Below are 72,089 nucleotides of genomic sequence, written 5' to 3'. Positions count from 1 at the left end.
TCTGTATAAACATGTGAATATTTACACAGAATCAGTATAAACATGAAAATATTTACACAGAATGTGTATAAACATGCTAATATTTACACAGAATCTTTATAAACATGTAAATATTTACACAGAATCTGTGTAAATATGTAAATATTTACACAGAATCTGTATAAATATGTAAATATTTACACAGAATCTGTATAAACATGTAAATATTCACACAGAATCTGTATAAACATGTAAATATTCACACAGAATCTGTATAAACATGTCAATATTTACACAGAATCTGTATAAACATGTCAATATTGACACAGAATCTGTATAAACATGTAAATGTTTACACAGAATCTGTATAAACATGTCAATATTTACACAGAATCTGTATAAACACGTAAATATTTACACAGAATCTCTATGAACATGTCAATATTTACACAGAATCCGTATAAACATGTAAATATTTAAACAGAATCTGCATAAACATGTAAATATTTACACAGAATCTGTATAAACATGTAAATATTTACACAAAATCTGTAGAAACATGTAAATATTTACACAGAATCTGTATAAACATGTAAGTATTTACACAGAATATGTGTAAACATGTCAATATTTACACAGAATCTGTATAAACATGTAAATATTTACACAAAATCTGTATAAACATCTCAATATTTACACAGAATCTGCATAAACATGAAAATATTTACACAGAATCTGTATAAACATGTAAATATTTACACAGAATCTGTATAAACATGTAAATATTTACACAGAATCTGTATAAACATGTAAATATTTACACAGAATCTGTACAAGCATGTAAATGTTAACACCGAATACTTATAAATATGTAAATATTTACACAGAATCTGTATAAACATGTAAATATTTACACAGAATCTGTATAAACATGTAAATATTTACACAGAATCTGTATAAACATGTAAATATTTACACAGAATCTGTACAAGCATGTAAATGTTAACACCGAATACTTATAAATATGTAAATATTTACACAGAATCTGTATAAACATGTAAATATTTACACAGAATCTGTATAAACATGTAAATATTTACACAGAATCTGTATAAACATGTAAATATTTACGCATAATCTTAACAAACCTGTAAATATTTACACAGAATCTGTATAAACATGTCAACATTTACACAGAATCTGTATAAACATGTGAATATTTACACAGAATCAGTATAAACATGAAAATATTTACACAGAATGTGTATAAACATGCTAATATTTACACAGAATCTTTATAAACATGTAAATATTTACACAGAATCTGTATAAATATGTAAATATTTACACAGAATCTGTATAAACATGTAAATATTCACACAGAATCTGTATAAACATGTCAATATTCACACAGAATCTGTATAAACATGTCAATATTTACACAGAATCTGTATAAACATGTCAATATTGACACAGAATCTGTATAAACATGTAAATGTTTACACAGAATCTGTATAAACATGTCAATATTTACACAGAATCTGTATAAACACGTAAATATTTACACAGAATCTCTATGAACATGTCAATATTTACACAGAATCGGTATAAACATGTAAATATTTAAACAGAATCTGTATAAACATGTAAATATTTACACAGAATCTGTATAAACATGTAAATATTTACACAAAATCTGTAGAAACATGTAAATATTTACACAGAATCTGTATAAACATGTAAGTATTTACACAGAATCTGTGTAAACATGTCAATATTTACACAGAATCTGTATAAACATGTAAATATTTACACAAAATCTGTATAAACATCTCAATATTTACACAGAATCTGCATAAACATGAAAATATTTACACAGAATCTGTATAAACATGTAAATATTTACACAGAATCTGTATAAACATGTAAATATTTACACAGAATCTGTATAAACATGTAAATATTTACACAGAATCTGTACAAGCATGTAAATGTTAACACCGAATACTTATAAATATGTAAATATTTACACAGAATCTGTATAAACATTTAAATATTTACACATAATCTGTATAAACATGAAAATATTTACACAGAATCTGTCTAATCATTTAAATATTTACCAAGAATCTGTATAAACATGTCAATATTTACACAGAATCTGTATAAACATGTAAATAATTACACAGAATACGTATGAACGTGTATATATTTACACAGAATGTGTATGAACATGTAAATATTTACACAGAATCTGTATGGACAGGTACATATTTACACAGAATCTGTATGAACAGGTACATATTTACACAGAATCTGCATCAACATGTAAATATTTACACAGAATCTGTATAAACATGTAAATATTTACACAGAATCTGTATGAACATGTCAATATTTACACAGAATCTGTATAAACATGTAAATATTTACACAGAATCTGTATAAACATGTAAATATTTACACAGAATCTGTATAAACATGTAAATATTTACACAGAATCTCTATAAACATGTAAATATTTACACAGAATCTGTATAAACATGTAAATATTTACAAAGAATCTGTATAAACATGTAAGTATTTACACAGAATCTGTATAAACCTGTAAATATTTACACAGAATCTGTATGAACATGAAAATATTTACACAGAATCTGTATAAACATGAAAATATTTACAGAGAATCTGAATAAACATATAAATATTTACACAGAATATATATGAACATGTAAATATTTACACAGAATGTGTATAAACATGTAAACATTTACACAGAATCTGTAAAAACCAGTAAATAGTTACACAGAATCTGTAAAAACCTGTAAATATTTACAAAGAATGTGTATGAACATGTAAATATTTACACAGAATCTGTAAGAACAGGTACATATTTACACAGAATCTGTATGTACAGGTACATATTTACACAGAATCTGCATCAACATGTAAATATTTACACAGAATCTGTATAAACATGTAAATATTTACACAGAATCTGTATAAACATGTAAATATTTACGCATAATCTTAACAAACCTGTAAATATTTACACAGAATCTGTATAAACATGTCAACATTTACACAGAATCTGTATAAACATGTGAATATTTACACAGAATCAGTATAAACATGAAAATATTTACACAGAATGTGTATAAACATGCTAATATTTACACAGAATCTGTATAAACATGTAAATATTCACACAGAATCTGTATAAACATGTAAATATTCACACAGAATCTGTATAAACATGTCAATATTTACACAGAATCTGTATAAACATGTCAATATTGACACAGAATCTGTATAAACATGTAAATGTTTACACAGAATCTGTATAAACATGTCAATATTTACACAGAATCTGTATAAACACGTAAATATTTACACAGAATCTCTATGAACATGTCAATATTTACACAGAATCCGTATAAACATGTAAATATTTAAACAGAATCTGCATAAACATGTAAATATTTACACAGAATCTGTATAAACATGTAAATATTTACACAAAATCTGTAGAAACATGTAAATATTTACACAGAATCTGTATAAACATGTAAGTATTTACACAGAATCTGTGTAAACATGTCAATATTTACACAGAATCTGTATAAACATGTAAATATTTACACAAAATCTGTATAAACATCTCAATATTTACACAGAATCTGCATAAACATGAAAATATTTACACAGAATCTGTATAAACATGTAAATATTTACACAGAATCTGTATAAACATGTAAATATTTACACAGAATCTGTATAAACATGTAAATATTTACACAGAATCTGTATAAACATGTAAATATTTACACAGAATCTGTACAAGCATGTAAATGTTAACACCGAATACTTATGAATATGTAAATATTTACACAGAATCTGTATAAACATGTAAATATTTACACAGAATCTGTATAAACATGTAAATATTTACACAGAATCTGTATAAACATGTAAATATTCACACAGAATCTGTATAAACATGTAAATATTCACACAGAATCTGTATAAACATGTCAATATTCACACAGAATCTGTATAAACATGTCAATATTGACACAGAATCTGTATAAACATATCAATATTGACACAGAATCTGTATAAACATGTAAATGTTTACACAGAATCTGTATAAACATGTCAATATTTACACAGAATCTGTATAAACACGTAAATATTTACACAGAATCTCTATGAACATGTCAATATTTACACAGAATCCGTATAAACATGTAAATATTTAAACAGAATCTGCATAAACATGTAAATATTTACACAGAATCTGTATAAACATGTAAATATTTACACAAAATCTGTAGAAACATGTAAATATTTACACAGAATCTGTATAAACATGTAAGTATTTACACAGAATCTGTGTAAACATGTCAATATTTACACAGAATCTGTATAAACATGTAAATATTTACACAAAATCTGTATAAACATCTCAATATTTACACAGAATCTGCATAAACATGAAAATATTTACACAGAATCTGTATAAACATGTAAATATTTACACAGAATCAGTATAAACATGAAAATATTTACACAGAATGTGTATAAACATGCTAATATTTACACAGAATCTTTATAAACATGTAAATATTTACACAGAATCTGTATAAATATGTAAATATTTACACAGAATCTGTATAAACATGTAAATATTCACACAGAATCTGTATAAACATGTAAATATTCACACAGAATCTGTATAAACATGTCAATATTTACACAGAATCTGTATAAACATGTCAATATTGACACAGAATCTGTATAAACATGTAAATGTTTACACAGAATCTGTATAAACATGTCAATATTTACACAGAATCTGTATAAACACGTAAATATTTACACAGAATCTCTATGAACATGTCAATATTTACACAGAATCGGTATAAACATGTAAATATGTAAACAGAATCTGCATAAACATGTAAATATTTACACAGAATCTGTATAAACATGTAAATATTTACACAAAATCTGTAGAAACATGTAAATATTTACACAGAATCTGTATAAACATGTAAGTATTTACACAGAATCTGTGTAAACATGTCAATATTTACACAGAATCTGTATAAACATGTAAATATTTACACAAAATCTGTATAAACATCTCAATATTTACACAGAATCTGCATAAACATGAAAATATTTACACAGAATCTGTATAAACATGTAAATATTTACACAGAATCTGTATAAACATGTAAATATTTACACAGAATCTGTATAAACATGTAACTATTTACACAGAATCTGTACAAGCATGTAAATGTTAACACCGAATACTTATAAATATGTAAATATTTACACAGAATCTGTATAAACATTTAAATATTTACACATAATCTGTATAAACATGAAAATATTTACACAGAATCTGTCTAATCATTTAAATATTTACCAAGAATCTGTATAAACATGTCAATATTTACACAGAATCTGTATAAACATGTAAATAATTACACAGAATACGTATGAACGTGTATATATTTACACAGAATGTGTATGAACATGTAAATATTTACACAGAATCTGTATGGACAGGTACATATTTACACAGAATCTGTATGAACAGGTACATATTTACACAGAATCTGCATCAACATGTAAATATTTACACAGAATCTGTATAAACATGTAAATATTTACACAGAATCTGTATGAACATGTCAATATTTACACAGAATCTGTATAAACATGTAAATATTTACACAGAATCTGTATAAACATGTAAATATTTACACAGAATCTGTATAAACATGTATATATTTACACAGAATCTCTATAAACATGTAAATATTTACACAGAATCTGTATAAACATGTAAATATTTACAAAGAATCTGTATAAACATGTAAGTATTTACACAGAATCTGTATAAACCTGTAAATATTTACACAGAATCTGTATGAACATGAAAATATTTACACAGAATCTGTATAAACATGTCAATATTTACACAGAATCTGCATAAACATGAAAACATTTACACAGAATCTGTATAAACATGTCAATATTTACACAGAATCTGTGTAAACATGTAAATATTTACACAGAATCTGTATAAACATGTAAATATTTACACAGAATCTGTAAAAACCAGTAAATATTTACACAGAATCTGTATATACCTGTAAATATTTACACAGAATCTCTATGAACATGTATATATTTACACAGAATCTGTATGAACATGTAAATATTTACAGAGAATCTGTATGAACATGTAAATATTTACACAGAATCTGTATGAACATGTAAATATTTACACAGAATCTGCATATACCTGTACATATTTACACAGAATGTGTATGAACATGTAAATATTTACACTGAATCTGTATAAAATTGTAAATATTTACACAGAATCTTTATAAACATGTAAATATTCACACAGAAACTGTATAAACATGTAAATATTTTCCAGAATGTGTATAAACATGTAAATATTTACACAAAATCTGTATAAACATGAAAATAATTACACAGTATCTGTGTAAACCAGTAAATATTTACACAGAATCTGTATAAACATGTAAATATTTACAAAGAATCTGTGTAAACAGGTAAATATTTCTACAGAATGTGTATGAACATGAAAATATTTACACAGAATGTGTATAAACATGTAAATATTTACACAGGGTCTGTAAAAACCAGTAAATATTTACACAGAATCTTTAAAAACCTGTCAATATTTACACAGTGTCTGTATTAACATGTCAATATTTACACAGAATCTGTATAAACATGTCAATATTTACACAGAATCAGTATACACATGAAAATATTTACACAGAATCTGTACACACATGTAAATATTTACACAGGATCTGTATGAACATGTTAATATTTACACAGAATCTGTATAAACATGAAAATATTTACAGAGAATCTGAATAAACATATAAATATTTACACAGAATATATATGAACATGTAAATATTTACACAGAATGTGTATAAACATGTAAATATTTACACAGAATCTGTAAAAACCAGTAAATAGTTACACAGAATCTGTAAAAACCTGTAAATATTTACAAAGAATGTGTATGAACATGTAAATATTTACACAGAATCTGTAAGAACAGGTACATATTTACACAGAATCTGTATGTACAGGTACATATTTACACAGAATCTGCATCAACATGTAAATATTTACACAGAATCTGTATAAACATGTAAATATTTACACAGAATCTGTATAAACATGTAAATATTTACACAGAATCTGTATAAACATGTAAATATTTACGCATAATCTTAACAAACCTGTAAATATTTACACAGTATCTGTATAAACATGTCAACATTTACACAGAATCTGTATAAACATGTGAATATTTACACAGAATCAGTATAAACATGAAAATATTTACACAGAATGTGTATAAACATGCTAATATTTACACAGAATCTTTATAAACATGTAAATATTTACACAGAATCTGTATAAATATGTAAATATTTACACAGAATCAGTATAAACATGTAAATATTCACACAGAATCTGTATAAACATGTAAATATTCACACAGAATCTGTATAAACATGTCAATATTTACACAGAATCTGTATAAACATGTCAATATTGACACAGAATCTGTATAAACATGTCAATATTGACACAGAATCTGTATAAACATGTAAATGTTTACACAGAATCTGTATAAACATGTCAATATTTACACAGAATCTGTATAAACACGTAAATATTTACACAGAATCTCTATGAACATGTCAATATTTACACAGAATCCGTATAAACATGTAAATATTTAAACAGAATCTGCATAAACATGTAAATATTTACACAGAATCTGTATAAACATGTAAATATTCACACAGAATCTGTATAAACATGTAAATATTCACACAGAATCTGTATAAACATGTCAATATTTACACAGAATCTGTATAAACATGTCAATATTGACACAGAATCTGTACAAACATGTAAATGTTTACACAGAATCTGTATAAACATGTCAATATTTACACAGAATCTGTATAAACACGTAAATATTTACACAGAATCTCTATGAACATGTCAATATTTACACAGAATCCGTATAAACATGTAAATATTTAAACAGAATCTGCATAAACATGTAAATATTTACACAGAATCTGTATAAACATGTAAATATTTACACAAAATCTGTAGAAACATGTAAATATTTACACAGAATCTGTATAAACATGTAAGTATTTACACAGAATCTGTGTAAACATGTCAATATTTACACAGAATCTGTATAAACATGTAAATATTTACACAAAATCTGTATAAACATCTCAATATTTACACAGAATCTGCATAAACATGAAAATATTTACACAGAATCTGTATAAACATGTAAATATTTACACAGAATCTGTATAAACATGTAAATATTTACACAGAATCTGTATAAACATGTAAATATTTACACAGAATCTGTATAAACATGTAAATATTTACACAGAATCTGTATAAACATGTAAATATTTACACAGAATCTGTATAAACATGTAAATATTTACACAGAATCTGTATAAACATATAAATATTTACAAAGAATCTGTATAAACATGTAAGTATTTACACAGAATCTGTATAAACCTGTAAATATTTACACAGAATCTGTATGAACATGAAAATATTTACACAGAATCTGTATAAACATGTCAATATTTACACAGAATCTGCATAAACATGAAAACATTTACACAGAATCTGTATAAACATGTCAATATTTACACAGAATCTGTATAAACATGTAAATATTTACACAGAATCTGTATAAACATGTAAATATTTACGCAGAATCTGTAAAAACCAGTAAATATTTACACAGAATCTGTATATACCTGTAAATATTTACACAGAATCTGTATGAACATGTATATATTTACACAGAATCTGTATGAACATGTAAATATTTACAGAGAATCTGTATGAACATGTAAATATTTACACAGAATCTGTATGAACATGTAAATATTTACACAGAATCTGCATATACCTGTAAATATTTACACAGAATCTGTATGAACATGTAAATATTTAGACTGAATCTGTATAAAATTGTAAATATTTACACAGAATCTTTATAAACATGTAAATATTCACACAGAAACTGTATAAACATGTAAATATTTTCCAGAATGTGTATAAACATGTAAATATTTACACAAAATCTGTATAAACATGAAAATAATTACACAGAATCTGTGTAAACCAGTAAATATTTACACAGAATCTGTATAAACATGTAAATATTTACAAAGAATCTGTGTAAACATGTAAATATTTCTACAGAATGTGTATGAACATGAAAATATTTACACAGAATGTGTATAAACATGTAAATATTTACACAGGGTCTGTAAAAACCAGTAAATATTTACACAGAATCTTTAAAAACCTGTCAATATTTACACAGTGTCTGTATTAACATGTCAATATTTACACAGTGTCTGTATTAACATGTCAATATTTACACAGAATCTGTATAAACATGTCAATATTTACACAGAATCAGTATACACATGAAAATATTTACACAGAATCTGTACAAACATGTAAATATTTACACAGGATCTGTATGAACATGTTAATATTTACACAGAATCTGTATAAACATGAAAATATTTACAGAGAATCTGAATAAACATATAAATATTTACACAGAATATATATGAACATGTAAATATTTACACAGAATGTGTATAAACATGTAAATATTTACACAGAATCTGTAAAAACCAGTAAATAGTTACACAGAATCTGTAAAAACCTGTAAATATTTACACAGAATGTGTATGAACATGTAAATATTTACACAGAATCTGTAAGAACAGGTACATATTTACACAGAATCTGTATGTACAGGTACATATTTACACAGAATCTGCATCAACATGTAAATATTTACACAGAATCTGTATAAACATGTAAATATTTACACAGAATCTGTATAAACATGTAAATATTTACACAGAATCTGTATAAACATGTAAATATTTACGCATAATCTTAACAAACCTGTAAATATTTACACAGAATCTGTATAAACATGTCAACATTTACACAGAATCTGTATAAACATGTGAATATTTACACAGAATCAGTATAAACATGAAAATATTTACACAGAATGTGTATAAACATGCTAATATTTACACAGAATCTTTATAAACATGTAAATATTTACACAGAATCTGTATAAATATGTAAATATTTACACAGAATCTGTATAAATATGTAAATATTTACACAGAATCTGTATAAACATGTAAATATTCACACAGAATCTGTATAAACATGTAAATATTCACACAGAATCTGTATAAACATGTCAATATTGACACAGAATCTGTATAAACATGTCAATATTGACACAGAATCTGTATAAACATGTAAATGTTTACACAGAATCTGTATAAACATGTCAATATTTACACAGAATCTGTATAAACACGTAAATATTTACACAGAATCTCTATGAACATGTCAATATTTACACAGAATCCGTATAAACATGTAAATATTTAAACAGAATCTGCATAAACATGTAAATATTTACACAGAATCTGTATAAACATGTAAATATTTACACAAAATCTGTAGAAACATGTAAATATTTACACAGAATCTGTATAAACATGTAAGTATTTACACAGAATCTGTGTAAACATGTCAATATTTACACAGAATCTGTATAAACATGTAAATATTTACACAAAATCTGTATAAACATCTCATTATTTACACAGAATCTGCATAAACATGAAAATATTTACACAGAATCTGTATAAACATGTAAATATTTACACAGAATCTGTATAAACATGTAAATATTTACACAGAATCTGTATAAACATGTAAATATTTACACAGAATCTGTACAAGCATGTAAATGTTAACACCGAATACTTATAAATATGTAAATATTTACACAGAATCTGTATAAACATGTAAATATTTACACGGAATCTGTATAAACATGTAAATATTTACACAGAATCTGTATAAACATGTAAATATTTACACAGAATCTGTACAAGCATGTAAATGTTAACACCGAATACTTATAAATATGTAAATATTTACACAGAATCTGTATAAACATGTAAATATTTACACAGAATCTGTATAAACATGTAAATATTTACACAGAATCTGTATAAACATGTAAATATTTACGCATAATCTTAACAAACCTGTAAATATTTACACAGAATCTGTATAAACATGTCAACATTTACACAGAATCTGTATAAACATGTGAATATTTACACAGAATCAGTATAAACATGAAAATATTTACACAGAATGTGTATAAACATGCTAATATTTACACAGAATCTTTATAAACATGTAAATATTTACACAGAATCTGTATAAACATGTAAATATTCACACAGAATCTGTATAAACATGTAAATATTCACACAGAATCTGTATAAACATGTAAATATTCACACAGAATCTGTATAAACATGTCAATATTTACACAGAATCTGTATAAACATGTCAATATTGACACAGAATCTGTATAAACATGTAAATGTTTACACAGAATCTGTATAAACATGTCAATATTTACACAGAATCTGTATAAACACGTAAATATTTACACAGAATCTCTATGAACATGTCAATATTTACACAGAATCCGTATAAACATGTAAATATTTAAACAGAATCTGCATAAACATGTAAATATTTACACAGAATCTGTATAAACATGTAAATATTTACACAAAATCTGTAGAAACATGTAAATATTTACACAGAATCTGTATAAACATGTAAGTATTTACACAGAATCTGTGTAAACATGTCAATATTTACACAGAATCTGTATAAACATGTAAATATTTACACAAAATCTGTATAAACATCTCAATATTTACACAGAATCTGCATAAACATGAAAATATTTACACAGAATCTGTATAAACATGTAAATATTTACACAGAATCTGTATAAACAAGTAAATATTTACACAGAATCTGTATAAACATGTAAATATTTACACAGAATCTGTATAAACATGTAAATATTTACACAGAATCTGTATAAACATGTAAATATTTACACAGAATCTGTATAAACATGTAAATATTTACACAGAATCTGTATAAACATATAAATATTTACAAAGAATCTGTATAAACATGTAAGTATTTACACAGAATCTGTATAAACCTGTAAATATTTACACAGAATCTGTATGAACATGAAAATATTTACACAGAATCTGTATAAACATGTCAATATTTACACAGAATCTGCATAAACATGAAAACATTTACACAGAATCTGTATAAACATGTCAATATTTACACAGAATCTGTATAAACATGTAAATATTTACACAGAATCTGTATAAACATGTAAATATTTACGCAGAATCTGTAAAAACCAGTAAATATTTACACAGAATCTGTATATACCTGTAAATATTTACACAGAATCTGTATGAACATGTATATATTTACACAGAATCTGTATGAACATGTAAATATTTACAGAGAATCTGTATGAACATGTAAATATTTACACAGAATCTGTATGAACATGTAAATATTTACACAGAAACTGCATATACCTGTAAATATTTACACAGAATCTGTATGAACATGTAAATATTTAGACTGAATCTGTATAAAATTGTAAATATTTACACAGAATCTTTATAAACATGTAAATATTCACACAGAAACTGTATAAACATGTAAATATTTTCCAGAATGTGTATAAACATGTAAATATTTACACAAAATCTGTATAAACATGAAAATAATTACACAGAATCTGTGTAAACCAGTAAATATTTACACAGAATCTGTATAAACATGTAAATATTTACAAAGAATCTGTGTAAACATGTAAATATTTCTACAGAATGTGTATGAACATGAAAATATTTACACAGAATGTGTATAAACATGTAAATATTTACACAGGGTCTGTAAAAACCAGTAAATATTTACACAGAATCTTTAAAAACCTGTCAATATTTACACAGTGTCTGTATTAACATGTGAATATTTACACAGTGTCTGTATTAACATGTCAATATTTACACAGAATCTGTATAAACATGTCAATATTTACACAGAATCAGTATACAGATGAAAATATTTACACAGAATCTGTACAAACATGTAAATATTTACACAGGATCTGTATGAACATGTTAATATTTACACAGAATCTGTATAAACATGAAAATATTTACAGAGAATCTGAATAAACATATAAATATTTGCACAGAATATATATGAACATGTAAATATTTACACAGAATGTGTATAAACATGTAAATATTTACACAGAATCTGTAAAAACCAGTAAATAGTTACACAGAATCTGTAAAAACCTGTAAATATTTACACAGAATGTGTATGAACATGTAAATATTTACACAGAATCTGTAAGAACAGGTACATATTTACACAGAATCTGTATGTACAGGTACATATTTACACAGAATCTGCATCAACATGTAAATATTTACACAGAATCTGTATAAACATGTAAATATTTACACAGAATCTGTATAAACATGTAAATATTTACACAGAATCTGTATAAACATGTAAATATTTACGCATAATCTTAACAAACCTGTAAATATTTACACAGAATCTGTATAAACATGTCAACATTTACACAGAATCTGTATAAACATGTGAATATTTACACAGAATCAGTATAAACATGAAAATATTTACACAGAATGTGTATAAACATGCTAATATTTACACAGAATCTTTATAAACATGTAAATATTTACACAGAATCTGTATAAATATGTAAATATTTACACAGAATCTGTATAAATATGTAAATATTTACACAGAATCTGTATAAACATGTAAATATTCACACAGAATCTGTATAAACATGTAAATATTCACACAGAATCTGTATAAACATGTCAATATTTACACAGAATCTGTATAAACATGTCAATATTGACACAGAATCTGTATAAACATGTAAATGTTTACACAGAATCTGTATAAACATGTCAATATTTACACAGAATCTGTATAAACACGTAAATATTTACACAGAATCTCTATGAACATGTCAATATTTACACAGAATCCGTATAAACATGTAAATATTTAAACAGAATCTGCATAAACATGTAAATATTTACACAGAATCTGTATAAACATGTAAATATTTACACAAAATCTGTAGAAACATGTAAATATTTACACAGAATCTGTATAAACATGTAAGTATTTACACAGAATCTGTGTAAACATGTCAATATTTACACAGAATCTGTATAAACATGTAAATATTTACACAAAATCTGTATAAACATCTCAATATTTACACAGAATCTGCATAAACATGAAAATATTTACACAGAATCTGTATAAACATGTAAATATTTACACAGAATCTGTATAAACATGTAAATATTTACACAGAATCTGTATAAACATGTAAATATTTACACAGAATCTGTACAAGCATGTAAATGTTAACACCGAATACTTATAAATATGTAAATATTTACACAGAATCTGTATAAACATGTAAATATTTACACGGAATCTGTATAAACATGTAAATATTTACACAGAATCTGTATAAACATGTAAATATTTACACAGAATCTGTACAAGCATGTAAATGTTAACACCGAATACTTATAAATATGTAAATATTTACACAGAATCTGTATAAACATGTAAATATTTACACAGAATCTGTATAAACATGTAAATATTTACACAGAATCTGTATAAACATGTAAATATTTACGCATAATCTTAACAAACCTGTAAATATTTACACAGAATCTGTATAAACATGTCAACATTTACACAGAATCTGTATAAACATGTGAATATTTACACAGAATCAGTATAAACATGAAAATATTTACACAGAATGTGTATAAACATGCTAATATTTACACAGAATCTTTATAAACATGTAAATATTTACACAGAATCTGTATAAATATGTAAATATTTACACAGAATCTGTATAAATATGTAAATATTTACACAGAATCTGTATAAACATGTAAATATTCACACAGAATCTGTATAAACATGTAAATATTCACACAGAATCTGTATAAACATGTCAATATTTACACAGAATCTGTATAAACATGTCAATATTGACACAGAATCTGTATAAACATGTAAATGTTTACACAGAATCTGTATAAACATGTCAATATTTACACAGAATCTGTATAAACACGTAAATATTTACACAGAATCTCTATGAACATGTCAATATTTACACAGAATCCGTATAAACATGTAAATATTTAAACAGAATCTGCATAAACATGTAAATATTTACACAGAATCTGTATAAACATGTAAATATTTACACAAAATCTGTAGAAACATGTAAATATTTACACAGAATCTGTATAAACATGTAAGTATTTACACAGAATCTGTGTAAACATGTCAATATTTACACAGAATCTGTATAAACATGTAAATATTTACACAAAATCTGTATAAACATCTCAATATTTACACAGAATCTGCATAAACATGAAAATATTTACACAGAATCTGTATAAACATGTAAATATTTACACAGAATCTGTATAAACATGTAAATATTTACACAGAATCTGTATAAACATGTAAATATTTACACAGAATCTGTACAAGCATGTAAATGTTAACACCGAATACTTATAAATATGTAAATATTTACACAGAATCTGTATAAACATTTAAATATTTACACATAATCTGTATAAACATGAAAATATTTACACAGAATCTGTCTAATCATTTAAATATTTACCAAGAATCTGTATAAACATGTCAATATTTACACAGAATCTGTATAAACATGTAAATAATTACACAGAATACGTATGAACGTGTATATATTTACACAGAATGTGTATGAACATGTAAATATTTACACAGAATCTGGATGGACAGGTACATATTTACACAGAATCTGTATGAACAGGTACATATTTACACAGAATCTGCATCAACATGTAAATATTTACACAGAATCTGTATAAACATGTAAATATTTACACAGAATCTGTATGAACATGTCAATATTTACACAGAATCTGTATAAACATGTAAATATTTACACAGAATCTGTATAAACATGTAAATATTTACACAGAATCTGTATAAACATGTAAATATTTACACAGAATCTGTATAAACATGTAAATATTTACACAGAATCTGTATAAACATGTAAATATTTACAAAGAATCTGTATAAACATGTAAGTATTTACACAGAATCTGTATAAACCTGTAAATATTTACACAGAATCTGTATGAACATGAAAATATTTACACAGAATCTGTATAAACATGTCAATATTTACACAGAATCTGCATAAACATGAAAACATTTACACAGAATCTGTATAAACCTGTAAATATTTACACAGAATCTGTATGAACATGAAAATATTTACACAGAATCTGTATAAACATGTCAATATTTACACAGAATCTGCATAAACATGAAAACATTTACACAGAATCTGTATATACCTGTAAATATTTACACAGAATCTGTATGAACATGTATATATTTACACAGAATCTGTATGAACATGTAAATATTTACAGAGAATCTGTATGAACATGTAAATATTTACACAGAATCTGTATGAACATGTAAATATTTACACAGAATCTGCATATACCTGTACATATTTACACAGAATGTGTATGAACATGTAAATATTTACACTGAATCTGTATAAAATTGTAAATATTTACACAGAATCTTTATAAACATGTAAATATTCACACAGAAACTGTATAAACATGTAAATATTTTCCAGAATGTGTATAAACATGTAAATATTTACACAAAATCTGTATAAACATGAAAATAATTACACAGTATCTGTGTAAACCAGTAAATATTTACACAGAATCTGTATAAACATGTAAATATTTACAAAGAATCTGTGTAAACATGTAAATATTTCTACAGAATGTGTATGAACATGAAAATATTTACACAGAATGTGTATAAACATGTAAATATTTACACAGGGTCTGTAAAAACCAGTAAATATTTACACAGAATCTTTAAAAACCTGTCAATATTTACACAGTGTCTGTATTAACATGTCAATATTTACACAGAATCTGTATAAACATGTCAATATTTACACAGAATCAGTATACACATGAAAATATTTACACAGAATCTGTACAAACATGTAAATATTTACACAGGATCTGTATGAACATGTTAATATTGACACAGAATCTGTATAAACATGAAAATATTTACAGAGAATCTGAATAAACATATAAATATTTACACAGAATATATATGAACATGTAAATATTTACACAGAATGTGTATAAACATGTAAATATTTACACAGAATCTGTAAAAACCAGTAAATAGTTACACAGAATCTGTAAAAACCTGTAAATATTTACAAAGAATGTGTATGAACATGTAAATATTTACACAGAATCTGTAAGAACAGGTACATATTTACACAGAATCTGTATGTACAAGTACATATTTACACAGAATCTGCATCAACATGTAAATATTTACACAGAATCTGTATAAACATGTAAATATTTACACAGAATCTGTATAAACATGTAAATATTTACACAGAATCTGTATAAACATGTAAATATTTACACAGAATCTGTATAACCATGTAAATATTTACACAGAATCTGTACAAGCATGTAAATGTTAACACCGAATACTTATGAATATGTAAATATTTACACAGAATCTGTATAAACATGTAAATATTTACACAGAATCTGTATAAACATGTAAATATTTACACAGAATCTGTATAAACATGTAAATATTCACACAGAATCTGTATAAACATGTAAATATTCACACAGAATCTGTATAAACATGTCAATATTCACACAGAATCTGTATAAACATGTCAATATTGACACAGAATCTGTATAAACATGTCAATATTGACACAGAATCTGTATAAACATGTAAATGTTTACACAGAATCTGTATAAACATGTCAATATTTACACAGAATCTGTATAAACACGTAAATATTTACACAGAATCTCTATGAACATGTCAATATTTACACAGAATCCGTATAAACATGTAAATATTTAAACAGAATCTGCATAAACATGTAAATATTTACACAGAATCTGTATAAACATGTAAATATTTACACAAAATCTGTAGAAACATGTAAATATTTACACAGAATCTGTATAAACATGTAAGTATTTACACAGAATCTGTGTAAACATGTCAATATTTACACAGAATCTGTATAAACATGTAAATATTTACACAAAATCTGTATAAACATCTCAATATTTACACAGAATCTGCATAAACATGAAAATATTTACACAGAATCTGTATAAACATGTAAATATTTACACAGAATCTGTATAAACATGTAAATATTTACACAGAATCTGTATAAACATGTAAATATTTACACAGAATCTGTATAAACATATAAATATTTACAAAGAATCTGTATAAACATGTAAGTATTTACACAGAATCTGTATAAACCTGTAAATATTTACACAGAATCTGTATGAACATGAAAATATTTACACAGAATCTGTATAAACATGTCAATATTTACACAGAATCTGCATAAACATGAAAACATTTACACAGAATCTGTATAAACATGTCAATATTTACACAGAATCTGTATAAACATGTAAATATTTACACAGAATCTGTATAAACATGTAAATATTTACACAGAATCTGTAAAAACCAGTAAATATTTACACAGAATCTGTATATACCTGTAAATATTTACACAGAATCTGTGTGAACATGTATATATTTACACAGAATCTGTATGAACATGTAAATATTTACAGAGAATCTGTATGAACATGTAAATATTTACACAGAATCTGTATGAACATGTAAATATTTACACAGAATCTGCATATACCTGTAAATATTTACACAGAATCTGTATGAACATGTAAATATTTAGACTGAATCTGTATAAAATTGTAAATATTTACACAGAATCTTTATAAACATGTAAATATTCACACAGAAACTGTATAAACATGTAAATATTTTCCAGAATGTGTATAAACATGTAAATATTTACACAAAATCTGTATAAACATGAAAATAATTACACAGAATCTGTGTAAACCAGTAAATATTTACACAGAATCTGTATAAACATGTAAATATTTACAAAGAATCTGTGTAAACATGTAAATATTTCTACAGAATGTGTATGAACATGAAAATATTTACACAGAATGTGTATAAACATGTAAATATTTACACAGGGTCTGTAAAAACCAGTAAATATTTACACAGAATCTTTAAAAACCTGTCAATATTTACACAGTGTCTGTATTAACATGTCAATATTTACACAGTGTCTGTATTAACATGTCAATATTTACACAGAATCTGTATAAACATGTCAATATTTACACAGAATCAGTATACACATGAAAATATTTACACAGAATCTGTACAAACATGTAAATATTTACACAGGATCTGTATGAACATGTTAATATTTACACAGAATCTGTATAAACATGAAAATATTTACAGAGAATCTGAATAAACATATAAATATTTACACAGAATATATATGAACATGTAAATATTTACACAGAATGTGTATAAACATGTAAATATTTACACAGAATCTGTAAAAACCAGTAAATAGTTACACAGAATCTGTAAAAACCTGTAAATATTTACACAGAATGTGTATGAACATGTAAATATTTACACAGAATCTGTAAGAACAGGTACATATTTACACAGAATCTGTATGTACAGGTACATATTTACACAGAATCTGCATCAACATGTAAATATTTACACAGAATCTGTATAAACATGTAAATATTTACACAGAATCTGTATAAACATGTAAATATTTACACAGAATCTGTATAAACATGTAAATATTTACGCATAATCTTAACAAACCTGTAAATATTTACACAGAATCTGTATAAACATGTCAACATTTACACAGAATCTGTATAAACATGTGAATATTTACACAGAATCAGTATAAACATGAAAATATTTACACAGAATGTGTATAAACATGCTAATATTTACACAGAATCTTTATAAACATGTAAATATTTACACAGAATCTGTATAAATATGTAAATATTTACACAGAATCTGTATAAATATGTGAATATTTACACAGAATCTGTATAAACATGTAAATATTCACACAGAATCTGTATAAACATGTAAATATTCACACAGAATCTGTATAAACATGTCAATATTTACACAGAATCTGTATAAACATGTCAATATTGACACAGAATCTGTATAAACATGTAAATGTTTACACAGAATCTGTATAAACATGTCAATATTTACACAGAATCTGTATAAACACGTAAATATTTACACAGAATCTCTATGAACATGTCAATATTTACACAGAATCCGTATAAACATGTAAATATTTAAACAGAATCTGCATAAACATGTAAATATTTACACAGAATCTGTATAAACATGTAAATATTTACACAAAATCTGTAGAAACATGTAAATATTTACACAGAATCTGTATAAACATGTAAGTATTTACACAGAATATGTGTAAACATGTCAACATTTACACAGAATCTGTATAAACATGTAAATATTTACACAAAATCTGTATAAACATCTCAATATTTACACAGAATCTGCATAAACATGAAAATATTTACACAGAATCTGTATAAACATGTAAATATTTACACAGAATCTGTATAAACATGTAAATATTTACACAGAATCTGTATAAACATGTAAATATTTACACAGAATCTGTACAAGCATGTAAATGTTAACACCGAATACTTATAAATATGTAAATATTTACACAGAATCTGTATAAACATGTAAATATTTACACAGAATCTGTATAAACATGTAAATATTTACACAGAATCTGTATAAACATGTAAATATTTACACAGAATCTGTACAAGCATGTAAATGTTAACACCGAATACTTATAAATATGTAAATATTTACACAGAATCTGTATAAACATGTAAATATTTACACAGAATCTGCATAAACATGTAAATATTTACACAGAATCTGTATAAACACGTAAATATTTACGCATAATCTTAACAAACCTGTAAATATTTACACAGAATCTGTATAAACATGTCAACATTTACACAGAATCTGTATAAACATGTGAATATTTACACAGAATCAGTATAAACATGAAAATATTTACACAGAATGTGTATAAACATGCTAATATTTACACAGAATCTTTATAAACATGTAAATATTTACACAGAATCTGTATAAATATGTAAATATTTACACAGAATCTGTATAAACATGTAAATATTCACACAGAATCTGTATAAACATGTAAATATTCACACAGAATCTGTATAAACATGTCAATATTTACACAGAATCTGTATAAACATGTCAATATTGACACAGAATCTGTATAAACATGTAAATGTTTACACAGAATCTGTATAAACATGTCAATATTTACACAGAATCTGTATAAACACGTAAATATTTACACAGAATCTCTATGAACATGTCAATATTTACACAGAATCGGTATAAACATGTAAATATTTAAACAGAATCTGCATAAACATGTAAATATTTACACAGAATCTGTATAAACATGTAAATATTTACACAAAATCTGTAGAAACATGTAAATATTTACACAGAATCTGTATAAACATGTAAGTATTTACACAGAATCTGTGTAAACATGTCAATATTTACACAGAATCTGTATAAACATGTAAATATTTACACAAAATCTGTATAAACATCTCAATATTTACACAGAATCTGCATAAACATGAAAATATTTACACAGAATCTGTATAAACATGTAAATATTTACACAGAATCTGTATAAACATGTAAATATTTACACAGAATCTGTATAAACATGTAAATATTTACACAGAATCTGTACAAGCATGTAAATGTTAACACCGAATACTTATAAATATGTAAATATTTACACAGAATCTGTATAAACATTTAAATATTTACACATAATCTGTATAAACATGAAAATATTTACACAGAATCTGTCTAATCATTTAAATATTTACCAAGAATCTGTATAAACATGTCAATATTTACACAGAATCTGTATAAACATGTAAATAATTACACAGAATACGTATGAACGTGTATATATTTACGCAGAATGTGTATGAACATGTAAATATTTACACAGAATCTGTATGGACAGGTACATATTTACACAGAGTCTGTATGAACAGGTACATATTTACACAGAATCTGCATCAACATGTAAATATTTACACAGAATCTGTATAAACATGTAAATATTTACACAGAATCTGTATGAACATGTCAATATTTACACAGAATCTGTATAAACATGTAAATATTTACACAGAATCTGTATAAACATGTAAATATTTACACAGAATCTGTATAAACATGTAAATATTTACACAGAATCTCTATAAACATGTAAATATTTACACAGAATCTGTATAAACATGTAAATATTTACAAAGAATCTGTATAAACATGTAAGTATTTACACAGAATCTGTATAAACCTGTAAATATTTACACAGAATCTGTATGAACATGAAAATATTTACACAGAATCTGTATAAACATGTCAATATTTACACAGAATCTGCATAAACATGAAAACATTTACACAGAATCTGTATAAACATGTCAATATTTACACAGAATCTGTGTAAACATGTAAATATTTACACAGAATCTGTATAAACATGTAAATATTTACACAGAATCTGTAAAAACCAGTAAATATTTACACAGAATCTGTATATACCTGTAAATATTTACACAGAATCTGTATGAACATGTATATATTTACACAGAATCTGTATGAACATGTAAATATTTACAGAGAATCTGTATGAACATGTAAATATTTACACAGAATCTGTATGAACATGTAAATATTTACACAGAATCTGCATATACCTGTACATATTTACACAGAATGTGTATGAACATGTAAATATTTACACTGAATCTGTATAAAATTGTAAATATTTACACAGAATCTTTATAAACATGTAAATATTCACGCAGAAACTGTATAAACATGTAAATATTTTCCAGAATGTGTATAAACATGTAAATATTTACACAAAATCTGTATAAACATGAAAATAATTACACAGTATCTGTGTAAACCAGTAAATATTTACACAGAATCTGTATAAACATGTAAATATTTACAAAGAATCTGTGTAAACATGTAAATATTTCTACAGAATGTGTATGAACATGAAAATATTTACACAGAATGTGTATAAACATGTAAATATTTACACAGGGTCTGTAAAAACCAGTAAATATTTACACAGAATCTTTAAAAACCTGTCAATATTTACACAGTGTCTGTATTAACATGTCAATATTTACACAGAATCTGTATAAACATGTCAATATTCACACAGAATCAGTATACACATGAAAATATTTACACAGAATCTGTACAAACATGTAAATATTTACACAGGATCTGTATGAACATGTTAATATTTACACAGAATCTGTATAAACATGAAAATATTTACAGTGAATCTGAATAAACATATAAATATTTACACAGAATATATATGAACATGTACATATTTACACAGAATGTGTATAAACATGTAAATATTTACACAGAATCTGTAAAAACCAGTAAATAGTTACACAGAATCTGTAAAAACCTGTAAATATTTACAAAGAATGTGTATGAACATGTAAATATTTACACAGAATCTGTAAGAACAGGTACATATTTACACAGAATCTGTATGTACAGGTACATATTTACACAGAATCTGCATCAACATGTAAATATTTACACAGAATCTGTATAAACATGTAAATATTTACACAGAATCTGTATAAACATGTAAATATTTACACAGAATCTGTATAAACATGTAAATATTTACGCATAATCTTAACAAACCTGTAAATATTTACACAGAATCTGTATAAACATGTCAACATTTACACAGAATCTGTATAAACATGTGAATATTTACACAGAATCAGTATAAACATGAAAATATTTACACAGAATGTGTATAAACATGCTAATATTTACACAGAATCTGTATAAACATGTAAATATTCACACAGAATCTGTATAAACATGTAAATATTCACACAGAATCTGTATAAACATGTCAATATTTACACAGAATCTGTATAAACATGTCAATATTGACACAGAATCTGTATAAACATGTAAATGTTTACACAGAATCTGTATAAACATGTCAATATTTACACAGAATCTGTATAAACACGTAAATATTTACACAGAATCTCTATGAACATGTCAATATTTACACAGAATCCGTATAAACATGTAAATATTTAAACAGAATCTGCATAAACATGTAAATATTTACACAGAATCTGTATAAACATGTAAATATTTACACAAAATCTGTAGAAACATGTAAATATTTACACAGAATCTGTATAAACATGTAAGTATTTACACAGAATCTGTGTAAACATGTCAATATTTACACAGAATCTGTATAAACATGTAAATATTTACACAAAATCTGTATAAACATCTCAATATTTACACAGAATCTGCATAAACATGAAAATATTTACACAGAATCTGTATAAACATGTAAATATTTACACAGAATCTGTATAAACATGTAAATATTTACACAGAATCTGTATAAACATGTAAATATTTACACAGAATCTGTACAAGCATGTAAATGTTAACACCGAATACTTATGAATATGTAAATATTTACACAGAATCTGTATAAACATGTAAATATTTACACAGAATCTGTATAAACATGTAAATATTTACACAGAATCTGTATAAACATGTAAATATTTACACAGAATCTGTACAAGCATGTAAATGTTAACACCGAATACTTATAAATATGTAAATATTTACACAGAATCTGTATAAACATGTAAATATTTACACAGAATCTGTATAAACATGTAAATATTTACACAGAATCTGTATAAACATGTAAATATTTACGCATAATCTTAACAAACCTGTAAATATTTACACAGAATCTGTATAAACATGTCAACATTTACACAGAATCTTTATAAACATGTGAATATTTACACAGAATCAGTATAAACATGAAAATATTTACACAGAATGTGTATAAACATGCTAATATTTACACAGAATCTTTATAAACATGTAAATATTTACACAGAATCTGTATAAATATGTAAATATTTACACAGAATCTGTATAAACATGTAAATATTCACACAGAATCTGTATAAACATGTAAATATTCACACAGAATCTGTATAAACATGTCAATATTTACACAGAATCTGTATAAACATGTCAATATTGACACAGAATCTGTATAAACATGAAAATGTTTACACAGAATCTGTATAAACATGTCAATATTTACACAGAATCTGTATAAACACGTAAATATTTACACAGAATCTCTATGAACTTGTCAATATTTACACAGAATCCGTATAAACATGTAAATATTTAAACAGAATCTGCATAAACATGTAAATATTTACACAGAATCTGTATAAACATGTAAATATTTACACAAAATCTGTAGAAACATGTAAATATTTACACAGAATCTGTATAAACATGTAAGTATTTACACAGAATCTGTGTAAACATGTCAATATTTACACAGAATCTGTATAAACATGTAAATATTTACACAAAATCTGTATAAACATCTCAATATTTACACAGAATCTGCATAAACATGAAAATATTTACACAGAATCTGTATAAACATGTAAATATTTACACAGAATCTGTATAAACATGTAAATATTTACACAGAATCTGTATAAACATGTAAATATTTACACAGAATCTGTACAAGCATGTAAATGTTAACACCGAATACTTATAAATATGTAAATATTTACACAGAATCTGTATAAACATTTAAATATTTACACATAATCTGTATAAACATGAAAATATTTACACAGAATCTGTCTAATCATTTAAATATTTACCAAGAATCTGTATAAACATGTCAATATTTACACAGAATCTGTATAAACATGTAAATAATTACACAGAATACGTATGAACGTGTATATATTTACACAGAATGTGTATGAACATGTAAATATTTACACAGAATCTGTATGGACAGGTACATATTTACACAGAATCTGTATGAACAGGTACATATTTACACAGAATCTGCATCAACATGTAAATATTTACACAGAATCTGTATAAACATGTAAATATTTACACAGAATCTGTATGAACATGTCAATATTTACACAGAATCTGTATAAACATGTAAATATTTACACAGAATCTGTATAAACATGTAAATATTTACACAGAATCTGTATAAACATGTAAATATTTACACAGAATCTCTATAAACATGTAAATATTTACACAGAATCTGTATAAACATGTAAATATTTACAAAGAATCTGTATAAACATGTAAGTATTTACACAGAATCTGTATAAACCTGTAAATATTTACACAGAATCTGTATGAACATGAAAATATTTACACAGAATCTGTATAAACATGTCAATATTTACACAGAATCTGCATAAACATGAAAACATTTACACAGAATCTGTATAAACATGTCAATATTTACACAGAATCTGTGTAAACATGTAAATATTTACACAGAATCTGTATAAACATGTAAATATTTACACAGAATCTGTAAAAACCAGTAAATATTTACACAGAATCTGTATATACCTGTAAATATTTACACAGAATCTGTATGAACATGTATATATTTACACAGAATCTGTATGAACATGTAAATATTTACAGAGAATCTGTATGAACATGTAAATATTTACACAGAATCTGTATGAACATGTAAATATTTACACAGAATCTGCATATACCTGTACATATTTACACAGAATGTGTATGAACATGTAAATATTTACACTGAATCTGTATAAAATTGTAAATATTTACACAGAATCTTTATAAACATGTAAATATTCACACAGAAACTGTATAAACATGTAAATATTTTCCAGAATGTGTATAAACATGTAAATATTTACACAAAATCTGTATAAACATGAAAATAATTACACAGTATCTGTGTAAACCAGTAAATATTTACACAGAATCTGTATAAACATGTAAATATTTACAAAGAATCTGTGTAAACATGTAAATATTTCTACAGAATGTGTATGAACATGAAAATATTTACACAGAATGTGTATAAACATGTAAATATTTACACAGGGTCTGTAAAAACCAGTAAATATTTACACAGAATCTTTAAAAACCTGTCAATATTTACACAGTGTCTGTATTAACATGTCAATATTTACACAGAATCTGTATAAACATGTCAATATTCACACAGAATCAGTATACACATGAAAATATTTACACAGAATCTGTACAAACATGTAAATATTTACACAGGATCTGTATGAACATGTTAATATTTACACAGAATCTGTATAAACATGAAAATATTTACAGAGAATCTGAATAAACATATAAATATTTACACAGAATATATATGAACATGTAAATATTTACACAGAATGTGTATAAACATGTAAATATTTACACAGAATCTGTAAAAACCAGTAAATAGTTACACAGAATCTGTAAAAACCTGTAAATATTTACAAAGAATGTGTATGAACATGTAAATATTTACACAGAATCTGTAAGAACAGGTACATATTTACACAGAATCTGTATGTACAGGTACATATTTACACAGAATCTGCATCAACATGTAAATATTTACACAGAATCTGTATAAACATGTAAATATTTACACAGAATCTGTATAAACATGTAAATATTTACACAGAATCTGTATAAACATGTAAATATTTACGCATAATCTTAACAAACCTGTAAATATTTACACAGAATCTGTATAAACATGTCAACATTTACACAGAATCTGTATAAACATGTGAATATTTACACAGAATCAGTATAAACATGAAAATATTTACACAGAATGTGTATAAACATGCTAATATTTACACAGAATCTGTATAAACATGTAAATATTCACACAGAATCTGTATAAACATGTAAATATTCACACAGAATCTGTATAAACATGTCAATATTTACACAGAATCTGTATAAACATGTCAATATTGACACAGAATCTGTATAAACATGTAAATGTTTACACAGAATCTGTATAAACATGTCAATATTTACACAGAATCTGTATAAACACGTAAATATTTACACAGAATCTCTATGAACATGTCAATATTTACACAGAATCCGTATAAACATGTAAATATTTAAACAGAATCTGCATAAACATGTAAATATTTACACAGAATCTGTATAAACATGTAAATATTTACACAAAATCTGTAGAAACATGTAAATATTTACACAGAATCTGTATAAACATGTAAGTATTTACACAGAATCTGTGTAAACATGTCAATATTTACACAGAATCTGTATAAACATGTAAATATTTACACAAAATCTGTATAAACATCTCAATATTTACACAGAATCTGCATAAACATGAAAATATTTACACAGAATCTGTATAAACATGTAAATATTTACACAGAATCTGTATAAACATGTAAATATTTACACAGAATCTGTATAAACATGTAAATATTTACACAGAATCTGTACAAGCATGTAAATGTTAACACCGAATACTTATGAATATGTAAATATTTACACAGAATCTGTATAAACATGTAAATATTTACACAGAATCTGTATAAACATGTAAATATTTACACAGAATCTGTATAAACATGTAAATATTTACACAGAATCTGTATAAACATGTAAATATTTACAAAGAATCTGTATAAACATGTAAGTATTTACACAGAATCTGTATAAACCTGTAAATATTTACACAGAATGTGTATGAACATGAAAATATTTACACAGAATCTGTATAAACATGTCAATATTTACACAGAATCTGCATAAACATGAAAACATTTACACAGAATCTGTATAAACATGTCAATATTTACACAGAATCTGTATAAACATGTAAATATTTACACAGAATCTGTATAAACATGTAAATATTTACACAGAATCTGTAAAAACCAGTAAATATTTACACAGAATCTGTATATACCTGTAAATATTTACACAGAATCTGTATGAACATGTATATATTTACACAGAATCTGTATGAACATGTAAATATTTACAGAGAATCTGTATGAACATGTAAATATTTACACAGAATCTGTATGAACATGTAAATATTTACACAGAATCTGCATATACCTGTAAATATTTACACAGAATCTGTATGAACATGTAAATATTTACACTGAATCTGTATAAAATTGTAAATATTTACACAGAATCTTTATAAACATGTAAATATTCACACAGAAACTGTATAAACATGTAAATATTTTCCAGAATGTGTATAAACATGTAAATATTTACACAAAATCTGTATAAACATGAAAATAATTACACAGAATCTGTGTAAACCAGTAAATATTTACACAGAATCTGTATAAACATGTAAATATTTACAAAGAATCTGTGTAAACATGTAAATATTTCTACAGAATGTGTATGAACATGAAAATATTTACACAGAATGTGTATAAACATGTAAATATTTACACAGGGTCTGTAAAAACCAGTAAATATTTACACAGAATCTTTAAAAACCTGTCAATATTTACACAGTGTCTGTATTAACATGTCAATATTTACACAGAATCTGTATAAACATGTCAATATTTACACAGAATCAGTATACACATGAAAATATTTACACAGAATCTGTACAAACATGTAAATATTTACACAGGATCTGTATGAACATGTTAATATTTACACAGAATCTGTATAAACATGAAAATATTTACAGAGAATCTGAATAAACATATAAATATTTACACAGAATATATATGAACATGTACATATTTACACAGAATGTGTATAAACATGTAAATATTTACACAGAATCTGTAAAAACCAGTAAATAGTTACACAGAATCTGTAAAAACCTGTAAATATTTACACAGAATTTGTATAAACATATAAATATTTACACAGAATCTGTATAAACATGTAAATATTTACGCATAATCTTAACAAACCTGTAAATATTTACACAGAATCTGTATAAACATGTCAACATTTACACAGAATCTGTATAAACATGTGAATATTTACACAGAATCAGTATAAACATGAAAATATTTACACAGAATGTGTATAAACATGCTAATATTTACACAGAATCTTTATAAACATGTAAATATTTACACAGAATCTGTATAAACATGTAAATATTCACACAGAATCTGTATAAACATGTAAATATTCACACAGAATCTGTATAAACATGTAAATATTCACACAGAATCTGTATAAACATGTCAATATTTACACAGAATCTGTATAAACATGTCAATATTGACACAGAATCTGTATAAACATGTAAATGTTTACACAGAAACTGTATAAACATGTCAATATTTACACAGAATCTGTATAAACACGTAAATATTTACACAGAATCTCTATGAACATGTCAATATTTACACATAATCCGTATAAACATGTAAATATTTAAACAGAATCTGCATAAACATGTAAATATTTACACAGAATCTGTATAAACATGTAAATATTTACACAAAATCTGTAGAAACATGTAAATATTTACACAGAATCTGTATAAACATGTAAGTATTTACACAGAATCTGTGTAAACATGTCAATATTTACACAGAATCTGTATAAACATGTAAATATTTACACAAAATCTGTATAAACATCTCAATATTTCCACAGAATCTGCATAAACATGAAAATATTTACACAGAATCTGTATAAACATGTAAATATTTACACAGAATCTGTATAAACATGTAAATATTTACACAGAATCTGTATAAACATGTAAATATTTACACAGAATCTGTACAAGCATGTAAATGTTAACACCGAATACTTATAAATATGTAAATATTTACACAGAATCTGTATAAACATTTAAATATTTACACATAATCTGTATAAACATGAAAATATTTACACAGAATCTGTCTAATCATTTAAATATTTACCAAGAATCTGTATAAACATGTCAATATTTACACAGAATCTGTATAAACATGTAAATAATTACACAGAATACGTATGAACGTGTATATATTTACACAGAATGTGTATGAACATGTAAATATTTACACAGAATCTGTGTGAACAGGTACATATTTACACAGAATCTGTATGAACAGGTACATATTTACACAGAATCTGCATCAACATGTAAATATTTACACAGAATCTGTATAAACATGTAAATATTTACACAGAATCTGTATAAACATGTAAATATTTACACAGAATCTGTATAAACATGTAAATATTTACACAGAATCTGTATAAACATGTAAATATTTAAAAAGAATCTGTATAAACATGAAAGTATTTACACAGAATCTGTATAAACCTGTAAATATTTACACAGAATCTGTATGAACATGAAAATATTTACACAGAATCTGTATAAACATGTCAATATTTACACAGAATCTGCATAAACATGAAAACATTTACACAGAATCTGTATAAACATGTCAATATTTACACAGAATCTGTATAAACATGTAAATATTTACACAGAATCTGTATAAACATGTAAATATTTACACAGAATCTGTAAAAACCAGTAAATATTTACACAGAATCTGTATATACCTGTAAATATTTACACAGAATCTGTATGAACATGTATATATTTACACAGAATCTGTATGAACATGTAAATATTTACAGAGAATCTGTATGAACATGTAAATATTTACACAGAATCTGTATGAACATGTAAATATTTACACAGAATCTGCATATACCTGTAAATATTTACACAGAATCTGTATGAACATGTAAATATTTAGACTGAATCTGTATAAAATTGTAAATATTTACACAGAATCTTTATAAACATGTAAATATTCACACAGAAACTGTATAAACATGTAAATATTTTCCAGAATGTGTATAAACATGTAAATATTTACACAAAATCTGTATAAACATGAAAATAATTACACAGAATCTGTGTAAACCAGTAAATATTTACACAGAATCTGTATAAACATGTAAGTATTTACAAAGAATCTGTGTAAATATGTAAATATTTCTACAGAATGTGTATGAACATGAAAATATTTACACAGAATGTGTATAAACATGTAAATATTTACACAGGGTCTGTAAAAACCAGTAAATATTTACACAGAATCTTTAAAAACCTGTCAATATTTACACAGTGTCTGTATTAACATGTCAATATTTACACAGAATCTGTATAAACATGTCAATATTTACACAGAATCAGTATACACATGAAAATATTTACACAGAATCTGTACAAACATGTAAATATTTACACAGGATCTGTATGAACATGTTAATATTTACACAGAATCTGTATAAACATGAAAATATTTACAGAGAATCTGAATAAACATATAAATATTTACACAAAATATATATGAACATGTAAATATTTACACAGAATGTGTATAAACATGTAAATATTTACACAGAATCTGTAAAAACCAGTAAATAGTTACACAGAATCTGTAAAAACCTGTAAAAATTTACACAGAATGTGTATGAACATGTAAATATTTACACAGAATCTGTAAGAACAGGTACATATTTACACAGAATCTGTATGTACAGGTACATATTTACACAGAATCTGCATCAACATGTAAATATTTACACAGAATCTGTATAAACATGTAAATATTTACACAGAATCTGTATAAACATGTAAATATTTACACAGAATCTGTATAAACATGTAAATATTTACACGGAATCTGGATAAACATGTAAATATTTACGCATAATCTTAACAAACCTGTAAATATTTACACAGAATCTGTATAAACATGTCAACATTTACACAGAATCTGTATAAACATGTGAATATTTACACAGAATCAGTATAAACATGAAAATATTTACACAGAATGTTTATAAACATGCTAATATTTACACAGAATCTTTATAAACATGTAAATATTTACACAGAATCTGTATAAATATGTAAATATTTACACAGAATCTGTATAAACATGTAAATATTCACACAGAATCTGTATAAACATGTAAATATTCACACAGAATCTGTATAAACATGTCAATATTTACACAGAATCTGTATAAACATGTCAATATTGACACAGAATCTGTATAAACATGTAAATGTTTACACAGAATCTGTATAAACATGTCAATATTTACACAGAATCTGTATAAACACGTAAATATTTACACAGAATCTCTATGAACATGTCAATATTTACACAGAATCCGTATAAACATGTAAATATTTAAACAGAATCTGCATAAACATGTAAATATTTACACAGAATCTGTATAAACATGTAAATATTTACACAAAATCTGTAGAAACATGTAAATATTTACACAGAATCTGTATAAACATGTAAGTATTTACACAGAATCTGTGTAAACATGTCAATATTTATACAGAATCTGTATAAACATGTAAATATTTACACAAAATCTGTATAAACATCTCAATATTTACACAGAATCTGCATAAACATGAAAATATTTACACAGAATCTGTATAAACATGTAAATATTTACACAGAATCTGTATAAACATGTAAATATTTACACAGAATCTGTATAAACATGTAAATATTTACACAGAATCTGTACAAGCATGTAAATGTTAACACCGAACACTTATAAATATGTAAATATTTACACAGAATCTGTATAAACATGTAAATATTTACAAAGAATCTGTGTAAACATGTAAATATTTCTACAGAATGTGTATGAACATGAAAATATTTACACAGAATGTGTATAAACATGTAAATATTTACACAGGGTCTGTAAAAACCAGTAAATATTTACACAGAATCTTTAAAAACCTGTCAATATTTACACAGTGTCTGTATTAACATGTCAATATTTACACAGAATCTGTATAAACATGTCAATATTTACACAGAATCAGTATACACATGAAAATATTTACAAAGAATCTGTACAAACATGTAAATATTTACACAGGATCTGTATGAACATGTTAATATTTACACAGAATCTGTATCAACATGAAAATATTTACAGAGAATCTGAATAAACATATAAATATTTACACAGAATATATATGAACATGTAAATATTTACACAGAATGTGTATAAACATGTAAATATTTACACAGAATCTGTAAAAACCAGTAAATAGTTACACAGAATCTGTAAAAACCTGTAAATATTTACACAGAATGTGTATGAACATGTAAATATTTACACAGAATCTGTAAGAACAGGTACATATTTACACAGAATCTGTATGTACAGGTACATATTTACACAGAATCTGCATCAACATGTAAATATTTACACAGAATCTGTAAAAACCAGTAAATAGTTACACAGAATCTGTATAAACATGTAAATATTTACACAGAATCTGTATAAACATGTAAATATTTACGCATAATCTTAACAAACCTGTAAATATTTACACAGAATCTGTATAAACATGTCAACATTTACACAGAATCTGTATAAACATGTGAATATTTACACAGAATCAGTATAAACATGAAAATATTTACACAGAATGTGTATAAACATGCTAATATTTACACAGAATCTTTATAAACATGTAAATATTTACACAGAATCTGTATAAACATGTAAATATTCACACAGAATCTGTATAAACATGTAAATATTCACACAGAATCTGTATAAACATGTAAATATTCACACAAAATCTGTATAAACATGTCAATATTTACACAGAATCTGTATGAACATGTCAATATTGACACAGAATCTGTATAAACATGTAAATGTTTACACAGAATCTGTATAAACATGTCAATATTTACACAGAATCTGTATAAACACGTAAATATTTACACAGAATCTCTATGAACATGTCAATATTTACACAGAATCCGTATAAACATGTAAATATTTAAACAGAATCTGCATAAACATGTAAATATTTACACAGAATCTGTATAAACATGTAAATATTTACACAAAATCTGTAGAAACATGTAAATATTTACACAGAATCTGTATAAACATGTAAGTATTTACACAGAATCATTGTAAACATGTCAATATTTACACAGAATCTGTATAAACATGTAAATATTTACACAAAATCTGTATAAACATCTCAATATTTACACAGAATCTGCATAAACATGAAAATATTTACACAGAATCTGTATAAACATGTAAATATTCACACAGAATCTGTATGAACATGTCAATATTTACACAGAATCTGTATAAACATGTAAATATTTACACAGAATCTGTATAAACATGTAAATATTTACACAGAATCTGTATAAACATGTAAATATTTACACAGAATCTGTATAAACATGTAAATATTTACACAGAATCTGTATAAACATATAAATATTTACAAAGAATCTGTATAAACATGTAAGTATTTACACAGAATCTGTATAAACCTGTAAATATTTACACAGAATCTGTATGAACATGAAAATATTTACACAGAATCTGTATAAACATGTCAATATTTACACAGAATCTGCATAAACATGAAAACATTTACACAGAATCTGTATAAACATGTCAATATTTACACAGAATCTGTATAAACATGTAAATATTTACACAGAATCTGTATAAACATGTAAATATTTACACAGAATCTGTAAAAACCAGTAAATATTTACACAGAATCTGTATATACCTGTAAATATTTACACAGAATCTGTATGAACATGTATATATTTACACAGAATCTGTATGAACATGTAAATATTTACAGAGAATCTGTATAAACATGTAAATATTTACACAGAATCTGTATGAACATGTAAATATTTACACAGAATCTGCATATACCTGTAAATATTTACACAGAATCTGTATGAACATGTAAATATTTAGACTGAATCTGTATAAAATTGTAAATATTTACACAGAATCTTTATAAACATGTAAATATTCACACAGAAACTGTATAAACATGTAAATATTTTCCAGAATGTGTATAAACATGTAAATATTTACACAAAATCTGTATAAACATGAAAATAATTACACAGAATCTGTGTAAACCAGTAAATATTTACACAGAATCTGTATAAACATGTAAATATTTACAAAGAATCTGTGTAAACATGTAAATATTTCTACAGAATGTGTATGAACATGAAAATATTTACACAGAATGTGTATAAACATGTAAATATTTACACAGGGTCTGTAAAAACCAGTAAATATTTACACAGAATCTTTAAAAACCTGTCAATATTTACACAGTGTCTGTATTAACATGTCAATATTTACACAGAATCTGTATAAACATGTCAATATTTACACAGAATCAGTATACACATGAAAATATTTACACAGAATCTGTACAAACATGTAAATATTTACACAGGATCTGTATGAACATGTTAATATTTACACAGAATCTGTATAAACATGCAAATATTTACAGAGAATCTGAATAAACATATAAATATTTACACAGAATATATATGAACATGTAAATATTTACACAGAATGTGTATAAACATGTAAATATTTACACAGAATCTGTAAAAACCAGTAAATAGTTACACAGAATCTGTAAAAACCTGTAAATATTTACACAGAATGTGTATGACCATGTAAATATTTACACAGAATCTGTAAGAACAGGTACATATTTACACAGAATCTGTATGTACAGGTACATATTTACACAGAATCTGCATCAACATGTAAATATTTACACAGAATCTGTATAAACATGTAAGTATTTACACAGAATCTGTATAAACATGTAAATATTTACACAGAATCTGTATAAACATGTAAATATTTACACAGAATCTGTACAAGCATGTAAATGTTAACACCGAATACTTATGAATATGTAAATATTTACACAGAATCTGTATGGACAGGTACATATTTACACAGAATCTGTATGAACAGGTACATATTTACACAGAATCTGCATCAACATGTAAATATTTACACAGAATCTGTATAAACATGTAAATATTTACACAGAATCTGTATGAACATGTCAATATTTACACAGAATCTGTATAAACATGTAAATATTTACACAGAATCTGTATAAACATGTAAATATTTACACAGAATCTGTATAAACATGTAAATATTTACACAGAATCTCTATAAACATGTAAATATTTACACAGAATCTGTATAAACATGTAAATATTTACAAAGAATCTGTATAAACATGTAAGTATTTACACAGAATCTGTATAAACCTGTAAATATTTACACAGAATCTGTATGAACATGAAAATATTTACACAGAATCTGTATAAACATGTCAATATTTACACAGAATCTGCATAAACATGAAAACATTTACACAGAATCTGTATAAACATGTCAATATTTACACAGAATCTGTATAAACATGTAAATATTTACACAGAATCTGTATAAACATGTAAATATTTACACAGAATCTGTAAAAACCAGTAAATATTTACACAGAATCTGTATATACCTGTAAATATTTACACAGAATCTGTATGAACATGTATATATTTACACAGAATCTGTATGAACATGTAAATATTTACAGAGAATCTGTATGAACATGTAAATATTTACACAGAATCTGTATGAACATGTAAATATTTACACAGAATCTGCATATACCTGTAAATATTTACACAGAATCTGTATGAACATGTAAATATTTACACTGAATGTGTATAAAATTGTAAATATTTACACAGAATCTTTATAAACATGTAAATATTCACACAGAAACTGTATAAACATGTAAATATTTTCCAGAATGTGTATAAACATGTAAATATTTACACAAAATCTGTATAAACATGAAAATAATTACACAGAATCTGTGTAAACCAGTAAATATTTACACAGAATCTGTATAAACATGTAAATATTTACAAAGAATCTGTGCAAACATGTAAATATTTCTACAGAATGTGTATGAACATGAAAATATTTACACAGAATGTGTATAAACATGTAAATATTTACACAGGGTCTGTAAAAACCAGTAAATATTTACACAGAATCTTTAAAAACCTGTCAATATTTACACAGTGTCTGTATTAACATGTCAATATTTACACAGAATCTGTATAAACATGTCAATATTTACACAGAATCAGTATACACATGAAATTATTTACACAGAATCTGTACAAACATGTAAATATTTACACAGGATCTGTATGAACATGTTAATATTTACACAGAATCTGTATAAACATGAAAATATTTACAGAGAATCTGAATAAACATATAAATATTTACACAGAATATATATGAACATGTAAATATTTACACAGAATGTGTATAAACATGTAAATATTTACACAGAATCTGTAAAAACCAGTAAATAGTTACACAGAATCTGTAAAAACCTGTAAATATTTACACAGAATGTGTATGAACATGTAAATATTTACACAGAATCTGTAAGAACAGGTACATATTTACACAGAATCTCTATGTACAGGTACATATTTACACAGAATCTGCATCAACATGTAAATATTTACACAGAATCTGTATAAACATGTAAATATTTACACAGAATCTGTATAAACATGTAAATATTTACACAGAATCTGTATAAACATGTAAATATTTACGCATAATCTTAACAAACCTGTAAATATTTACACAGAATCTGTATAAACATGTCAACATTTACACAGAATCTGTATAAACATGTGAATATTTACACAGAATCAGTATAAACATGAAAATATTTACACAGAATGTGTATAAACATGCTAATATTTACACAGAATCTTTATAAACATGTAAATATTTACACAGAATCTGTATAAATATGTAAATATTTACACAGAATCTGTATAAATATGTAAATATTTACACAGAATCTGTATAAACATGTAAATATTCACACAGAATCTGTATAAACATGTAAATATTCACACAGAATCTGTATAAACATGTCAATATTTACACAGAATCTGTATAAACATGTCAATATTGACACAGAATCTGTATAAACATGTAAATGTTTATACAGAATCTGTATAAACATGTCAATATTTACACAGAATCTGTATAAACACGTAAATATTTACACAGAATCTCTATGAACCTGTCAATATTTACACAGAATCCGTATAAACATGTAAATATTTAAACAGAATCTGCATAAACATGTAAATATTTACACAGAATCTGTATAAACATGTAAATATTTACACAAAATCTGTAGAAACATGTAAATATTTACACAGAATCTGTATAAACATGTAAGTATTTACACAGAATCTGTGTAAACATGTCAATATTTACACAGAATCTGTATAAACATGTAAATATTTACACAAAATCTGTATAAACATCTCAATATTTACACAGAATCTGCATAAACATGAAAATATTTACACAGAATCTGTATAAACATGTAAATATTTACACAGAATCTGTATAAACATGTAAATATTTACACAGAATCTGTATAAACATGTAAATATTTACACAGAATCTGTACAAGCATGTAAATGTTAACACCGAATACTTATAAATATGTAAATATTTACACAGAATCTGTATAAACATGTAAATATTTACACAGAATCTGTATAAACATGTAAATATTTACACAGAATCTGTATAAACATGTAAATATTTACACAGAATCTGTACAAGCATGTAAATGTTAACACCGAATACTTATAAATATGTAAATATTTACACAGAATCTGTATAAACATGTAAATATTTACACAGAATCTGTATAAACATGTAAATATTTACACAGAATCTGTATAAACATGTAAATATTTACGCATAATCTTAACAAACCTGTAAATATTTACACAGAATCTGTATAAACATGTCAACATTTACACAGAATCTGTATAAACATGTGAATATTTACACAGAATCAGTATAAACATGAAAATATTTACACAGAATGTGTATAAACATGCTAATATTTACACAGAATCTTTATAAACATGTAAATATTTACACAGAATCTGTATAAATATGTAAATATTTACACAGAATCTGTATAAACATGTAAATATTCACACAGAATCTGTATAAACATGTAAATATTCACACAGAATCTGTATATACATGTCAATATTTACACAGAATCTGTATAAACATGTCAATATTGACACAGAATCTGTATAAACATGTAAATGTTTACACAGAATCTGTATAAACATGTCAATATTTACACAGAATCTGTATAAACACGTAAATATTTACAAAGAATCTGTATAAACACGTAAATATTTACACAGAATCTCTATGAACATGTCAATATTTACACAGAATCCGTATAAACATGTAAATATTTAAACAGAATCTGCATAAACATGTAAATATTTACACAGAATCTGTATAAACATGTAAATATTTACACAGAATCTGTACAAGCATGTAAATGTTAACACCGAATACTTATAAATATGTAAATATTTACACAGAATCTGTATAAACATTTAAATATTTACACATAATCTGTATAAACATGAAAATATTTACACAGAATCTGTCTAATCATTTAAATATTTACCAAGAATCTGTATAAACATGTCAATATTTACACAGAATCTGTATAAACATGTAAATAATTACACAGAATACGTATGAACGTGTATATATTTACACAGAATGTATATGAACATGTAAATATTTACACAGAATCTGTGTGAACAGGTACATATTTACACAGAATCTGTATGAACAGGTACATATTTACACAGAATCTGCATCAACATGTAAATATTTACACAGAATCTGTATAAACATGTAAATATTTACACAGAATCTGTATGAACATGTCAATATTTACACAGAATCTGTATAAACATGTAAATATTTACACAGAATCTGTATAAACATGTAAATATTTACACAGAATCTGTATAAACATGTAAATATTTACACAGAATCTGTATAAACATGTAAATATTTACACAGAATCTGTATAAACATGTAAATATTTAAAAAGAATCTGTATAAACATGTAAGTATTTACACAGAATCTGTATAAACCTGTAAATATTTACACAGAATCTGTATGAACATGAAAATATTTACACAGAATCTGTATAAACATGTCAATATTTACACAGAATCTGCATAAACATGAAAACATTTACACAGAATCTGTATAAACATGTCAATATTTACACAGAATCTGTATAAACATGTAAATATTTACACAGAATCTGTATAAACATGTAAATATTTACACAGAATCTGTAAAAACCAGTAAATATTTACACAGAATCTGTATATACCTGTAAATATTTACACAGAATCTGTATGAACATGTATATATTTACACAGAATCTGTATGAACATGTAAATATTTACAGAGAATCTGTATGAACATGTAAATATTTACACAGAATCTGTATGAACATGTAAATATTTACACAGAATCTGCATATACCTGTAAATATTTACACAGAATCTGTATGAACATGTAAATATTTAGACTGAATCTGTATAAAATTGTAAATATTTACACAGAATCTTTATAAACATGTAAATATTCACACAGAAACTGTATAAACATGTAAATATTTTCCAGAATGTGTATAAACATGTAAATATTTACACAAAATCTGTATAAACATGAAAATAATTACACAGAATCTGTGTAAACCAGTAAATATTTACACAGAATCTGTATAAACATGTAAATATTTACAAAGAATCTGTGTAAACATGTAAATATTTCTACAGAATGTGTATGAACATGAAAATATTTACACAGAATGTGTATAAACATGTAAATATTTACACAGGGTCTGTAAAAACCAGTAAATATTTACACAGAATCTTTAAAAACCTGTCAATATTTACACAGTGTCTGTATTAACATGTCAATATTTACACAGAATCTGTATAAACATGTCAATATTTACACAGAATCAGTATACACATGAAAATATTTACACAGAATCTGTACAAACATGTAAATATTTACACAGGATCTGTATGAACATGTTAATATTTACACAGAATCTGTATAAACATGCAAATATTTACAGAGAATCTGAATAAACATATAAATATTTACACAGAATATATATGAACATGTAAATATTTACACAGAATGTGTATAAACATGTAAATATTTACACAGAATCTGTAAAAACCAGTAAATAGTTACACAGAATCTGTAAAAACCTGTAAATATTTACACAGAATGTGTATGAACATGTAAATATTTACACAGAATCTGTAAGAACAGGTACATATTTACACAGAATCTGTATGTACAGGTACATATTTACACAGAATCTGCATCAACATGTAAATATTTACACAGAATCTGTATAAACATGTAAATATTTACACAGAATCTGTATAAACATGTAAATATTTACACAGAATCTGTATAAACATGTAAATATTTACGCATAATCTTAACAAACCTGTAAATATTTACACAGAATCTGTATAAACATGTCAACATTTACACAGAATCTGTATAAACATGTGAATATTTACACAGAATCAGTATAAACATGAAAATATTTACACAGAATGTGTATAAACATGCTAATATTTACACAGAATCTTTATAAACATGTAAATATTTACACAGAATCTGTATAAATATGTAAATATTTACACAGAATCTGTATAAACATGTAAATATTCACACAGAATCTGTATAAACATGTAAATATTCACACAGAATCTGTATATACATGTCAATATTTACACAGAATCTGTATAAACATGTCAATATTGACACAGAATCTGTATAAACATGTAAATGTTTACACAGAATCTGTATTAACATGTCAATATTTACACAGAATCTGTATAAACACGTAAATATTTACACAGAATCTCTATGAACATGTCAATATTTACACAGAATCCGTATAAACATGTAAATATTTAAACAGAATCTGCATAAACATGTAAATATTTACACAGAATCTGTATAAACATGTAAATATTTACACAGAATCTGTACAAGCATGTAAATGTTAACACCGAATACTTATAAATATGTAAATATTTACACAGAATCTGTATAAACATTTAAATATTTACACATAATCTGTATAAACATGAAAATATTTACACAGAATCTGTCTAATCATTTAAATATTTACCAAGAATCTGTATAAACATGTGAATATTTACACAGAATCTGTATAAACATGTAAATAATTACACAGAATACGTATGAACGTGTATATATTTACACAGAACGTGTATGAACATGTAAATATTTACACAGAATCTGTGTGAACAGGTACATATTTACACAGAATCTGTATGAACAGGTACATATTTACACAGAATCTGCATCAACATGTAAATATTTACACAGAATCTGTATAAACATGTAAATATTTACACAGAATCTGTATGAACATGTCAATATTTACACAGAATCTGTATAAACATGTAAATATTTACACAGAATCTGTATAAACATGTAAATATTTACACAGAATCTGTATGAACATGAAAATATTTACACAGAATCTGTATAAACATGTCAATATTTACACAGAATCTGCATAAACATGAAAACATTTACACAGAATCTGTATAAACATGTCAATATTTACACAGAATCTGTATAAACATGTAAATATTTACACAGAATCTGTATAAACATGTAAATATTTACACAGAATCTGTAAAAACCAGTAAATATTTACACAGAATCTGTATATACCTGTAAATATTTACACAGAATCTGTATGAACATGTATATATTTACACAGAATCTGTATGAACATGTAAATATTTACAGAGAATCTGTATGAACATGTAAATATTTACACAGAATCTGTATGAACATGTAAATATTTACACAGAATCTGCATATACCTGTAAATATTTACACAGAATCTGTATGAACATGTAAATATTTAGACTGAATCTGTATAAAATTGTAAATATTTACACAGAATCTTTATAAACATGTAAATATTCACACAGAAACTGTATAAACATGTAAATATTTTCCAGAATGTGTATAAACATGTAAATATTTACACAAAATCTGTATAAACATGAAAATAATTACACAGAATCTGTGTAAACCAGTAAATATTTACACAGAATCTGTATAAACATGTAAATATTTACAAAGAATCTGTGTAAACATGTAAATATTTCTACAGAATGTGTATGAACATGAAAATATTTACACAGAATGTGTATAAACATGTAAATATTTACACAGGGTCTGTAAAAACCAGTAAATATTTACACAGAATCTTTAAAAACCTGTCAATATTTACACAGTGTCTGTATTAACATGTCAATATTTACACAGAATCTGTATAAACATGTCAATATTTACACAGGATCAGTATACACATGAAAATATTTACACAGAATCTGTACAAACATGTAAATATTTACACAGGATCTGTATGAACATGTTAATATTTACACAGAATCTGTATAAACATGAAAATATTTACAGAGAATCTGAATAAACATATAAATATTTACACAGAATATATATGAACATGTAAATATTTACACAGAATGTGTATAAACATGTAAATATTTACACAGAATCTGTAAAAACCAGTAAATAGTTACACAGAATCTGTAAAAACCTGTAAATATTTACACAGAATGTGTATGAACATGTAAATATTTACACAGAATCTGTAAGAACAGGTACATATTTACACAGAATCTGTATGTACAGGTACATATTTACACAGAATCTGCATCAACATGTAAATATTTACACAGAATCTGTATAAACATGTAAATATTTACACAGAATCTGTATAAACATGTAAATATTTACACAGAATCTGTATAAACATGTAAATATTTACGCATAATCTTAACAAACCTGTAAATATTTACACAGAATCTGTATAAACATGTCAACATTTACACAGAATCTTTATAAACATGTGAATATTTACACAGAATCAGTATAAACATGAAAATATTTACACAGAATGTGTATAAACATGCTAATATTTACACAGAATCTTTATAAACATGTAAATATTTACACAGAATCTGTATAAATATGTAAATATTTACACAGAATCTGTATAAACATGTAAATATTCACACAGAATCTGTATAAACATGTAAATATTCACACAGAATCTGTATAAACATGTCAATATTTACACAGAATCTGTATAAACATGTCAATATTGACACAGAATCTGTATAAACATGTCAATGTTTACACAGAATCTGTATAAACATGTCAATATTTACACAGAATCTGTATAAACACGTAAATATTTACAAAGAATCTCTATGAACATGTCAATATTTACACAGAATCCGTATAAACATGTAAATATTTAAACAGAATCTGCATAAACATGTAAATATTTACACAGAATCTGTATAAACATGTAAATATTTACACAAAATCTGTAGAAACATGTAAATATTTACACAGAATCTGTATAAACATGTAAGTATTTACACAGAATCTGTGTAAACATGTCAATATTTACACAGAATCTGTATAAACATGTAAATATTTACACAAAATCTGTATAAACATCTCAATATTTACACAGAATCTGCATAAACATGAAAATATTTACACAGAATCTGTATAAACATGTAAATATTTACACAGAATCTGTATAAACATGTAAATATTTACACAGAATGTGTATAAACATGTAAATATTTACACAGAATCTGTATAAACATGTAAATATTTACACAGAATCTGTATAAACATGTAAATATTTACACAGAATCTGTATAAACATGTAAATATTTACACAGAATCTGTATAAACATATAAATATTTACAAAGAATCTGTATAAACATGTAAGTATTTACACAGAATCTGTATAAACCTGTAAATATTTACACAGAATCTGTATGAACATGAAAATATTTACACAGAATCTGTATAAACATGTCAATATTTACACAGAATCTGCATAAACATGAAAACATTTACACAGAATCTGTATAAACATGTCAATATTTACACAGAATCTGTATAAACATGTAAATATTTACACAGAATCTGTATAAACATGTAAATATTTACACAGAATCTGTAAAAACCAGTAAATATTTACACAGAATCTGTATATACCTGTAAATATTTACACAGAATCTGTATGAACATGTATATATTTACACAGAATCTGTATGAACATGTAAATATTTACAGAGAATCTGTATGAACATGTAAATATTTACACAGAATCTGTATGAACATGTAAATATTTACACAGAATCTGCATATACCTGTAAATATTTACACAGAATCTGTATGAACATGTAAATATTTAGACTGAATCTGTATAAAATTGTAAATATTTACACAGAATCTTTATAAACATGTAAATATTCACACAGAAACTGTATAAACATGTAAATATTTTCCAGAATGTGTATAAACATGTAAATATTTACACAAAATCTGTATAAACATGAAAATAATTACACAGAATCTGTGTAAACCAGTAAATATTTACACAGAATCTGTATAAACATGTAAATATTTACAAAGAATCTGTGTAAACATGTAAATATTTCTACAGAATGTGTATGAACATGAAAATATTTACACAGAATGTGTATAAACATGTAAATATTTACACAGGGTCTGTAAAAACCAGTAAATATTTACACAGAATCTTTAAAAATCTGTCAATATTTACACAGTGTCTGTATTAACATGTCAATATTTACACAGAATCTGTATAAACATGTCAATATTTACACAGAATCAGTATACACATGAAAATATTTACACAGAATCTGTACAAACATGTAAATATTTACACAGGATCTGTATGAACATGTTAATATTTACACAGAATCTGTATAAACATGAAAATATTTACAGAGAATCTGAATAAACATATAAATATTTACACAGAATATATATGAACATGTAAATATTTACACAGAATGTGTATAAACATGTAAATATTTACACAGAATCTGTAAAAACCAGTAAATAGTTACACAGAATCTGTAAAAACCTGTAAATATTTACACAGAATGTGTATGAACATGTAAATATTTACACAGAATCTGTAAGAACAGGTACATATTTACACAGAATCTGTATGTACAGGTACATATTTACACAGAATCTGCATCAACATGTAAATATTTACACAGAATCTGTATAAACATGTAAATATTTACACAGAATCTGTATAAACATGTAAATATTTACACAGAATCTGTATAAACATGTAAATATTTACACGGAATCTGTATAAACATGTAAATATTTACGCATAATCTTAACAAACCTGTAAATATTTACACAGAATCTGTATAAACATGTCAACATTTACACAGAATCTGTATAAACATGTGAATATTTACACAGAATCAGTATAAACATGAAAATATTTACACAGAATGTGTATAAACATGCTAATATTTACACAGAATCTTTATAAACATGTAAATATTTACACAGAATCTGTATAAATATGTAAATATTTACACAGAATCTGTATAAACATGTAAATATTCACACAGAATCTGTATAAACATGTAAATATTCACACAGAATCTGTATAAACATGTCAATATTTACACAGAATCTGTATAAACATGTCAATATTGACACAGAATCTGTATAAACATGTAAATGTTTACACAGAATCTGTATAAACATGTCAATATTTACACAGAATCTGTATAAACACGTAAATATTTACACAGAATCTCTATGAACATGTCAATATTTACACAGAATCCGTATAAACATGTAAATATTTAAACAGAATCTGCATAAACATGTAAATATTTACACAGAATCTGTATAAACATGTAAATATTTACACAGAATCTGTAGAAACATGTAAATATTTACACAGAATCTGTATAAACATGTAAGTATTTACACAGAATCTGTGTAAACATGTCAATATTTACACAGAATCTGTATAAACATGTCAATATTTACACAGAATCTGTATAAACATCTCAATATTTACACAGAATCTGCATAAACATGAAAATATTTACACAGAATCTGTATAAACATGTAAATATTTACACAGAATCTGTATAAACATGTAAATATTTACACAGAATCTGTATAAACATGTAAATATTTACACAGAATCTGTACAAGCATGTAAATGTTAACACCGAACACTTATAAATATGTAAATATTTACACAGAATCTGTATAAACATGTAAATATTTACAAAGAATCTGTGTAAACATGTAAATATTTCTACAGAATGTGTATGAACATGAAAATATTTACACAGAATGTGTATAGACTTGTAAATATTTACACAGGGTCTGTAAAAACCAGTAAATATTTACACAGAATCTTTAAAAACCTGTCAATATTTACACAGTGTCTGTATTAACATGTCAATATTTACACAGAATCTGTATAAACATGTCAATATTTACACAGAATCAGTATACACATGAAAATATTTACACAGAATCTGTACATACATGTAAATATTTACACAGGATCTGTATGAACATGTTAATATTTACACAGAATCTGTATCAACATGAAAATATTTACAGAGAATCTGAATAAACATATAAATATTTACACAGAATATATATGAACATGTAAATATTTACACAGAATGTGTATAAACATGTAAATATTTACACAGAATCTGTAAAAACCAGTAAATAGTTACACAGAATCTGTAAAAACCTGTAAATATTTACACAGAATGTGTATGAACATGTAAATATTTACACAGAATCTGTAAGAACAGGTACATATTTACACAGAATCTGTATGTACAGGTACATATTTACACAGAATCTGCATCAACATGTAAATATTTACACAGAATCTGTAAAAACCAGTAAATAGTTACACAGAATCTGTATAAACATGTAAATATTTACACAGAATCTGTATAAACATGTAAATATTTACACGGAATCTGTATAAACATGTAAATATTTACGCATAATCTTAACAAACCTGTAAATATTTACACAGAATCTGTATAAACATGTCAACATTTACACAGAATCTGTATAAACATGTGAATATTTACACAGAATCAGTATAAACATGAAAATATTTACACAGAATGTGTATAAACATGCTAATATTTACACAGAATCTTTATAAACATGTAAATATTTACACAGAATCTGTATAAATATGTAAATATTTACACAGAATCTGTATAAACATGTAAATATTCACACAGAATCTGTATAAACATGTAAATATTCACACAGAATCTGTATAAACATGTCAATATTTACACAGAATCTGTATAAACATGTCAATATTGACACAGAATCTGTATAAACATGTAAATGTTTACACAGAATCTGTATAAACATGTCAATATTTACACAGAATCTGTATAAACACGTAAATATTTACACAGAATCTCTATGAACATGTCAATATTTACACAGAATCCGTATAAACATGTAAATATTTAAACAGAATCTGCATAAACATGTAAATATTTACACAGAATCTGTATAAACATGTAAATATTTACACAAAATCTGTAGAAACATGTAAATATTTACACAGAATCTGTATAAACATGTAAGTATTTACACAGAATCTGTGTAAACATGTCAATATTTACACAGAATCTGTATAAACATGTCAATATTTACACAGAATCTGTATAAACATCTCAATATTTACACAGAATCTGCATAAACATGAAAATATTTACACAGAATCTGTATAAACATGTAAATATTTACACAGAATCTGTATAAACATGTAAATATTTACACAGAATCTGTATAAACATGTAAATATTTACACAGAATCTTTACAAGCATGTAAATGTTAACACCGAACACTTATAAATATGTAAATATTTACACAGAATCTGTATAAACATGTAAATATTTACAAAGAATCTGTGTAAACATGTAAATATTTCTACAGAATGTGTATGAACATGAAAATATTTACACAGAATGTGTATAGACATGTAAATATTTACACAGGGTCTGTAAAAACCAGTAAATATTTACACAGAATCTTTAAAAACCTGTCAATATTTACACAGTGTCTGTATTAACATGTCAATATTTACACAGAATCTGTATAAACATGTCAATATTTACACAGAATCAGTATACACATGAAAATATTTACACAGAATCTGTACATACATGTAAATATTTACACAGGATCTGTATGAACATGTTAATATTTACACAGAATCTGTATCAACATGAAAATATTTACAGAGAATCTGAATAAACATATAAATATTTACACAGAATATATATGAACATGTAAATATTTACACAGAATGTGTATAAACATGTAAATATTTACACAGAATCTGTAAAAACCAGTAAATAGTTACACAGAATCTGTAAAAACCTGTAAATATTTACACAGAATGTGTATGAACATGTAAATATTTACACAGAATCTGTAAGAACAGGTACATATTTACACAGAATCTGTATGTACAGGTACATATTTACACAGAATCTGCATCAACATGTAAATATTTACACAGAATCTGTAAAAACCAGTAAATAGTTACACAGAATCTGTATAAACATGTAAATATTTACACAGAATCTGTATAAACATGTAAATATTTACGCATAATCTTAACAAACCTGTAAATATTTACACAGAATCTGTATAAACATGTCAACATTTACACAGAATCTGTATAAACATGTGAATATTTACACAGAATCAGTATAAACATGAAAATATTTACACAGAATGTGTATAAACATGCTAATATTTACACAGAATCTTTATAAACATGTAAATATTTACACAGAATCTGTATAAACATGTAAATATTCACACAGAATCTGTATAAACATGTAAATATTCACACAGAATCTGTATAAACATGTAAATATTCACACAGAATCTGTATAAACATGTCAATATTTACACAGAATCTGTATGAACATGTCAATATTGACACAGAATCTGTATAAACATGTAAATGTTTACACAGAATCTGTATAAACATGTCAATATTTACACAGAATCTGTATAAACACGTAAATATTTACACAGAATCTCTATGAACATGTCAATATTTACACAGAATCCGTATAAACATGTAAATATTTAAACAGAATCTGCATAAACATGTAAATATTTACACAGAATCTGTATAAACATGTAAATATTTACACAAAATCTGTAGAAACATGTAAATATTTACACAGAATCTGTATAAACATGTAAGTATTTACACAGAATCATTGTAAACATGTCAATATTTACACAGAATCTGTATAAACATGTAAATATTTACACAAAATCTGTATAAACATCTCAATATTTACACAGAATCTGCATAAACATGAAAATATTTACACAGAATCTGTATAAACATGTAAATATTCACACAGAATCTGTATGAACATGTCAATATTTACACAGAATCTGTATAAACATGTAAATATTTACACAGAATCTGTATAAACATGTAAATATTTACACAGAATCTGTATAAACATGTAAATATTTACACAGAATCTGTATAAACATGTAAATATTTACACAGAATCTGTATAAACATATAAATATTTACAAAGAATCTGTATAAACATGTAAGTATTTACACAGAATCTGTATAAACCTGTAAATATTTACACAGAATCTGTATGAACATGAAAATATTTACACAGAATCTGTATAAACATGTCAATATTTACACAGAATCTGCATAAACATGAAAACATTTACACAGAATCTGTATAAACATGTCAATATTTACACAGAATCTGTATAAACATGTAAATATTTACACAGAATCTGTATAAACATGTAAATATTTACACAGAATCTGTAAAAACCAGTAAATATTTACACAGAATCTGTATATACCTGTAAATATTTACACAGAATCTGTATGAACATGTATATATTTACACAGAATCTGTATGAACATGTAAATATTTACAGAGAATCTGTATGAACATGTAAATATTTACACAGAATCTGTATGAACATGTAAATATTTACACAGAATCTGCATATACCTGTAAATATTTACACAGAATCTGTATGAACATGTAAATATTTAGACTGAATCTGTATAAAATTGTAAATATTTACACAGAATCTTTATAAACATGTAAATATTCACACAGAAACTGTATAAACATGTAAATATTTTCCAGAATGTGTATAAACATGTAAATATTTACACAAAATCTGTATAAACATGAAAATAATTACACAGAATCTGTGTAAACCAGTAAATATTTACACAGAATCTGTATAAACATGTAAATATTTACAAAGAATCTGTGTAAACATGTAAATATTTCTACAGAATGTGTATGAACATGAAAATATTTACACAGAATGTGTATAAACATGTAAATATTTACACAGGGTCTGTAAAAACCAGTAAATATTTACACAGAATCTTTAAAAACCTGTCAATATTTACACAGTGTCTGTATTAACATGTCAATATTTACACAGAATCTGTATAAACATGTCAATATTTACACAGAATCAGTATACACATGAAAATATTTACACAGAATCTGTACAAACATGTAAATATTTACACAGGATCTGTATGAACATGTTAATATTTACACAGAATCTGTATAAACATGCAAATATTTACAGAGAATCTGAATAAACATATAAATATTTACACAGAATATATATGAACATGTAAATATTTACACAGAATGTGTATAAACATGTAAATATTTACACAGAATCTGTAAAAACCAGTAAATAGTTACACAGAATCTGTAAAAACCTGTAAATATTTACACAGAATGTGTATGAACATGTAAATATTTACACAGAATCTGTAAGAACAGGTACATATTTACACAGAATCTGTATGTACAGGTACATATTTACACAGAATCTGCATCAACATGTAAATATTTACACAGAATCTGTATAAACATGTAAATATTTACACAGAATCTGTATAAACATGTAAATATTTACACAGAATCTGTATAAACATGTAAATATTTACGCATAATCTTAACAAACCTGTAAATATTTACACAGAATCTGTATAAACATGTCAACATTTACACAGAATCTGTATAAACATGTGAATATTTACACAGAATCAGTATAAACATGAAAATATTTACACAGAATGTGTATAAACATGCTAATATTTACACAGAATCTTTATAAACATGTAAATATTTACACAGAATCTGTATAAATATGTAAATATTTACACAGAATCTGTATAAACATGTAAATATTCACACAGAATCTGTATAAACATGTAAATATTCACACAGAATCTGTATATACATGTCAATATTTACACAGAATCTGTATAAACATGTCAATATTGACACAGAATCTGTATAAACATGTAAATGTTTACACAGAATCTGTATAAACATGTCAATATTTACACAGAATCTGTATAAACACGTAAATATTTACACAGAATCTCTATGAACATGTCAATATTTACACAGAATCCGTATAAACATGTAAATATTTAAACAGAATCTGCATAAACATGTAAATATTTACACAGAATCTGTATAAACATGTAAATATTTACACAGAATCTGTACAAGCATGTAAATGTTAACACCGAATACTTATAAATATGTAAATATTTACACAGAATCTGTATAAACATTTAAATATTTACACATAATCTGTATAAACATGAAAATATTTACACAGAATCTGTCTAATCATTTAAATATTTACCAAGAATCTGTATAAACATGTCAATATTTACACAGAATCTGTATAAACATGTAAATAATTACACAGAATACGTATGAACGTGTATATATTTACACAGAACGTGTATGAACATGTAAATATTTACACAGAATCTGTGTGAACAGGTACATATTTACACAGAATCTGTATGAACAGGTACATATTTACACAGAATCTGCATCAACATGTAAATATTTACACAGAATCTGTATAAACATGTAAATATTTACACAGAATCTGTATGAACATGTCAATATTTACACAGAATCTGTATAAACATGTAAATATTTACACAGAATCTGTATAAACATGTAAATATTTACACAGAATCTGTATAAACATGTAAATATTTACACAGAATCTGTATAAACATGTAAATATTTACACAGAATCTGTATAAACATGTAAATATTTAAAAAGAATCTGTATAAACATGTAAGTATTTACACAGAATCTGTATAAACCTGTAAATATTTACACAGAATCTGTATGAACATGAAAATATTTACACAGAATCTGTATAAACATGTCAATATTTACACAGAATCTGCATAAACATGAAAACATTTACACAGAATCTGTATAAACATGTCAATATTTACACAGAATCTGTATAAACATGTAAATATTTACACAGAATCTGTATAAACATGTAAATATTTACACAGAATCTGTAAAAACCAGTAAATATTTACACAGAATCTGTATATACCTGTAAATATTTACACAGAATCTGTATGAACATGTATATATTTACACAGAATCTGTATGAACATGTAAATATTTACAGAGAATCTGTATGAACATGTAAATATTTACACAGAATCTGTATGAACATGTAAATATTTACACAGAATCTGCATATACCTGTAAATATTTACACAGAATCTGTATGAACATGTAAATATTTAGACTGAATCTGTATAAAATTGTAAATATTTACACAGAATCTTTATAAACATGTAAATATTCACACAGAAACTGTATAAACATGTAAATATTTTCCAGAATGTGTATAAACATGTAAATATTTACACAAAATCTGTATAAACATGAAAATAATTACACAGAATCTGTGTAAACCAGTAAATATTTACACAGAATCTGTATAAACATGTAAATATTTACAAAGAATCTGTGTAAACATGTAAATATTTCTACAGAATGTGTATGAACATGAAAATATTTACACAGAATGTGTATAAACATGTAAATATTTACACAGGGTCTGTAAAAACCAGTAAATATTTACACAGAATCTTTAAAAACCTGTCAATATTTACACAGTGTCTGTATTAACATGTCAATATTTACACAGAATCTGTATAAACATGTCAATATTTACACAGGATCAGTATACACATGAAAATATTTACACAGAATCTGTACAAACATGTAAATATTTACACAGGATCTGTATGAACATGTTAATATTTACACAGAATCTGTATAAACATGCAAATATTTACAGAGAATCTGAATAAACATATAAATATTTACACAGAATATATATGAACATGTAAATATTTACACAGAATGTGTATAAACATGTAAATATTTACACAGAATCTGTAAAAACCAGTAAATAGTTACACAGAATCTGTAAAAACCTGTAAATATTTACACAGAATGTGTATGAACATGTAAATATTTACACAGAATCTGTAAGAACAGGTACATATTTACACAGAATCTGTATGTACAGGTACATATTTACACAGAATCTGCATCAACATGTAAATATTTACACAGAATCTGTATAAACATGTAAATATTTACACAGAATCTGTATAAACATGTAAATATTTACACAGAATCTGTATAAACATGTAAATATTTACGCATAATCTTAACAAACCTGTAAATATTTACACAGAATCTGTATAAACATGTCAACATTTACACAGAATCTTTATAAACATGTGAATATTTACACAGAATCAGTATAAACATGAAAATATTTACACAGAATGTGTATAAACATGCTAATATTTACACAGAATCTTTATAAACATGTAAATATTTACACAGAATCTGTATAAATATGTAAATATTTACACAGAATCTGTATAAACATGTAAATATTCACACAGAATCTGTATAAACATGTAAATATTCACACAGAATCTGTATAAACATGTCAATATTTACACAGAATCTGTATAAACATGTCAATATTGACACAGAATCTGTATAAACATGTCAATGTTTACACAGAATCTGTATAAACATGTCAATATTTACACAGAATCTGTATAAACACGTAAATATTTACAAAGAATCTCTATGAACATGTCAATATTTACACAGAATCCGTATAAACATGTAAATATTTAAACAGAATCTGCATAAACATGTAAATATTTACACAGAATCTGTATAAACATGTAAATATTTACACAAAATCTGTAGAAACATGTAAATATTTACACAGAATCTGTATAAACATGTAAGTATTTACACAGAATCTGTGTAAACATGTCAATATTTACACAGAATCTGTATAAACATGTAAATATTTACACAAAATCTGTATAAACATCTCAATATTTACACAGAATCTGCATAAACATGAAAATATTTACACAGAATCTGTATAAACATGTAAATATTTACACAGAATCTGTATAAACATGTAAATATTTACACAGAATGTGTATAAACATGTAAATATTTACACAGAATCTGTATAAACATGTAAATATTTACACAGAATCTGTATAAACATGTAAATATTTACACAGAATCTGTATAAACATGTAAATATTTACACAGAATCTGTATAAACATATAAATATTTACAAAGAATCTGTATAAACATGTAAGTATTTACACAGAATCTGTATAAACCTGTAAATATTTACACAGAATCTGTATGAACATGAAAATATTTACACAGAATCTGTATAAACATGTCAATATTTACACAGAATCTGCATAAACATGAAAACATTTACACAGAATCTGTATAAACATGTCAATATTTACACAGAATCTGTATAAACATGTAAATATTTACACAGAATCTGTATAAACATGTAAATATTTACACAGAATCTGTAAAAACCAGTAAATATTTACACAGAATCTGTATATACCTGTAAATATTTACACAGAATCTGTATGAACATGTATATATTTACACAGAATCTGTATGAACATGTAAATATTTACAGAGAATCTGTATGAACATGTAAATATTTACACAGAATCTGTATGAACATGTAAATATTTACACAGAATCTGCATATACCTGTAAATATTTACACAGAATCTGTATGAACATGTAAATATTTAGACTGAATCTGTATAAAATTGTAAATATTTACACAGAATCTTTATAAACATGTAAATATTCACACAGAAACTGTATAAACATGTAAATATTTTCCAGAATGTGTATAAACATGTAAATATTTACACAAAATCTGTATAAACATGAAAATAATTACACAGAATCTGTGTAAACCAGTAAATATTTACACAGAATCTGTATAAACATGTAAATATTTACAAAGAATCTGTGTAAACATGTAAATATTTCTACAGAATGTGTATGAACATGAAAATATTTACACAGAATGTGTATAAACATGTAAATATTTACACAGGGTCTGTAAAAACCAGTAAATATTTACACAGAATCTTTAAAAATCTGTCAATATTTACACAGTGTCTGTATTAACATGTCAATATTTACACAGAATCTGTATAAACATGTCAATATTTACACAGAATCAGTATACACATGAAAATATTTACACAGAATCTGTACAAACATGTAAATATTTACACAGGATCTGTATGAACATGTTAATATTTACACAGAATCTGTATAAACATGAAAATATTTACAGAGAATCTGAATAAACATATAAATATTTACACAGAATATATATGAACATGTAAATATTTACACAGAATGTGTATAAACATGTAAATATTTACACAGAATCTGTAAAAACCAGTAAATAGTTACACAGAATCTGTAAAAACCTGTAAATATTTACACAGAATGTGTATGAACATGTAAATATTTACACAGAATCTGTAAGAACAGGTACATATTTACACAGAATCTGTATGTACAGGTACATATTTACACAGAATCTGCATCAACATGTAAATATTTACACAGAATCTGTATAAACATGTAAATATTTACACAGAATCTGTATAAACATGTAAATATTTACACAGAATCTGTATAAACATGTAAATATTTACGCATAATCTTAACAAACCTGTAAATATTTACACAGAATCTGTATAAACATGTCAACATTTACACAGAATCTGTATAAACATGTGAATATTTACACAGAATCAGTATAAACATGAAAATATTTACACAGAATGTGTATAAACATGCTAATATTTACACAGAATCTTTATAAACATGTAAATATTTACACAGAATCTGTATAAATATGTAAATATTTACACAGAATCTGTATAAACATGTAAATATTCACACAGAATCTGTATAAACATGTAAATATTCACACAGAATCTGTATAAACATGTCAATATTTACACAGAATCTGTATAAACATGTCAATATTGACACAGAATCTGTATAAACATGTAAATGTTTACACAGAATCTGTATAAACATGTCAATATTTACACAGAATCTGTATAAACACGTAAATATTTACACAGAATCTCTATGAACATGTCAATATTTACACAGAATCCGTATAAACATGTAAATATTTAAACAGAATCTGCATAAACATGTAAATATTTACACAGAATCTGTATAAACATGTAAATATTTACACAGAATCTGTAGAAACATGTAAATATTTACACAGAATCTGTATAAACATGTAAGTATTTACACAGAATCTGTGTAAACATGTCAATATTTACACAGAATCTGTATAAACATGTCAATATTTACACAGAATCTGTATAAACATCTCAATATTTACACAGAATCTGCATAAACATGAAAATATTTACACAGAATCTGTATAAACATGTAAATATTTACACAGAATCTGTATAAACATGTAAATATTTACACAGAATCTGTATAAACATGTAAATATTTACACAGAATCTGTACAAGCATGTAAATGTTAACACCGAACACTTATAAATATGTAAATATTTACACAGAATCTGTATAAACATGTAAATATTTACAAAGAATCTGTGTAAACATGTAAATATTTCTACAGAATGTGTATGAACATGAAAATATTTACACAGAATGTGTATAGACTTGTAAATATTTACACAGGGTCTGTAAAAACCAGTAAATATTTACACAGAATCTTTAAAAACCTGTCAATATTTACACAGTGTCTGTATTAACATGTCAATATTTACACAGAATCTGTATAAACATGTCAATATTTACACAGAATCAGTATACACATGAAAATATTTACACAGAATCTGTACATACATGTAAATATTTACACAGGATCTGTATGAACATGTTAATATTTACACAGAATCTGTATCAACATGAAAATATTTACAGAGAATCTGAATAAACATATAAATATTTACACAGAATATATATGAACATGTAAATATTTACACAGAATGTGTATAAACATGTAAATATTTACACAGAATCTGTAAAAACCAGTAAATAGTTACACAGAATCTGTAAAAACCTGTAAATATTTACACAGAATGTGTATGAACATGTAAATATTTACACAGAATCTGTAAGAACAGGTACATATTTACACAGAATCTGTATGTACAGGTACATATTTACACAGAATCTGCATCAACATGTAAATATTTACACAGAATCTGTAAAAACCAGTAAATAGTTACACAGAATCTGTATAAACATGTAAATATTTACACAGAATCTGTATAAACATGTAAATATTTACACGGAATCTGTATAAACATGTAAATATTTACGCATAATCTTAACAAACCTGTAAATATTTACACAGAATCTGTATAAACATGTCAACATTTACACAGAATCTGTATAAACATGTGAATATTTACACAGAATCAGTATAAACATGAAAATATTTACACAGAATGTGTATAAACATGCTAATATTTACACAGAATCTTTATAAACATGTAAATATTTACACAGAATCTGTATAAATATGTAAATATTTACACAGAATCTGTATAAACATGTAAATATTCACACAGAATCTGTATAAACATGTAAATATTCACACAGAATCTGTATAAACATGTCAATATTTACACAGAATCTGTATAAACATGTCAATATTGACACAGAATCTGTATAAACATGTAAATGTTTACACAGAATCTGTATAAACATGTCAATATTTACACAGAATCTGTATAAACACGTAAATATTTACACAGAATCTCTATGAACATGTCAATATTTACACAGAATCCGTATAAACATGTAAATATTTAAACAGAATCTGCATAAACATGTAAATATTTACACAGAATCTGTATAAACATGTAAATATTTACACAAAATCTGTAGAAACATGTAAATATTTACACAGAATCTGTATAAACATGTAAGTATTTACACAGAATCTGTGTAAACATGTCAATATTTACACAGAATCTGTATAAACATGTCAATATTTACACAGAATCTGTATAAACATCTCAATATTTACACAGAATCTGCATAAACATGAAAATATTTACACAGAATCTGTATAAACATGTAAATATTTACACAGAATCTGTATAAACATGTAAATATTTACACAGAATCTGTATAAACATGTAAATATTTACACAGAATCTGTACAAGCATGTAAATGTTAACACCGAACACTTATAAATATGTAAATATTTACACAGAATCTGTATAAACATGTAAATATTTACAAAGAATCTGTGTAAACATGTAAATATTTCTACAGAATGTGTATGAACATGAAAATATTTACACAGAATGTGTATAGACATGTAAATATTTACACAGGGTCTGTAAAAACCAGTAAATATTTACACAGAATCTTTAAAAACCTGTCAATATTTACACAGTGTCTGTATTAACATGTCAATATTTACACAGAATCTGTATAAACATGTCAATATTTACACAGAATCAGTATACACATGAAAATATTTACACAGAATCTGTACATACATGTAAATATTTACACAGGATCTGTATGAACATGTTAATATTTACACAGAATCTGTATCAACATGAAAATATTTACAGAGAATCTGAATAAACATATAAATATTTACACAGAATATATATGAACATGTAAATATTTACACAGAATGTGTATAAACATGTAAATATTTACACAGAATCTGTAAAAACCAGTAAATAGTTACACAGAATCTGTAAAAACCTGTAAATATTTACACAGAATGTGTATGAACATGTAAATATTTACACAGAATCTGTAAGAACAGGTACATATTTACACAGAATCTGTATGTACAGGTACATATTTACACAGAATCTGCATCAACATGTAAATATTTACACAGAATCTGTAAAAACCAGTAAATAGTTACACAGAATCTGTATAAACATGTAAATATTTACACAGAATCTGTATAAACATGTAAATATTTACGCATAATCTTAACAAACCTGTAAATATTTACACAGAATCTGTATAAACATGTCAACATTTACACAGAATCTGTATAAACATGTGAATATTTACACAGAATCAGTATAAACATGAAAATATTTACACAGAATGTGTATAAACATGCTAATATTTACACAGAATCTTTATAAACATGTAAATATTTACACAGAATCTGTATAAACATGTAAATATTCACACAGAATCTGTATAAACCTGTAAATATTCACACAGAATCTGTATAAACATGTAAATATTCACACAGAATCTGTATAAACATGTCAATATTTACACAGAATCTGTATGAACATGTCAATATTGACACAGAATCTGTATAAACATGTAAATGTTTACACAGAATCTGTATAAACATGTCAATATTTACACAGAATCTGTATAAACACGTAAATATTTACACAGAATCTCTATGAACATGTCAATATTTACACAGAATCCGTATAAACATGTAAATATTTAAACAGAATCTGCATAAACATGTAAATATTTACACAGAATCTGTATAAACATGTAAATATTTACACAAAATCTGTAGAAACATGTAAATATTTACACAGAATCTGTATAAACATGTAAGTATTTACACAGAATCATTGTAAACATGTCAATATTTACACAGAATCTGTATAAACATGTAAATATTTACACAAAATCTGTATAAACATCTCAATATTTACACAGAATCTGCATAAACATGAAAATATTTACACAGAATCTGTATAAACATGTAAATATTCACACAGAATCTGTATGAACATGTCAATATTTACACAGAATCTGTATAAACATGTAAATATTTACACAGAATCTGTATAAACATGTAAATATTTACACAGAATCTGTATAAACATGTAAATATTTACACAGAATCTGTATAAACATGTAAATATTTACACAGAATCTGTATAAACATATAAATATTTACAAAGAATCTGTATAAACATGTAAGTATTTACACAGAATCTGTATAAACCTGTAAATATTTACACAGAATCTGTATGAACATGAAAATATTTACACAGAATCTGTATAAACATGTCAATATTTACACAGAATCTGCATAAACATGAAAACATTTACACAGAATCTGTATAAACATGTCAATATTTACACAGAATCTGTATAAACATGTAAATATTTACACAGAATCTGTATAAACATGTAAATATTTACACAGAATCTGTAAAAACCAGTAAATATTTACACAGAATCTGTATATACCTGTAAATATTTACACAGAATCTGTATGAACATGTATATATTTACACAGAATCTGTATGAACATGTAAATATTTACAGAGAATCTGTATGAACATGTAAATATTTACACAGAATCTGTATGAACATGTAAATATTTACACAGAATCTGCATATACCTGTAAATATTTACACAGAATCTGTATGAACATGTAAATATTTACACTGAATCTGTATAAAATTGTAAATATTTACACAGAATCTTTATAAACATGTAAATATTCACACAGAAACTGTATAAACATGTAAATATTTTCCAGAATGTGTATAAACATGTAAATATTTACACAAAATCTGTATAAACATGAAAATAATTACACAGAATCTGTGTAAACCAGTAAATATTTACACAGAATCTGTATAAACATGTAAATATTTACAAAGAATCTGTGTAAACATGTAAATATTTCTACAGAATGTGTATGAACATGAAAATATTTACACAGAATGTGTATAAACATGTAAATATTTACACAGGGTCTGTAAAAACCAGTAAATATTTACACAGAATCTTTAAAAACCTGTCAATATTTACACAGTGTCTGTATTAACATGTCAATATTTACACAGAATCTGTATAAACATGTCAATATTTACACAGAATCAGTATACACATGAAAATATTTACACAGAATCTGTACAAACATGTAAATATTTACACAGGATCTGTATGAACATGTTAATATTTACACAGAATCTGTATAAACATGAAAATATTTACAGAGAATCTGAATAAACATATAAATATTTACACAGAATATATATGAACATGTAAATATTTACACAGAATGTGTATAAACATGTAAATATTTACACAGAATCTGTAAAAACCAGTAAATAGTTACACAGAATCTGTAAAAACCTGTAAATATTTACACAGAATGTGTATGAACATGTAAATATTTACACAGAATCTGTAAGAACAGGTACATATTTACACATAATCTGTATTTTCAGGTACATATTTACACAGAATCTGCATCAACATGTAAATATTTACACAGAATCTGTATAAACATGTAAATATTTACACAGAATCTGTATAAACATGTAAATATTTACACAGAATCTGTATAAACATGTAAATATTTACGCATAATCTTAACAAACCTGTAAATATTTACACAGAATCTGTATAAACATGTCAACATTTACACAGAATCTGTATAAACATGTGAATATTTACACAGAATCAGTATAAACATGAAAATATTTACACAGAATGTGTATAAACATGCTAATATTTACACAGAATCTTTATAAACATGTAAATATTTACACAGAATCTGTATAAATATGTAAATATTTACACAGAATCTGTATAAACATGTAAATATTCACACAGAATCTGTATAAACATGTAAATATTCACACAGAATCTGTATAAACATGTCAATATTTACACAGAATCTGTATAAACATGTCAATATTGACACAGAATCTGTATAAACATGTAAATGTTTACACAGAATCTGTATAAACATGTCAATATTTACACAGAATCTGTATAAACACCGTAAATATTTACACAGAATCTCTATGAACATGTCAATATTTACACAGAATCCGTATAAACATGTAAATATTTAAACAGAATCTGCATAAACATGTAAATATTTACACAGAATCTGTATAAACATGTAAATATTTACACAAAATCTGTAGAAACATGTAAATATTTACACAGAATCTGTATAAACATGTAAGTATTTACACAGAATCTGTGTAAACATGTCAATATTTACACAGAATCTGTATAAACATGTAAATATTTACACAAAATCTGTATAAACATCTCAATATTTACACAGAATCTGCATAAACATGAAAATATTTACACAGAATCTGTATAAACATGTAAATATTTACACAGAATCTGTATAAACATGTAAATATTTACACAGAATCTGTATAAACATGTAAATATTTACACAGAATCTGTATAAACATGTCAATATTTACACAGAATCTGCATAAACATGAAAACATTTACACAGAATCTGTATAAACATGTCAATATTTACACAGAATCTGTATAAACATGTAAATATTTACACAGAATCTGTATAAACATGTAAATATTTACACAGAATCTGTAAAAACCAGTAAATATTTACACAGAATCTGTATATACCTGTAAATATTTACACAGAATCTGTATGAACATGTATATATTTACACATAATCTGTATGAACATGTAAATATTTACACAGAATCTGTATGAACATGTAAATATTTACACAGAATCTGTATGAACATGTAAATATTTACACAGAATCTGCATATACCTGTAAATATTTACACAGAATCTGTATGAACATGTAAATATTTAGACTGAATCTGTATAAAATTGTAAATATTTACACAGAATCTTTATAAACATGTAAATATTCACACAGAAACTGTATAAACATGTAAATATTTTCCAGAATGTGTATAAACATGTAAATATTTACACAAAATCTGTATAAACATGAAAATAATTACACAGAATCTGTGTAAACCAGTAAATATTTACACAGAATCTGTATAAACATGTAAATATTTACAAAGAATCTGTGTAAACATGTAAATATTTCTACAGAATGTGTATGAACATGAAAATATTTACACAGAATGTGTATAAACATGTAAATATTTACACAGGGTCTGTAAAAACCAGTAAATATTTACACAGAATCTTTAAAAACCTGTCAATATTTACACAGTGTCTGTATTAACATGTCAATATTTACACAGAATCTGTATAAACATGTCAATATTTACACAGAATCAGTATACACATGAAAATATTTACACAGCATCTGTACAAACATGTAAATATTTACACAGGATCTGTATGAACATGTTAATATTTACACAGAATCTGTATAAACATGAAAATATTTACAGAGAATCTGAATAAACATATAAATATTTACACAGAATATATATGAACATGTAAATATTTACACAGAATGTGTATAAACATGTAAATATTTACACAGAATCTGTAAAAACCAGTAAATAGTTACACAGAATCTGTAAAAACCTGTAAATATTTACACAGAATGTGTATGAACATGTAAATATTTACACAGAATCTGTAAGAACAGGTACATATTTACACAGAATCTGTATGTAGAGGTACATATTTACACAGAATCTGCATCAACATGTAAATATTTACACAGAATCTGTATAAACATGTAAATATTTACACAGAATCTGTATAAACATGTAAATATTTACACAGAATCTGTATAAACATGTAAATATTTACGCATAATCTTTACAAACCTGTAAATATTTTCACAGAATCTGTATAAACATGTCAACATTTACACAGAATCTGTATAAACATGTGAATATTTACACAGAATCAGCATAAACATGAAAATATTTACACAGAATGTGTATAAACATGTTAATATTTACACAGAATCTGTATAAATATGTAAATATTTACACAGAATCTGTATAAATATGTAAATATTTACACAGAATCTGTATAAATATGTAAATATTTACAAAGAATCTGTATAAACATCTAAATATTTACACAGAATCTGTATAAACATGTAAATATTCACACAGAATCTGTATAAACATGTCAATATTTACACAGAATCTGAATAAACATGTCAATATTTACACAGAATCTGTATAAACATGTAAATGTTTACACAGAATCTGTATAAATATGTCAATATTTACACAGAATCTGTATAAACACGTAAATATTTACACAGAATCTGTATGAACATGTCAATATTTACACAGAATCTGTATGAACTTGTAAATATTTACACAGAATCTATATGAACATGTAAATATTTACACAGAATCTGTATACACATGTCAATATTTACAGAGAATCTGCATAAACATGAAAATATTTACTCAGAATCTGTATAAACATGTAAATATATACACAGAATCTGTATAAACATGTTAATATTTACACAGAATCTGTATAAACATGTAAATATTTACACAGAATCTGTAAAAACCAGTAAATATTTACACAAAATCTGTATATACCTGTAAATATATACACAGAATCTGTATGAACATGTAAATATTTACACAGAATCTGCATAAACATGTAAATATTTACACAGAATCTGTATAAACATGTAAATATTTACACAGCATCTGTATAAACATGTAAATATTTACACAGAATCTGTACAAGCATGTAAACGTTAACACCGAATCCTTATAAATATGTAAATATTTACACAGAATCTGTAAAAACATTTAATATTTACACATAATCTGTATAAACATGTAAATATCTACACAGAATCAGTTTAATTATTTAAATATTTACCAAGAATCCGTATAAACATGTCAATATTTACACAGAATCTGTGTAAACATGTAAATAATTACACAGAATCCGTATGAACATGTATATATTACACAGAATGTGTATGAACATGTAAATATTTACACAGAATCTGTATGAACAGGTATACATTTACACAGAATCTGTATGAACAGGCACATATTTACACAGAATCTGCATCAACATGTAAATATTTACACAGAATCTGTATAAACATGTAAATATTTACACAGAATCTGTATAAACATGTAAATATTTACACAGAATCTGTATAAACATGTAAATATTTACACAGAATCTGTATAAACATGTAAATATTTACGCAGAATCTTTCAAAACCTGTAAATATTTACACAGCATCTGTATAAACATGTCAATATTTACAAAGAATCTGTATAAACATGTCAATATTTACACAGAAACAGTATAAACATGAAAATATTTACACAGAATGTGTATAAACATATTAATATTTACATAGAATCTTTATAAACATGTAAATATTTACACTGAATCTGTATAAACATGTAAATATTTACACAGAATCTGTATATACCTGTAAACACTTACACAGCATCTGTATGAACATGTATATATTTACACAGAATCTGTATGAACATGTAAATATTTACAGAGAATCTGTTTGAACATGTAAATATTTACACAGAATCTGTATGAACATGTAAATATTTACACAGAATCTGCATATACCTGTAAATATTTACACAGAATCTGTATGAACATGTAAATATTTACACTGAATCTGTATAAAATTGTAAATATTTACACAGAATCTTTATAAACATGTAAATATTTACACAGAAACTGTATAAACATGTAAATATTTACCAGAATGTGTATAAACATGTAAATATTTACACAGAATCTGTATAAACATGTAAATAATTACACAGAATCTGCGTAAACCTGTAAATATTTACACAGAATCTGTATAAACATGTAAATATTTACAAAGAGTCTGTGTAAACATGTAAATATTTCTACAGAATGTGTATGAACATGAAAATATTTACACAGAATGTGTATAAACATGTAAATATTTACACAGGGTCTGTAAAAGCCAGTAAATATTTACACAGAATCTGTATATACCTTTAAATATTTACACAGAATCTGCATATACCTGTAAATATTTACACAGAATCTGTATAAACATGTAAATATTTACACAGAATGTGTATGAACATGTAAATATTTACACAGAATCTGTATAAATATGTAAATATTTACACAGAATCAGTATAAACATGTAAATATTTACACAGAATCTGTATAAACATGCAAATATTCATACAGAATCTGTATAAACATGTCAATATTTACACAGAATCTGTATAAACATGTCAATATTTACACAGAATCTGTATAAACATGTCAATATTTACACAGAATCTGTATAAACCTGCAAATGTTTATACAGAATCTGTATAAACATGTCAATATTTACACAGAATCTGTATAAACATACAAATGTTTATACAGAATCTGTATAAACATGTCAATATTTACACAGAATCTGTATAAACACAAAAATATTTACACAGAATCTGTATGAACATGTCAATATTTACACAGAATCTGTATGAACATGTAAATATTTACACAGAATCTGTATAAACATGTAAATATTTACACAGAATCTGTAAAAACCAGTAAATATTTACACAGAATCTGTATATACCTGTAAATATTTACACAGAATCTGTATGAACATGTATATATTTACACAGAATCTGTATGAACATGTAAATATTTACAGAGAATCTGTATGAACATGTAAATATTTACACAGAATCTGTATGAACATGTAAATATTTACACAGAATCTGCATATACCTGTAAATATTTACACAGAATCTGTATGAACATGTAAATATTTACACTGAATCTGTATAAAATTGTAAATATTTACACAGAATCTTTATAAACATGTAAATATTCACACAGAAACTGTATAAACATGTAAATATTTTCCAGAATGTGTATAAACATGTAAATATTTACACAAAATCTGTATAAACATGAAAATAATTACACAGAATCTGTGTAAACCAGTAAATATTTACACAGAATCTGTATAAACATGTAAATATTTACAAAGAATCTGTGTAAACATGTAAATATTTCTACAGAATGTGTATGAACATGAAAATATTTACACAGAATGTGTATAAACATGTAAATATTTACACAGGGTCTGTAAAAACCAGTAAATATTTACACAGAATCTTTAAAAACCTGTCAATATTTACACAGTGTCTGTATTAACATGTCAATATTTACACAGAATCTGTATAAACATGTCAATATTTACACAGAATCAGTATACACATGAAAATATTTACACAGAATCTGTACAAACATGTAAATATTTACACAGGATCTGTATGAACATGTTAATATTTACACAGAATCTGTATAAACATGAAAATATTTACAGAGAATCTGAATAAACATATAAATATTTACACAGAATATATATGAACATGTACATATTTACACAGAATGTGTATAAACATGTAAATATTTACACAGAATCTGTAAAAACCAGTAAATAGTTACACAGAATCTGTAAAAACCTGTAAATATTTACACAGAATCTGTATAAACATGTAAATATTTACACAGAATCTGTATAAACATGTAAATATTTACGCATAATCTTAACAAACCTGTAAATATTTACACAGAATCTGTATAAACATGTCAACATTTACACAGAATCTGTATAAACATGTGAATATTTACACAGAATCAGTATAAACATGAAAATATTTACACAGAATGTGTATAAACATGCTAATATTTACACAGAATCTTTATAAACATGTAAATATTTACACAGAATCTGTATAAACATGTAAATATTCACACAGAATCTGTATAAACATGTAAATATTCACACAGAATCTGTATAAACATGTAAATATTCACACAGAATCTGTATAAACATGTCAATATTTACACAGAATCTGTATAAACATGTCAATATTGACACAGAATCTGTATAAACATGTAAATGTTTACACAGAAACTGTATAAACATGTCAATATTTACACAGAATCTGTATAAACACGTAAATATTTACACAGAATCTCTATGAACATGTCAATATTTACACAGAATCCGTATAAACATGTAAATATTTAAACAGAATCTGCATAAACATGTAAATATTTACACAGAATCTGTATAAACATGTAAATATTTACACAAAATCTGTAGAAACATGTAAATATTTACACAGAATCTGTATAAACATGTAAGTATTTACACAGAATCTGTGTAAACATGTCAATATTTACACAGAATCTGTATAAACATGTAAATATTTACACAAAATCTGTATAAACATCTCAATATTTCCACAGAATCTGCATAAACATGAAAATATTTACACAGAATCTGTATAAACATGTAAATATTTACACAGAATCTGTATAAACATGTAAATATTTACACAGAATCTGTATAAACATGTAAATATTTACACAGAATCTGTACAAGCATGTAAATGTTAACACCGAATACTTATAAATATGTAAATATTTACACAGAATCTGTATAAACATTTAAATATTTACACATAATCTGTATAAACATGAAAATATTTACACAGAATCTGTCTAATCATTTAAATATTTACCAAGAATCTGTATAAACATGTCAATATTTACACAGAATCTGTATAAACATGTAAATAATTACACAGAATACGTATGAACGTGTATATATTTACACAGAATGTGTATGAACATGTAAATATTTACACAGAATCTGTGTGAACAGGTACATATTTACACAGAATCTGTATGAACAGGTACATATTTACACAGAATCTGCATCAACATGTAAATATTTACACAGAATCTGTATAAACATGTAAATATTTACACAGAATCTGTATAAACATGTAAATATTTACACAGAATCTGTATAAACATGTAAATATTTACACAGAATCTGTATAAACATGTAAATATTTAAAAAGAATCTGTATAAACATGTAAGTATTTACACAGAATCTGTATAAACCTGTAAATATTTACACAGAATCTGTATGAACATGAAAATATTTACACAGAATCTGTATAAACATGTCAATATTTACACAGAATCTGCATAAACATGAAAACATTTACACAGAATCTGTATAAACATGTCAATATTTACACAGAATCTGTATAAACATGTAAATATTTACACAGAATCTGTATAAACATGTAAATATTTACACAGAATCTGTAAAAACCAGTAAATATTTACACAGAATCTGTATATACCTGTAAATATTTACACAGAATCTGTATGAACATGTATATATTTACACAGAATCTGTATGAACATGTAAATATTTACAGAGAATCTGTATGAACATGTAAATATTTACACAGAATCTGTATGAACATGTAAATATTTACACAGAATCTGCATATACCTGTAAATATTTACACAGAATCTGTATGAACATGTAAATATTTAGACTGAATCTGTATAAAATTGTAAATATTTACACAGAATCTTTATAAACATGTAAATATTCACACAGAAACTGTATAAACATGTAAATATTTTCCAGAATGTGTATAAACATGTAAATATTTACATAAAATCTGTATAAACATGAAAATAATTACACAGAATCTGTGTAAACCAGTAAATATTTACACAGAATCTGTATAAACATGTAAGTATTTACAAAGAATCTGTGTAAACATGTAAATATTTCTACAGAATGTGTATGAACATGAAAATATTTACACAGAATGTGTATAAACATGTAAATATTTACACAGGGTCTGTAAAAACCAGTAAATATTTACACAGAATCTTTAAAAACCTGTCAATATTTACACAGTGTCTGTATTAACATGTCAATATTTACACAGAATCTGTATAAACATGTCAATATTTACACAGAATCAGTATACACATGAAAATATTTACACAGAATCTGTACAAACATGTAAATATTTACACAGGATCTGTATGAACATGTTAATATTTACACAGAATCTGTATAAACATGAAAATATTTACAGAGAATCTGAA

The sequence above is a fragment of the Pan troglodytes genome, chromosome 23 (assembly GCF_028858775.2).
Source record: "Pan troglodytes isolate AG18354 chromosome 23, NHGRI_mPanTro3-v2.0_pri, whole genome shotgun sequence".
NCBI classification, from domain to species: domain Eukaryota; kingdom Metazoa; phylum Chordata; class Mammalia; order Primates; family Hominidae; genus Pan; species Pan troglodytes.
Note: the sequence above shows the minus strand (reverse complement) of the source record.